The sequence below is a fragment of the Orcinus orca genome, chromosome 13 (assembly GCF_937001465.1).
Source record: "Orcinus orca chromosome 13, mOrcOrc1.1, whole genome shotgun sequence".
Taxonomy (NCBI): domain Eukaryota; kingdom Metazoa; phylum Chordata; class Mammalia; order Artiodactyla; family Delphinidae; genus Orcinus; species Orcinus orca.
The window spans coordinates 80,315,292-80,387,221 of record NC_064571.1 but is presented as its reverse complement, the minus strand read 5'-3'; the positions used below and the strand labels follow the sequence as shown (position 1 = coordinate 80,387,221).

At 41.3% G+C, this 71,930-nt stretch overlaps 2 protein-coding genes across 6 annotated transcripts in view; one reads left to right on the top strand and one right to left on the bottom strand.

The window, feature by feature from the left end:
* The window catches only part of NBAS (NBAS subunit of NRZ tethering complex), a 341,400-nt gene extending 338,556 nt beyond the window's left edge, over positions 1 to 2,844 (bottom strand). For all 4 annotated transcript variants that reach the window (XR_004485944.2, XM_004274869.2, XM_033437419.2 and 1 more), the window contains exons 1-2: positions 2,704 to 2,844; positions 1,304 to 1,358 (exon numbers count right to left, since the gene is read on the bottom strand). Coding sequence is in view for 3 of the 4 variants with exons in the window: in XM_004274869.2 (XP_004274917.1) it covers positions 1,304 to 1,358; positions 2,704 to 2,820 (172 nt within the window). In the remaining variant the exon portion in view is untranslated. The remainder of the gene's footprint in view (positions 1 to 1,303; positions 1,359 to 2,703) is intronic.
* Positions 2,845 to 26,423: 23,579 nt separating this feature from the next.
* On the top strand, positions 26,424 to 59,853 carry DDX1 (DEAD-box helicase 1). Of its 2 annotated transcripts, none has more exons than XM_033437418.2 (26): positions 26,424 to 26,551; positions 29,580 to 29,631; positions 29,937 to 30,000; positions 30,995 to 31,024; positions 32,002 to 32,098; positions 34,163 to 34,210; positions 35,873 to 35,956; positions 36,194 to 36,277; positions 36,646 to 36,722; positions 37,291 to 37,363; positions 38,950 to 39,026; positions 39,139 to 39,253; positions 39,977 to 40,115; positions 45,148 to 45,208; positions 48,268 to 48,366; positions 49,168 to 49,257; positions 49,986 to 50,174; positions 50,844 to 50,895; positions 52,585 to 52,731; positions 55,065 to 55,156; positions 56,870 to 56,942; positions 57,096 to 57,168; positions 57,252 to 57,294; positions 58,406 to 58,501; positions 58,755 to 58,875; positions 59,484 to 59,603. In XM_033437418.2, the coding sequence occupies exons 1-26, from the start codon at positions 26,536 to 26,538 to the stop codon at positions 59,504 to 59,506; spliced, it is 2,115 nt and encodes a 704-aa protein (XP_033293309.1). In that variant the 5' UTR covers positions 26,424 to 26,535; the 3' UTR covers positions 59,507 to 59,603. The 2 variants fall into 2 exon arrangements, with proteins under 2 accessions (XP_033293309.1, XP_004274915.1); XM_004274867.3 differs by having other exon boundaries at positions 26,425 to 26,551; positions 59,525 to 59,853.
* The last annotated feature ends 12,077 nt before the right edge of the window (positions 59,854 to 71,930 follow it).

Genomic DNA, 71,930 nt, shown 5'->3' with positions numbered 1-71,930 from the left:
GTACAACAAGTAAAAGTGGTTTGAGATGCTAAATTTCTCCTAACAGGCTTTAATAAAACCATGGAGAAGTCATAGTAATCACCCATTAAAACCTAAGTATTTGTATAAAAGTTAAGATACCATTTTACACTTTATAGCGAAGACTTAAAAAATAATAATATTGCCTAAAATGGGGAAGTCCATGGGAAACAAAATCTCTAACACACTATGGACAAGCAATGTTTTATATGATTCCATTTAAAATGTAATCATGTGTGAACCTGTGTACATGGTTATGTATGTATCAATAGCAAAAGGTCTGAAGGATAAGAGATTATCTCCAGGTGGTAAAGTGAGGAATTATTTATTCTAATTTGTGGCTGTCTATATTCTCTAAATTTGTACATTTTATTACTTGTGTACATTTCCTAAATTTTCAAAATTTCACATTTGTGATAATGAAAATTGAACATGCTAGTACTTCTTGTAACAGAAGATAAAACTATTTTATCTTTATCAGAAGATAAAATTAGAGTTAATTTCAAGTACTCAACTCCTTTGAAACTGAACCTTCTCTTTATAAGTAGTTGAAATTCCCCAGTATAATAAGGATGGGCTTTGGATCCAGAAAGAAATGTAGTCAATCCAAATGCATGACCTTGGGCAAGTTTCCTCATCTAAAAACATAAATTCCTAACACATCTACCTTGTTGGTCTCATTAAGGATTGCATCAATAAATACACATAAAGCCCTCGTAACACCAGCTTAATCAGCTAGTGCTCAATACTTTCTCAGATCTCGTGAGCTCATACATAAAGTCTGTCGGGAGTTAAACGAATGTCCTAGTTAATCAAATTTGTAATCTGAGTGACTCTAAACAGATGTATCTGAAACATCATGTAAAACACTTAAAACGGTCTGTCACTCCCTTTTCACCGTCGATGTCCGTAGATTCTCTGAGTGGGTTTGATTTTCTTCATTTCTTCCAGAACACATCCATAATGGTTAAACTCAGGCCATACTTTAAGCCGCATTAAAAATGTATGTGTGTAAACATATGCATACATATGTGTATATACACACATATGTATATTTATAGACATATCATATATATCATATATGTATATATGCATTTTTTATAAAATAAAGCTTACATAACATTTATGCTATGCATTTTTAATCAGGCTCTACATTAAAACTCAGAAGAACACATTTCAAATCCCTAAACTTCCTAAAACAGCAGTTATGAATAGAAAAGAATGAGAAAAAAATTATCGGCTAACTGTATCATTATATGTAGAAAAATAAATGTGCTATACTTACCCCTAATTGCTTTTGTGATGATAAAGGATGCACCATGTTTCCGGTTGCCTCTAGGCTGCAAATGGAAAAACAAAAACAAACACATTTGAGAATTTTCTAGTAATACTTATACAATAAGTTATGTTTTTTTGCTAATACTCAGAGTACTGGGTACAAGTTACCAGTATTTAAAAACTACTTATAGGGACTTCCCTGGTGGTCCAGTGGGTAAGACTCCGCGCTCCCAATGCAGGGGACCCAGGTTCGATCCCTGGTCGACCGCATGCATGCCGCACCTAACAGTCTGCATGCCACAACTAATACCTGGCACAGCCTAAATAAATAAATTAAAAAAAAAAAAACTACTTACAGATAGAAACAAAGCAAAGAGAAGCAGGAGAATGAGTACTTTCTCCAGTAAAGAAACTCAGAAAAGACGTTGTAAATAAGAATTCATATGGGCTGGGCTCCATGATCTTTACAGAAAGTCCTTTCCGATCTTCCTGCGTGTTCTCAGCCAAAAGCAGTGACTGGCACACGTTAGGGACTCATAAAATAGCTGTTGAATAAATGTGGATTCCTGGTTCTTACTCTTCATTCTGTGCCTGGGAGGTCCTCTCTACGAAACTAATAACTCCAAGGTCCAGATTACCAACCCCTACGACCCCTTTTTAACAGAGAACCCAAAGCCGGGTCCGTAGCTCATAAATCTTCACTCCCCAAGGCATTTTGCTCACACCGCTATTACAGCGCATATTACAGTAGGCGATGAAAAACGTTTACTCCACTGTCTTCCCTCTAGACTGCAAATACCACGAAAGGTATTCACCTCTGTAAGCCCAGCGCCTGGCACAGTGTCTGGAACACGGACGCACACACACATACACTCATTAAATGCTTATATACTGAAATACACAAGAACTGGCGCAATTCAGGCCCAAGTAGGAGCAAAGGTTTGATGCCGCGCTCCACGACAGCCCAGCAGATGCTGAGATGGACTGTAGTGTCCTGGAAAATCCTCCCACTTCAGATGAGGATCAGCCTTGCCCAGCCCTAGCCGGCCCGCGGGAAGGGACCACCAAGAGTCTAGATATGAGAAGGATCCTCGAATCCAACGCTGTGCCTCCCCTCCAAGTAGGAGCAGTGAAACAAAACCAGCGTGGGGAGGTACATGCCTCAGGGACCGAGGTTCCGCCCCCCGACATCCTAATTTGGAGCCCAGGAGGAATCCCAGGAAATCCCACTTGGGGGACCCAGACCCTCGCTAGCCCACGGTACCGTTGCCAGGGCGACCGCATAAGCGGCGGAGTCCTGCTCCCCCGCCCACCCAGCTCCACTCTCCTACGTGGTTACTGCAACGTGGCTCTGCCGGGGCAGCGCCCGCACCAAGCTGGCCTCAGCCCTGGAGGAGCCTGGTTCACCTGTACTTCTGTCTCTGGGGGCCACTCGGTATTGACCAACAGGTCATAGAGAATCGTCTCCTCCTCGCCCTCCGCAGTGCCTGGATTCACAGCCGCCGCTGACTCGGAGGCCGCCATGTTTGACCGGACCACAACAGCTAAGGGCGGGCCCAGAGCAGCTGAGGGCGGGCCCCTACGGCATCCCGCAAGGGACAAGCTTCCCTGGCCGCTCCGCTTTTGGTTCATGGGGAAAGGGGTGGAGTTAACAGGGCGTGGAAAGGAAATGCTGGGTTAACCCTTGTGTGAATAGGTGGGACAATGCCTATTAATTGTCTGGGCTACTACTTAGGTCCTGGTCCCGGGTCACTCCCTGTTTATTAATTGCGTGAGGTCAGCCAAGTCTGAACCTCTCCTATCCAGTCAGCTTCTATAAAACAAAAGTGATATATCATATCCCTACGATCTAGCATTTATGTATTCGTTGCCTACATATAGAAAGAGGGCAAACAGCGGTTTTTAAATAAACACCAAAAAGTTATCCAGTGCAACAGGCTGAACTAATGAAAGGTATCAGGGGAATTCCCTGGGTGGTCCAGTGGTTAGGGGTCGGCGCTTTCACTGCTGTGGGCCTGCGGTTCAATCCCTGGTTGGGGAACTAAGATCTCCGCAAGCTGCACGGCAGAGCCAAAAAAAGTTTAAAATTTTAAATTAAAAAAAAAAAAAAAAGGTATCAGAAGAATGATGCTATAGGAGTTCAGAAAAGGCAACGAAGGCCGGAGGGTCTAGAGGGGCTTCCTGGAGGAAGTGGAGCATATCCTGGGTCTTTAACAACAGATAGAATTCGAATCAAGTGGAGAGGGTTTGGTGAGAGCCTTTCAAGTAGGGGGAAATGGGGTAAGCAAAGACAGAGGCAGAAATATCTAGTTGAAAGTGCAGGCAGCTGACTAGAACCCAAGTCCAGAAAGAGTGTGGGGCAATAAAGTGGAAATAATAGGTTGAGGACCTACCTGGAGGTCCAGTCTCATTTGTTCATTCATTGATTCATTCCTTCATTCAACAGGTGCCTCTCTGTGGAAAGCCCTGCCCTGTAAGCAGAGCCTATTGCAATCTGAATGAATACACAGTGTCCAGGGAATTAGCACTGTGTCACATTCAAAAGAAACACAAATACTGAAGATATCTTGCAGGAGTTGTACTGTGTAATATCCATCAAGATGCATCAGGCAGAGATGCAATGAAAACCCTCCTCTGGGAAGCCTGAGCCTCCTGTGTCTCCCCAAGTTAAATGACCTCAAAGCAAGCCTGCATCCCCTGCCTGCTCCCGCTTCCTCTCTCACCTCATCTCCCGCTCCACGGCCACCTTCAGCCACGCTGGCCCTGCTGCTTCTGAACACACCAGACGCACATCCTCTTCAAGCACTTGGCAAGGGCTGTTCCCTCTCCCTGGAAGAGGGAACAGCCCTCTTCTACCAGATATTTGCCTCTCTCCCTCATCTCCAAGTTTTCGCTCAAATGTCGTCTTCTCTCTGAAGCCTACCCTGACCGCTCATTTTAAATTTGTAACCACCTTCCCTGAACTCCAGCCCTCCAGATCTCCCTTACCCACTCTACATTCTTTTCATAACACTTGTCATTACCCAAAATGCTATATAATTTATATTTTATTACATTCGTTTATTGTCTGTCCCCTTTCACTTTCACTCTGCTCTGCTAGAACAGAGTGCTCTACTGTATACATATAGATGCTAAAATGGAAAAAAGTCAGCTTCCCACCTGCGTAAGGGAAAATCCGGATCTTCCCTACAATGTATTTCTTCCCTGGGAGTCTCCTTCACTTCGTACACAAAGCTCTTCACTTCTGACACTTCTGGTCACCAAGTGTGTGGAGGTTTTCCCCACACCAACAAGTTCTTGGACAACTGCTGGTGTCCAAGAATTCAGCTCAGTTCTGGCACTATCTAACTGGAGATCGTATCAATCCTACAAGTTAAGGGCTCAGTCCCAAAAGACTAACCCTGTCTCACAGACACACACACTTCAGATGCCAGTCAGAAAACTCAGGTTATCACCCGTGCTTCTGACCAACTGGCTATAGACTGGAGATTCCAAAGGGCCCCCTCCTTGGGTTCAATTAACTTGCTAGATAGAGCAGCTCACAAAACTCCAGGAAACACATTTCTTGCTGAAGGATATGATAAAAGATACAGATGAACAGCCAGATGACAAGATACAGAGGGTGAGGTCTGGGAGGGTCCTGAGCACAGGAGCTCCTGTCCCCGTGGAGGTGGGGTGCATCACCCTCCCAGTGTGGACAAATTCACCGGTCTGGAGCTCTCAGAAGCCCCTACCGGTGGGATTTGTATGGAAGATTGATTCCTCATGAATGTGTGATCAATTATCAATTCCATTACCAGTCCTCTCCCCTCTCTGAAAGATGGGTGGGGGAACTAAAAATTCAAAGCTTCTAATCATTGCTTGGTCTTTCTGGTGACCAGCCACCATCCAGGAGCCCAGTCAGAGTCAGCTCATTAGAACAAGAGATGCTCCTAGTATCCTTAACACTTAAGAAATTACAAGGGGGGCTTCCCTGGTGGCGCAGTGGTTGAGAGTCCGCCTGCCGATGCAGGGGACACAGGTTCGTGCCCCGGTCCGAGAAGATCCCACATGCCATGGAGTGGCTGGGCCCGTAAGCCACGGCCGCTGAGCCTGCGCGTCCGGAGCCTGTGCTCCGCAACGGGAGAGGCCACAACAGTGAGAGGCCCGCGTACCGCAAAAAAAAAAAAAAAGAAAAGAAAGAAATTACAAGGGTTTTAGGAGCTCTGTGCCAGGAACCAGGGGCAGAGACCACTATACATATTTTTCCTTTTATCTCACAGATGCTATATACATCCCTGCCAAATCCCCAGAGTTGATAACAGTGCCTGGCACAGAGCAGAGGCCAAATATATATTATTTGTTGAATAAATGAAAAACTCACATTGTCTCCCCCAACTACTTCTCTTCTCAGCAGCTGTGTCTTTTTATCAAATCTTCAAATGCAAACACCAGACATCTCCTCTCCCCACCCCACTCGGGCTGGCAAGTTGCAGAGCCTCAGGGAGCACTTCTTACATCACGTGCTGCAGAAGGTGAAGGGGTAGGAACACCATTCACTCAGAGGGAATACAGTGTCGGGGGTGGACCCTGGAACATACGGGGCCTCCACACTGCCCCCTCCCGTTTCTGTGCGCCTCGTCTTGTTGGCTCTTCTCCTCCCTATCTCATCCTTTCTCGGTTAGAAATTGAGATTGTGTTCTACTTTGTCCATTTTCTTCTCTACCTCCACCTGATCCACACAACCATAGCCGGGAGGTAACAGGCCAAGGTGACAAAGGATGCTCCCTTCTTAGATTGTATTCGAGGGAAACCACCACAAGTGCATTACCAAGATTTTTTTTTTCTTTCACCATCATCACACTGTGTTCTTTGCTTTATCCATCCTCACCCTTACCCCATTTATCATAGTTTGCACACCAGAACAGGAAACATGAAGCCATGCCTGGCTGACCTCTGAGGAGGGACTTGTATTCCGAGGAAACAAAAGCACAGGCAGAAACAAGACTATTTGGAAAGTGACTGGACATTTAACTTGGAGCAATTCCTGGAAGGAAGATTCTGCTACCGCAGGGGCTTGGAGCAGATAGACAAATTATAAAGTCTTCGTCACCACCATTTAAAATCCAGAATATTCCTGGGAGGAGAAGAATGTGAGGTGACCAGTAATACGGAAGAAGGTGGTAAGAATATGTATGTCCTGGGCTTCCCTGGTGGCGCAGTGGTTGAGAGTCCACCTGCCGATGCAGGGAGCGTGGGTTTGTGCCCCGGTCCGGGAGGATCCCACATGCTGCGGAGCGGCTGGGCCCGTGAGCCATGGCCACTGAGCCTGCGTGTCCGGAGCCTGTGCTGCACGACGGGAGAGGCCACAGCAGTGAGAGGCCCGCATACCGCAAAAAAAAAAAAAAAAAGAATATGTATGTCCCGAGAAGTGCTCCAGTTGGAGACCATCAGGCACCGGGGTTGGAAAGAAAAGGCAGAGGGGTGATCAAAGCGTAAATCAAAGTTCACCTGAGTCAAAGGAGTAGTGATTTAAGACAGGTTGGGTGACTGAAGCCAAATAGCTAATGGGTCTTATTTACAGTCACTAATTAGTTGTCCAAACTGAGACACTTTTGAACTTCTCGCTATTTTTTTTTTTTTGGCCGTGCTGCGCGACATGCAGGATCTGTTCCCTGATCAGGGATCAAACCCATGCCCCCTGCAATGGAAGTGGACCGCCAGGGAATTCCCTGAGACACTTTTGAAAATGAAAAGGGATGATTTTAATAATTATGCCAGGAAAACAGGCATGAAATAGGACTGTCCTGGACAAACCAAGATGATGGTCACACTGACCGTAAACAGGAGAGTGGCTGATTTAATGAAGAGACCTTGGGCAGTTCATAAGGACAGCAAGACTCTTCATCATCACCCTCTTCTTCCTCCCTCGTACCCATAGTGACAGCTGTCGCTGTGTCTGCCCAGGCCTTTTGCTTTTGTAGAACTGCTCCAACTGCCTCTTCCTTCACTCAGTCGGGAAATTCTCGTGGGGCAGCCAGTCCCCAAACTCTGTCTCCTTGATCCATGTCTGCCCACTCAAAGGGCCCCATTCCCCTGACTTCAAGCATTGGGCAGAGAATTCTTCCCTGCAATTTATTTATTTATTTTAAAGATTTAAGTGGAGGAAAAAAGCACCTTTCCTTTTTGGATCACAAAAGTTTGAAGAACACAGATTGGGAGCTGTCAACAGCCATTGTACTCACAATGGAGGGAAAGACTGCATGGTAAGAGAATGAAACCAATACGTAGAGGAAAACCAGAGGGCGAGAGACTTCATTTGCTATTAACGTGCCTGAGACAAGTGGCATCTGCATGCTTGCATCCTCCCAGGTAAGCAAGCCAGCACAGTCACCTTAAGCTAATTCGAGTGGAGTTGCAATGCCTTGAAACCACTTCTCTCTTGACACTTCTACCAGTGGATTTTGCAGATTTACCTGATTTAGAATCTGTAATGTATGGCTGTCTGCAATGTTGCTTCCGAGTTGAGTTATTAGTTAATAATACATTGACAGTATTATTAATTAATACACTGAGAGTATTCATGGCTTACAGAGCCCTTTCATCCTCACAGCCACTGCTGATGTGAATAAACAGAAGCTCTGGGGTGAGATTCAGATCCCCATTTCACAGGTAAGGGAATGAAAACTCAGAGAACTTCAAGGTCACAAGAGACCCAAAATTCAAACACAGTTCTCCAGGTCTTGGTCATGCACTCCTTCCTTCACACCACAGCACATCACAGGGAGCATTTAGATGGTGGAAAGTGGAAATGAACTGTCTTGGATGACCAGAAGTTCCAACATGTGGGATGGGAGTACTACCAACCTGTTCTGTCAGCGGTGGGGGGGATTAAATATGTCACAGATAAGAGTTCGGTTGCCATGTATTACCGTGGTCATCTAACCAACTTCTTAATTTAGCTGAAGGTCCCAGTCTGGTTTAAAGATATTTTAAATCACGAATAAGTCATTCTAAAAGGAAAAATTATGTTTTCCAAATAACCAAAACAAATGGTAACTCTGTGAGCTACTTAAGGAAATAAGACTGAAATAAAAATTGAGACAATTCCAAAATAGGCATAATAATAATAATAATAATGGCTACAATAATGGCTCCAAGCACTGTGCCAGGTACTTTGTTATACCTTTTCACTACAAGGAAAGGGTTAATATCTGTACAAATGAGGAAACTCAGGCTCTGAGTCATTGTCACCCAAACAAGGCTACACACAGGTAATAGAGGATCCAGAATCAAAACGCTGTTTTGTCTAACGTTCAAATTACTAATAGAGGGGCTTCCCTGGTGGCGCAGCGGTTGAGAGTCTGCCTGCCAATGCAGGGAACACGGGTTCGAGCCCTGGTCTGGGAGGATCCCACATGCCGCGGAGCAACTAAGCCCCGTGAGCCATAATTACTGAGCTTGTGCGTCTGGAGCCTGTGCTCTGCAACAAGAGAGCCCGCGATAGTGAGAGGGCCACGCACCACGATGAAGAGTGGCCCCCGCTTGCCACAACTAGAGAAAGCCCTCGCACAGAAACGAAGACCCAACACAGCCATAAATAAATAAATAATTAATTAATTAAAAAAAAATTACTAATAGAGAAGGTATTGTGATATATCCCTTTTAAAGAGCAGTAACTGATGTTTGTATAAGCCTCTGACGAGGGTAAGGAAAAAAAAAACCAGAAAACTTCCGCATTTCTTCCTATCCTCATAGCGTATTGAGTATGCCTCAACTGAACTAAAATATAATTCTCCTCCACTTTGCTGATGGCCATAGACATTTCTACCTTAGAACCAGACAAAAATTCCTTATCAACATCTCACATAAAAGAATCATTTTTATCCTCTTAATTCTTCCAGGTAGAGCTATCATTAAGTGATAGATTCAGTAGGAGCTTAGCAGGTTAACTGCCATCAGCTAAAAAGCCCATGAAGCCAGAAGCCATTAATGATTCTGCCTTTAACCCTTTACACTTCTGCCTGTTAGAGGCCTCTGAGATTCGTTCATCATATGAAGTTGCTTCCATCTAAATTTGAAATTGCATAGCAAAATTGAACTTGGACATTTAAATGCCGCCTGTTATAGATGTCATACATCTGTACTTGATTGAATGGGAAACTATGTATTGAACGGTAGCTCTTTATGAAGAGAATGAATTTTCATCGTAGTAATAAAATACTTAGCAGAGCAACCCAAGACATTCTATTTCCTCCAGAAAGCCTGAAGAATCCCAGTCAATCCTTCTATAAATATTCTAAGACTGCCATAATATCTCTTGGCAGGCAAATAGACGTTGTAAAGTTCAAGCATGGTATTAGCTAAGAAGAAACCACCAGCCCCTTGCTTAAAGTTCATTTACTCTAATTCACTGCCCAATTCACACAGGCCCCTTTCCCCCACTTTCCTCACTCACAAATCATAGGGAACAACAAACTGGGGAATAGCCTTACCAGAGGCATACGCAGTGGCAAATGCAAAACTGAGCAGCAAGTGTAAGAAGTGAGCAAAACAATTAGTAAAAAAAAGGTAAATTATTCAACCATTGACTTATTACTAAGAATAGCTCTTTTGTCTGGTTTAAAAACAAAGGTAAATGATCTGTAATTGCTTGGAAGCATCAAAAAGTAAGATGAATTGATGGATAGATCGGATGAATAAATGGAAAGAGACGTCATAAAACAAGTGTGGAAAAATACGAATGATAGAATCTCAGTGGTGGGTACAAGAGTGTCCACTGGAATATTCTTTCAACTTTGCTATATGTGAAAACTTTCATAATAAAATTTTGGGAAAAAATGTAAATCTATAATTTTCGATAGCACGATCAAGGGATATGGGAGAGAGAGTCCAATAAATAGTGCGATAAAGTCCTTTCTGATTTGGGAGCGGGACGGAGATTCTAAATAACTGCCAATTTTGATAGAAAAATCTACTGTTAATAATATATTTTCTTTGAAAGAAGGAAACATAACACATAGCTTCCAAACCATAGAATAGAATTTTAAAAATAAAGAAAACTATCCCTTTGAGACAGGAAAGGACAGAGTAAATAAGCAAACATAAACGAGGATAAAGAGAAAATTCTCCCATTGGAATAAGATGGTACAATGATCATTAAGCTAACACAAAACCACACACTCATATACACACCCAAACGCACTTCACACACACACACAATACTCTCTTCCAACCTCGCCTTGTCTCATAAAGAGTAATTTCAGAAGTTTGGAATATAATTTCTTCCCTGCTCCTTTAATCAGTCATTACCTCTTCAAATATTGCCTGGACACCATTCTCTTTAGACGTATGTTGCACTTTACATTTTTGTGGGTGTCTGTGTTGTGTATTCAGTATCATTTCTTCATCTCTCTCAGTTCGCTAGTTCACTTCTCTGTTTAGTCTATATTTAATCTTTCCACCAAGGTTTTCATAACCAATTACATATCTTATTTCTAGAAGTTCTTTTTAAAATTCAAGTATGCCAGTCATTTTGTTAGTTGATCATTTCTTATGTTTCAATTCCTACTTTTAGAAATACATCAAACATAATTCATATTCTCTACCTGATTTTTTTTTTTTTTGGCAGTACACGGGCCTCCCGCTGTTGTGGCCTCTCCCGTTGCGGAGCACAGGCTCCGGACGCACAGGCTCAGAGGCCACGGCTCACGGGCCCAGCTGCTCCGCGGCATGTGGGATCTTCCCGGACCGGGGCATGAACCCGTGTCCCCTGCATCGGCAGGCGGACTCTCAACCACTGCGCCACCAGGGAAGCCCTCTACCTGATATTTCTAACACCTGAAGCCTTTAAGGATTTTCTTTTCCTGCTGACTCTTGCTCATGGTGGCTTATTTCCTTATGTAGTATGTGTGTGTGTGTGTGTGTGTGTGTGTGTGTGTGTGTGAGAGAGAGAGAGAGAGAGAGAGAGAGAGAGATTGTTCACTCATGTGCTTTGGAATACAATCTGTGAGCATTTTTTGAGGCCTGGGTTAGAGGGTGCCTTCCCCCTGAGAAGACTTGCCTTCACTTTTGCAAAGGCACCTGCAAGACTTGGGTCCAGTTTAAGAATCTATATTTCAGATATTTAAAATAATGTGCATTTAGCCCCCAGACTTACAAGAGGGTCAGACTGTGGTCACAAATTCTCAAAAGAGACCTTTATATCCACTCATATTCCAGGCTGGGCGGACAAGTTTATCTGCTGTAGGACTGTGTTTTATGAGATGTATTTTTAATTGCGTAGCTCTTCATGGGTCCTACCTTTATGCAAGGGGATCAGCGATCCAACTTCCCTCCTTTCACAGGCCCAAGGCTTTAATCCCTGCCCCCTCTCCCATCCCACCCACCTCTATGTCAGCCCTGAAATGAGAGCTCCATCTCTAATGCGTCCCTAAAGCACCCGGCGACTTCACTGCTTGCTTCTTCCAGGTATTCTCCTGCCTACTGCCAGGACTCTGGGTTTCCTTTACTTTCTGGCAAACTCATCCATTCATTTTAAAAGTTAAGTATTTGTTTTTATATTTTAGCAAGCACTCTTGGTGTTTAGCAAGCACTCTTGGTGTTTTTATATTTTAGCAAGCGCTCTTGGTGTTTGCTCGTTTGCCTGAAATAAAACACTCTGGGGCCTCCCTGGTGGCGCAGTGGTTGAGAGTCCGCCTGCCGATGCAGGGGACACGGGTTCGTGCCCCGGTCCGGGAGGATCCCACATGCCGCGGAGCGGCTGGGCCCGTGTGCCATGGCCGCTGAGCCTGTGCGTCCGGAGCCTGTGTTCCGCAGCGGGAGAGACTGCAACAGTGAGAGGCCCGCGTACTGCAAAAACAAAAACAAAAACAAAAAAACACTCTGAACCTCACAGAGGGAAACAGAAAGGGGAAGGTATTCTCCCCAGCTGTGCCAAAAACAACTACGCAGCTCACAGGCACTCAGACCACAGACAGCAGATCAACAATGGCTCTAGGGGTAGGTGACTGGCAGTATCCAAAAGGAATGGACTCATTTGCCCACATGTTTAAGATGCCTCTGGGTCTCCCTGGAAGTATCTGGCAGGGGAGCTTACAAATGACGAAGGGTCCCGTGTCACCAACCAGGAACAAAACCAGTGAAATCACAGCATTTCATGTTCCAATGATGACTACCGTTCATGTCCACAGACTGTGGACACCTAGGGAGTCTCAAATAACACCGATAATTCAAAAATTCAAAAGGCAACTCTAATAGCAAGATGCTGTAATTCTTTGTGGACAGGGACAATGGCTTTTAAATCCAGCTGTAAACCCAGCTTGAAGGAAGGCTCTGAATACATGTTTATTGACTGCATGAATTATTCATGGTTATGTTGTAGCTGTTACCAATTAACCCTTGCTTAAAAGAGAGATTGTAACTTTCAGAAATCATTTCTTTTCTCCAGCAAATAACACAGGCTCAAGGAAAATTTCTCTCAGTAAATAAACCGCTCATGAGCTATGATTTTTTCTTTTTCTCTTTTACTACGGTTGTAGCGAAATTATGGTCAAGTCCTTCAGTTTATCCTTGAGTTGCCTGCAGTGGAAACCTACGATGGAAATATTAACCTAGAGAACGAGGATTCAATGAAGCTGATGAGGAATTAACCATGAGTTTTTTTGTTTTTTTTGTGTGGTACGCGGGCCTCTCACTGTTGTGGCCTCTCCCGTTGCGGAGCACAGGCTCTGGACGCGCAGGCTCAGCGGCCATGGCTCACGGGCCCAGCCGCTCCGCAGCATGTGGGATCTTCCCGGACCGGGGCACGAACCCGTGTCCCCTGCATCGGCAGGCTGACTCTCAACCACTGCGCCACCAGGGAAGCCCCAATCATGAGTTTTGATAGGGCAAATTCCTCTCCCTCTGAATCTGTGCTGAGCCTGTGAGTGTTTCCTCTTGCATCTGAGTCCAGACTTTAAGAAGGTCTAGCAGCTTCCGTCTCCTCCTTCTTGGATTCCTGAGCCGCCATGAAGGCCAGGCCAGGCCACCCTACTAGAGAGACAGGCCCAGAGGAGAAGCCCCAGAGAAGACAGCAAGCGACAGAGGGGACACATGGAGGAGCACAGAAGCTCCACATCTCCCTCCGGCAGCAGCCCAGCCTCCTGAAAGCCGTCTGAGGCTGCAATCCTGGGACTCTGTGTTCAAAACATGAGTCATCTTCTCTTGACATTTTTTGTCTTTGGATGTTAATATCATGTTTATGCCTCAGCATAAAGAGGCTGAAACAGACAACTGTAGACAAAGAATGTCACCTGCAGTATCAGTAAACAAAGGATGTTGCGGTCATCAAGCCATCAGCCACTGCAGCTGCCTCTGTGCATCCTGAGAAGATTCAGGATGGAAAAAACAGGACACTGGTCCTAGATAGTTAAGGTGCATATCAAAGGAATGATTTCAGTGAGTCCAGACTCTTGTATCTTCCCATATACAGAAAAGCACTAAATTCATTAACTTGAGACATTTGTTTTTTCTTAATTAACAGGAATTTTTGATGTTCTGACTACCTGGGTTTTGTTGCAAAAACTCCTCTATAACCTGGATTCTCCCTTATCTCTTCAGAGCCATCCCTCAGAGCTATCTGAGAGGCTGTCTCCTGGGCTTAAGTCCTCAGCAAGTCCGCTGAATAAAACATAATACTCGACTTTCTGGTTCTGCTTTTTTTTTTTTTTTTTTTGCAGTCGACAGAGCATATGTGCTATGCCCAGATCACCACTTGATTGGAGGAAACTTTATAGCAAGCATATTATCGTTTAAACCAGGGATCCTCAAACTTTACTGCAGATAAGAAGTAATGGAAGCCAGGCCCGAGGGCTTGATCATCCTTGAACTCTGACCCGTGGGCAAGTCTCTCTTTGTCTAGGACTGGATGTTGGACGGTGAGATTAATCGAGGTACACATCTGGACACCACTGTCACGGCAGACTGCCAGGTCTGTGGGGCTTATACCCATGGCAAAGAGATGAGGTTTCTCTCTTTCTCCTGATCAAAACCATTCCCTTTATAACATCGTAATTCTTTCTCTGAAGCTGGGCTTAAGTCGGGGGTATCCCCATCTTTCCACGTTCTCCTCTTTACTGGCTACACACCCTCAGCCTGCAACAACCCGGGTTTCTTTTACAATTAGGATTAAAACATAAAGCCATTTCTTCACTCCACATCCATTCCTAATTTTCACCCAACTTCTCTTCACCTCAACCCAACCTCTCACAATAGCGGTCTATGCTCTTAGCAAGTACTCACTTCCCATTTAGCCCTTAACCTACCGCAAATTGGCTTCTAATTCCACCCTCTTCTAAACTGTCCAAACATTCACAGGGGACCAGGATATGCCACCCCAAAGAATGCCACTTTGGCATAAGGATTATTTTGAGCTGAAGGCAATTGAGGAGAAGCAGATACAAGAGAAGCTCCCTGCCCTCCCCTATTTGCCCAACAGCAGGACATACGTTTTCAAAAGGGGCCCCTTCTCCCCTCTACTAGGAAGAACAGAAGTTAATAACCAGAGATGACTCTAGACCCTTGTCAGCCCAGAGAGAGCACCAGAGAGATCTACATAACAAACTTTGCTGACTAGCCCTTACCTTCCATTAGTTCTCCTATGTATTTACCTTCCTACAATTCATACCCCTAGAATTTGAAGTCCTTTTTCTTTGTCTTGTCACTATTCTAAAAATGTATCGCTCTTTTGTTAAGATGCTATGTAAACCCAAGTTCTAACCATCCCTTTGAGTTTCCTCTGAGTTCTCTCACTTGTGTGTGGGACGCACGTGTTAGTAAATGTTGTTGCTTTTCTATTGTTAATTTGTCTTTCGTCAGTCTTATTGACAGAGTCCCAGCCAATGAACCTCAGATGGGTAGAGGGAACAGATACTTTTCCTCCCCTACACATTTAACACTAAGAATTGTGTAAACTTCTGGACGGTCTATTCTCTTAATAGAATAGAGTGTGTTTCTGTGATAACGCACTCTTTGAATTGTCTTCATACTTCTCTGACTTCGTATCTCCTTCAGTTTTCTCCCAGTTCTCTGCACTGCTCTGGCCCCTCTAGTGCTGGTGTTCTCTAGAGCCTCGTTACTACAGGAATGCTCAGACCAGTGCCTTTGGCATCACTGGGAGCTTGTTAGAGATGCAGAATCTCAAGCCCCACCCCAGACCAGCTGGATCAGAGTCTGTATTTTAACAGAATCCCCAGGTGATTTCTATGGACGGTAGAGGGGAGAAGCGCCCCTCTAGGGCTCACTCCCAGCTCCCTGCTCCACTTTCTGGGTGAGCTCATCAATTCCCAGGGTCACTACCTATTTGCTAATGACTCTCAAATCCACGTCTCTACCTCCAGGCTTCAGACTCATATAACCACGTATTTGCTGGCTCCTCCGGTAGAAGTCCTTCCTTCCAACTCAATTCATCATATCCACCAGCTGCCAACCTGCTGCCCCCTCCTTTCTTTTTTTTTTTTCTCAATTGATGCTAATGCCGTCACCCAGTTATCCATACTAGAAATTGAGAGCTGTACTAAGGCCTTTTTTCCTCTCTCATCTACTCCAGTTCCACTCTTCCCTCCTCCCCCACCCCCATCAAATCCAAAGAGCCATCAGACAGGGACATTTAATGATTGTTTTCTTACCTGTCATTTCCAGCCGGACATTCTTTGTCCTAGTTCAAGTTTCAGTTATACCTTACGTGTATGGCTGAAAGCCTGTGATGGGGCCTACACAGATCTATGCTTCACAAAATCACCAGAAAGAGTTACATAAAATAAAAATCTGGTCCCATCACTGTCTTGCTTAAAATCTGCTTTACCCACAACAGAGGTTCTCAGACTGCAGTGCCCCGATCAGCGGCAGCGGCATCGCCTGGAAACTTGTGAGCAAAGCAAATGGCAGGTTTAACCCCAGACCTACTGAAGCAGAAACTCTGGGGAGGAGGGCCTGACGTCTGCATTTTAACAAGTCCTCCAGGTGAGGGCATGCTGAGGTTGAAAGCCACACATCTACCAGATTAAACCAATCTTCTTAATCTGACATACACAATCCTCCCTGGTCCGAACACTTTTGCCTTATTTCTATCCATTTTATGACTTGAACTTGACATCTGAAAAATGGAGAAATATTTGTTATTTCCAGGTGTGGAAGCCCATCCCCCAAATTGTCCTCCAATGATCCCAGCCTCCTTGCATTCATGCCTTGTGTATTTCCCTCCACGTGGAATAGGGTTGGTCTCTAATCAGTGGGATATTGTGGTAATGAAGGCATGAGGCCCAAGGGCAAGGGGATATGGAATGGGTAGTGGAAGAAGGTAATTACAAATACCAGCTACCACCACATGACCGGTTTCAGAAATGTGGACTACAATTGTCATGAGTATCTCTTCCTTATTTTGTTATGAACGTGTGGTTCATAGCCATACATATATGGATATATTTACACACACATGACAGATAGCTTCATATCCTGCCCTTTTTAAAATCCCTTTATCGTGCAACATAAGATGTATTTATTTTATGTCATAATATTTAAGTATTGATAATCTTGCATCATGGTATTCAAGTTACAAGGTATCAACAAGAGTAAACAGCATGCAAGGATGTTGCCTCCTCCCCTGGAGAAAGGGTTAGTGAGTTTTCAGTTGTACACAGGATAGCTGTATCATGTTAGGCAGGAGTATGACCTCGTTATCATCTTTATTTTGAGATTAAGGGTGGTTTAAGGAGATGCCAAGTTGACAAGGGGTGGACTTGTGATGGTTAATTTTATGTGTTAACTTGTCTGGGTAAAGTTGGGCCTCATCCAATCAGTTGAAGGCCTTGATAGAACAAAAGGCTGACCTCCAACAAGCGAGAGGAGACTGCCAGCAGACAGCCTTTGGACTTGAACTGCAGTATCAGCAACTCCTGGTTCTCCAGTCCAACAGCCCACCCTGTAGATTCTGACCTTGTCCACCTCCATGATGGCATGAGCCAATTTCTTAAAATAAATCTCTTTCTCTACATATACACAACCTATTGGTTTTGTTTCTCTGGAGAACTGTGCCTAATACATGGCCACACCAATTTATCCCCTGTCCCACGTGCTTTTCTTACAATGAAATGTTGACATTCCCCCTTTAAATGGTGGAATCTATGGTCCCCTTTAACCTAGCCGACCTTTGTAACTGCCTCAATTAGTAGAAAGGGGAGGAAGTGACACTGCTTGACCTCTGAAGCTTGGTCATTAAAGACCACAGGGTCCTTGGGATGCTGCTTTTGGAATACAACCACCACGTTGTGAGAAAGCCCAGGCCACACGGAGAGGCCACAGCTGGCCAACAGCCCCAGCTAGGGTTTCTGTGTCATGAGCATCAGTGCGTCATGTGAGTGAAGGAACCTTCAAATGATTCTAACCTCTAGCCTTCAAGTCTTTCAGCTGAGGTGCTAGTTACTGAGGAGCAGAGATAAGCCCTTCCTGCTGTGCCCTGTGCAGGGTTCTCACTCCCAGAATCTATGAGCATAAAAAATGAAGCTTTTATGCCACTACATTTTGAGGTAATTTTTTATGCAGTCATAGTAACTGGAACATCACTGTTCAGAGACACTTGAAGCAGCCTTTACGAATTCCCAGTCTCGCTATTGTCACATCAGGGGAAACTAGATGACCAGGCAGAATACATTTCCACCATATTGAGGATTATTTTCTCCAGGCATTTTGAAGAATTCTTTTTTTTTATGTTGATATCTTTTATTAATTTATTCAGTAAATGTTTACAGAATCCCTCTTTGTACCAGGTGCTACATTAGGGGATTAGGAGATCACAGTGTTTGCTTTCCAGTTGCTTATGAGCTATATCTGAAAGGATTAAAGAAGATCTATATGAGTGACTATAACACAAAACACGGCAATTCGGGATCATAATATAACAGAGACCATACAAAGATTGAAGGAAAATGGATGGTATTGATTCCCTAAAGGAAACTGCTTTCTACCCAGACTGTGAATTTCTTTCTAAGGGTTCTGAGCATGTAGAAGGGATTGGGGAGAGCAAATGTGCCGCATATGCTCTGTGCATGTTTTCATTTTAACCTAGGCTAAATAAACTCAAATTGAAATGTTTCCTATAGGTCTTTGTGTTAAGAGAACCTGAAAATCAAAGAGGATATTCTTTTCAAATGTAGTTTTGTAAAATACAAAAAATTGGAGCAAATAATTTTTCTGATGGCCCTCTTTTTTCTGTTATGACTTCACAAAAGGATACAGAGCTGCAACAAAAGGAACTCAAAGCATATGCCTCAGAGCAATTAAATAGCCTGTTAGATAATCTCTCTCAAATATGAGCTATTTTCAATACACTCTGGATGCTGTCCTATCTATCTATAATCTATCAATCATTTAGCTATATGCCTGATGCACCTGGAGTATGAACAGCAAAGCTGTCATTAACTGTGAAGATTTGGAGAATGGACTTTGCCCGGAATGTCTCTCACCCATCAAAATGGACTTTGCCCACTGGAGTAACATATATATAAAACCTATATTTGTCTTGGAAAAAAGATTTTTGGATTTTCCCTGGCAATTGCATAATTGTTATTTGAACTTCATAATTCTATTATGAAGGCAACTGAAAAAAATATGTCAGGCTTATGATAATGACTGATTGTTTCAGCTATTAAGAACAAACAAACAGAAATACAAAACCAGAACTCCAGACCAAAATCTTCCGTTTGGCCCTGTGGAACATTGAATTCCACAGGAAGATGGATTTATCTTCTCCCTGGGTCTGTCAATATGAATAAATCATTTTGAAGAATTCTTCTTTTTTTTTTTTTTTTTTGCTGTACGCGGGCCACTCACTGCCGTGGCCTCTCCCATTGCGGAGCACAGGCTCCAGATGCGCAGGCTCAGCGGCCATGGCTCACAGGTCCAGCCGCTCCGTGGCATACGGGATCCTCCCGGACCGGGGCCCATGCCCCCTGCATCGACAGGCGGACTCTCAACCACTGCGCCACCAGGGAAGCCCTTGAAGAATTCTTGACCACCCTTTTTATCAACCCCCTCCTTCTTTAAATATAGCAAGTGGTCTTGTTTCAGTCTGCTTCAGATAAAATTCACAGACCTTGGGGATTTCCCTGGTGGTCCAGTGGTTAGAACTCATCATTCTCACTGCCGAGGACCCAGGCTTGATCCCTGGCCTGGGAACTAAAATCTGACAAGCCGCGTGGTGTGGCCAAAAAAAGTAAAGAAAAGGGCTTCCCTGGTGGCGCAGTGGTTGAGAGTCTGCCTGCCGATGCAGGGGACGCAGGTTCGTGCCCCGGTCCGGGAAGATCCCACATGCCGCGGAGCGGCTGGGCCCGTGAGCCATGGCCGCTGAGTCTGCGCGTCCAGAGCCTGTGCCCCGCAACGGGAGAGGCCACAACAGTGAGAGGCCCGCGTACCACACACACACAAAAAAAAAGTAAAGAAAAAAATCACAGACCTTGTTAACAAGTGATCAGTTTCACAGATAGGAAGGAAGTGCAGTAAAACAAGGACCCGGGGAGAGGGGCTGAGAAAATAAGCCTGCACCCTGGGTGCAGGTGCAAAATGTGTCTCTTTTGCAGGTAATGGAACTCAGGGGTCCTGGCAGATTCTGGGCAGCTGGATTCAGGACATCTGTCTGGCGCAGTCTGTTCTTGAACACCCACAACCTTCAGGCCGTGTTCTCCTGCTCAGACTCTAAGTGTGGAGCCATTTCCCCACGAGCCATTGGCGTCACTGGCAGGAGCTGATCAGCACAGGAGCTGGCGGGCAGGGGGGTCGGAGTGATGTTCATGCCTGCGGGCTACTCAGCACCCAGCGATAAATCATGTCCCTGCCTGGCTTGCTTATAACGAGACCGACGCCGTTAGTAAGATCTCTTTTTCTGTGTTACAGCCCCTCTGAAACTCATCCGCGTTGTCCTTTGTTTTCTGCTTCCCATCTATCTGGAGTGATGGACTTTATGGCCACTTCTTCAGGGGATAGAGAATTATAGATCTCTGGATTTGTGTCCATTTGCTGGGCTCTCTCTGGTCCCTGTACCATAAGGTGAACACTGGGGCAGCGAGAATGATGCTGCATTCTAATAGATCTGGACCCGTTTCTGACAGCTTATTTTGACAAAAGCATAAAATTCAATGATTGTTGCTCAGCTCAGAAGCTGTAGGAGATTCAGAGGGAAAAAAGAGGATGTTTAAACATGAGCCTTCGCTGTCTCCAGACTGCTTTCTGAGTCAGGTAAACTGTGAAAAACAGGGTAGGGTAAGCCAACAACAAACTTAAGGACAACAGTGGCTGGTCCGGAAGGAACATGATTTACCCCAGAGGATGAACAGGCTTCTTCCTGATGTTGAGGGATTGCCACCTGCTACTTGAACAAATAAGGGGTCTGTTAGGGAAGCAGGGGGGTGTGGAAGGCAGCCTCTAAGCTGGTCCCTAAATGCCTGTGTGTGTGTCTCATGCCTGTGAACAGGCCTCTGTGACCAATGAGATATGGCAGAAGTGGCAGTGTGACTTTGATGGCTAGGCTGTAAGAGATATCACCCGCTCTGCTCTGTTTACTAGGATCGCTGGTTTCGGTGGCAAAGGGGGGTGGTGTAGGGGGCGTCAGCAACCATCTCATGAGAACATTCAGACTGCCCTGGAAGAGGTCCAAGTGGAGGACAGAGGCCTCCTGCTAATTGCCACACGGTCATAAGAGCCAGTGACCTTTACAAGCTGATCTTTCCCCACCCCCACCCCGCCCCTGCCCCTAGACTTCAGATGATTGCAAACCTGGCCAGCAGCTGGACTACAACAGCAAGAATGGCTCTGAGTGGACACGCCCAGCCAAGCTGCTCCTGAATTCCTGCTCCACAGAAGTGTGAGCGATAATAAATGTTCACTGTTTTCAGTCACTAGATTTTGGGGTCACTGTTCTATAGCAATAGATAGCTAATGGGGGGTATATAAATTAGGATTAGGTTTGGTCATTTGGGAGAGAAAACCCAAAACAAAGAAGATAGATGTTTATTTCTCGCTCATGTAAGAAATCTAGAGTCACAGCTCTGGCTGATATGGTGTTGCTTGGTGCCAGGGACTCAAGCTACTTCCCTCGTATTGTTCTGCCATCCTCAGTACGTGGCTTTCTTCTCATGGTCCAATATGGCTGCTCAAACCCCAGCCATTGCATCCCTGTTCCAGCAAGAGGAAGGAGCAAGAGCAAGAAGGATGCACCAGCCCCATTAAGGGCACTTCTCTTTATATGCCACTGGCCAGAACACAGGCATACGGCCCCGCCACCAGGGGGATTAGGAAGTGGAGTCTTTATTCTGGGAAGCCATACATCTGGCTTAAAGTCAGAAATTTAAGGAAAAAGAGAAATAAACATCGGGGCAAACTAGCAGTATCTGTTAGCCAGGGATTGGCATAGAGCAGGATTTGCTGCAAGTTGCTAGCTTAGCTGAATCGGAATAATAATTAGGAATTTGCCAAGAAGAGAGGCGTGGTATACAACAGATGGCAGCACACTCTTTGCCATTCCTTGCATCAAGAGGTAGAGCCTGTTTCTGCTCCTCATGAGTCTGGGCTGTGCTGATCATGTGACTTGTACTGACCAATAAAATCTGCCAGAAGTGACACTGGGCTACTTCCACAGCTGACTTGAGATACGCAGCCTTGGCTTTCTATTTTGGGGCCCTATCCTCTTGAAACCCAGCTACCACATAGGAAGTCTGTCTTCCCTGGGATTAATCTTGCTGTGAGAAGGTCCAAGTTGGCCGTGTGGAGAAAGCCCAAATTCCAGGCTCACAGAATCATGACCAATAAATTGGTCGTTGTATTCATTTGGGGGTATTACTCAGCAATAGATAAGTGAAACTAACAGGGGAAGGCTATTCTGGGGAGAGGAAACAGCATTGGAAATACACAGTGGTGAGAGGCAACCTGCCGTATGCAAGGAATTCTAATATTCTTTTTTTTTTGGCCGTGCTGCACAGCACCCCAACCAGGGATCGAACATGTGCCCCCTGAAGTGGAAGCACGGAATCCTAACCACTTATCTGCCAGGGAATCCCCAAGGAATTCTATATAGTTTGACATGCTGGAGGGTAAAATGACCCCAAGGGTACATGCTGGCAGGAAGCAGGAGGTTAGACTTGGAGGGTCTGGTGTGTGCCGTCCTGAGGAAGATGGAACCAGGAGTCTTACCCACCAAGAGCTGTATCAAAGTGGAGAGGGTGTCCTGATGGAAGGTTGGCCACATCTGCTCACAGCAGGATTCAAGATCCAGAGCAGGTGAGGCCAAGTTCTCTGTTCTCCTAAGACATAGATCTGAGGGCAAACTTCCTGGGGAGCCTTTGAGGAGGGATAAGTTGCAGTTACCTGTGTGGCATGATGAGTGGGTTTGTATTATGTATTGTGAGGAAGGATTTGTGGGGAGCTACGTAATGAAGATATTGCATTTTCTAATTGACTTCTTTTACATTAAAACAACTCTCTCTTGCAGCTTCCCTCTTGGTGGTGGCTGGATCCTTAGGAGCTAGGAACAAGGGCCCAGAAGGAGCCGGGATAGGGACTGGGGAGTGTGGCTGGGTGCCAATGAAAGGACAAAGTAAACAACCTGATTTGAATTATATTCCCTGGGCTGGGTTCAGGCTCACTTCCTCCATTACATATAGCACATTTCATCTTCATTTTTGGTTGTGAGGAAATGACCATAGGGCTGTTTTTGTTTTTTAATTCAAGTGATTTTTTTTTTTTTTTTTGGCCATACCACTTGGCATGTGGGATCTTAGTTCCCTGCCCAGGGATCGAATCTGTGCCCCCTGCAGTGGAAGCATGGCGTCCTAACCACTGGACCGCCATTCCTCAAGGGTTGTTTTTGAAGGTGTCTTCATGACTCAAGCCAAGGTCGCCTCCATCTTGGAGCCACGATAGGTTTCTTATTGCTCTATTCTAGAACATTTGAAAAAATTTTCGGAGTGATTCATTACACAAAATCTATATTGATGAATGTCTCATCTCCTTTCTTTTCTGTACCTGTTGGGTATGTGTCGGGTGGTGAGCCAGAGAGAATTAACAGTGGTTCAACTACGTAATGCATTCTCCAGCCACAAGAGCTCTTGAGGCAGACAGAGCTGGGCTGGTAGCTCACCACCACCATCAAGGATCCAATCTCCTCCTATTTCCTGCTTCAGTAGCCTTAGCATGAAGCTTTCATCTTCAAGGCTCATCACTGCCTTTCCAGGTACCATGTCCATATTCCAGAGCACAAAGTGTATCTTCCAGTCAGATCTTTCCTCTTTTTTTTTTTCTTTAAGGAAATCCTCTGTATACTCTCAAGGGCCTGGGTATCTCAAGGACCTATTTCGTAGGCCTGACTTTTAGCTGCAAATCCATCTGGTCTGCAGTGGCCTAGTAAGTACAGCTTACTTGAAAATTCAACACACAACACACATCTCTCTGGGTGTATGGATAATACAGCAAAATTCCACCATATGTGATTGGCTATGGGTCCAAAAGGTCCAATTACCCAACCCAATAAGATGCTGGGTTATTTTGAGGTTATAGAAGTAAATGTCCAGGGAAAAGTGCCAGCTGGGAGTTTTACGTCCCTTTCAACCTTTACCGGGATCAACTGCAGTTTGGCGCCACCTAGTGGTGGTTGTCTTCCTACCTAATGATTTATGTAGCTGGGTTTCTCGAGCCAGGCAAGGATTACAGGACTGTCTCCCTGGATAGTATGTGCCCATTTAATCAGCCTGCTTTGGGCAGAGTGGACCAGCAGGATACTGGACTGGGGACACCCATCATTTATCTCTTGGTTGGATGAAGGGGTTGCTTGCCACTTCTTTGCTTGGCCTTGTCCTACCTGCCAAAGAGGGGAGCCAATCACATTATATCCCAATTCACATTATTGAAGGTATTATTATATCTCTCTCGTATTATATTTACTAAATAAGCTAAACTTGATAGGGAATGAGCAGAAAACATTATCTGTTACCTTGAAACCCTCTCTAGAGACTATTTCTTCCTCTGACCTAGACGGAGTCTCCAGCCTCTTCCAGAGTTTTTCTGGTCACTCCCAGGTAACGAAATGTTGCCTGGCTATTTTCATCACAATTATAGTCTCATTTCTGTAATTAAACTATTGGGTCCAGTGTCATGATCATAACTCACAACTTTAACCAAAATGACAGCAGCTTCCTCCCTCCCCAGTTTAGCAATGTGGTGAAGGATGCAGTCCATCTCTTTTCTGCTCTCCCCTCTACCATTAGCTGTTGTTTCTGACCCTTGGGGAGGAGGAGACCCACCCTTATTTGGCTGGTGCCTTTGTGATCTGAATCTGGCGCTCTCTGGCTCAATAATGCCCAAGGTCGATTTTTTTTAGCTCAGGGGTACTTTTTGTTGGTTTCTTGGAGATTCTTCTGCTGGTATCCTCCAAATGCAACTTCCATGAAGCAGGTGATGTCTGTCCTCTGGTTAAAAGGTATGAATAAAACAGGGTCCTTTGGGGGTCTGTCTGCTGCATCATTTAGCTTCTCCAGGCAGCTTTCTTGGGCACATTCCCCCCCACCTTTTTTTTTTTGGCTGCGTGGCATGTGGGATCCCGACTAGGGATCGAACCTGCTCCCCCTGCATTGGAAGTGTGGAGTCTTAACCGCTGGACCACCAGGGAAGTCCTGGGCATGTTCCCTTTGAAGAGAGCTTCAAGTCCACTCTCCACAGGTCCAGTCAGCCCTGGGTTTCCCCACAGTTGTTGGAAGAGTGGTCTGCTCCTACAGCTGGCTTCTCTTCCCTCTGGCTCTTTTCCTGCCCTGCTGCCTTGAGGCCTTCTAGTCACAGTTTCTCATAGCATGCCTTTTGCTTCCCAAACTCCTGAGATCAAGAGTCCTCTGAGTAGTCCCCTGGAAAATGCTTTGTCCCTTGAGAGAGGAAAAGTATGGCGTACGTGGCATCTATTCAGAACTGCTACATTGCCTAACTCTCAGGGGGTATCACATATACATTTATACAAAATATAATGAGAATATAGACTATAATGTGAATGGTGCCCCCTGGAGGTGCGAAGCTGCAGGCAGGCCTGAGTGATTGTCCTTGTTGGAACTTTAGGTGAATCCTATTACATGTAATAGTATAATAATAGAGCTAACACGTATATTGTTACCATGTGCTGTGCACTGTTGTAGGTGCTTTACCTATTTTATTCAAGCCTCATACCAATCCTTCAAGATAGGTACTATTATTCATGGTTATTTCACAAATGAGTAAACTGAAGCCCAGACTTGTTCAAGGTTACACAGCTAGCAAATGGCAGGGCTAGAATTCAAACGCAGGGAGTATGGCTCCAAAAGTTGTAGTTCTAAGTCCATCTAAAACATCTTGCCTGAGGGTTTGACTTTTCTCATGTCATTCTGGGGCAGGCCACACATTAGGTACAGCATGGACCCTGAAGTTAGGCGGATGTGGCTCAGAGACCACGCTGCCATTCAGTAGCTATATATGGCTTTAGATAAGTTACTTAATTTTCCTGAAACTTAGTATCTTCGTCTAAAGATGCTAATACAAGCTGACAGAGTTGTTGGCAGGATTAAACATTCGTTTACTTTTCCTATCTTTCTGCAAAGAGAAGAGTCAAACTGTAAGGACGTCAAATAAATGTGAAATTATCAATACTCCATCAAACACCGGGGAAGGGAGGTTGCGAGACCGAAATCAGTCAAAAGTATTTAGTAAATGACTGTTGGGTGCCAGGCGCTCACTAGCGCTGGTTTTCTGGGCGATGAATTCGGTACGTTCTCTCCAGGCCATTCACACACCACAAAGCCCTGCTTATCTTTGAGAGGCTGCGGGGTCTGAGTGAGGCAGCAGAGATGGCACAGTTTTGCTGTCAGGTCATCCTGGGCCATTGTGTGACCCTCATCACGTAACGTCTGCTTCCTTGCATGTGCAAAAGTGCTCCTGATGACACGTAGCATGCTCTACATAAAAGGTAACTCTGAGTCCGTCTAATGATGACGGGTCCTGGCTACTTAGGAAAAGCAAGGGGCAGCTGAACTGGGTCCGCGCCGAGGAGTCCGCGGCGGGTCTTTTCTTTGGTCGGAACAGTTCTTTTGGAGCTGGGTCCTTGCCGGGACTTGGAAAGCAGCACACTCGGGCCGGGGGAGGGGGCCGGAAGCGCCGGCCGCTACCGCGCCGCGTGTCCTTTCGGAGGGAGGGAGCGCGAGCTGAGACGCGGAGGACTGGGCGAAGATGGCGGCTTTCTCCGGTGCGTCTGCGGAGCTGGGGCTGGAGCGGGCGGCCCGATGCACGCCTCGGCCCTGGGCCGGCTGGAGGGGAGCCTTTGGGGCGGGGGCGCACAGGTGCCGCGCGGGACAGGAGGGAGCTGTCCAAAGCTGTCCCCTCGGTCCCCGCACTGCGGGCTGATCAGTGGCGGTGCGAGAGGCCCGATCGGTGCGCCTCGGTGTTGCAGGGAGAGCCTTTCCCTCCAGGTGCTGGCCGGGCCGGGCCTCCCCGTGCTCGCTCTCTTCTTTCTCTCCTTCCAGCCACCCTTCACTCGGCTGTCCTGCCGGGACACCCGGGGCTGCGAGAACGATGCGGTGGCGTTGCTGCGGCCGCTCTCGGAGCCCCGGCCTCTTGCTCTTTGACGTGGCAGTGGTGCTCAGGAACCCTTTTCTGTCCGCGCCCGATAGGGGCTTGGCCTGGTCGAGAAGCATCAGGGCGCGGGGAGGGGTCAGTTGGAAATGACCATCCTGTATCTAGTTTTCTTCAGGCCCTTCCAAAACTAAAAGTTCCAGGCACAAACCTGATATTTATTTGTGGTTAAGCTCTATTATATCAACAGTAACGTTGAATATCTAAGCTAAAGGGAAAGCATTTTCGTCCGCGTACACACCAGCTCATCACAGATTTTGAAAATCGTTGTTTATTTGCTGATGATGCCCTCCGTTATTCCAAACAGGAATTTTAGGTGGCTTACCTAACCCGACAGTTGTTTTTCTCTTTTCCTTTATCATCCTTCCTTTATACATCCACAGTTTTACAAGTTGCAGTAAGCCTTATAGACTAAAAGTTGTACATATGTTATACAGCAATAAATGTATCAACTTAGGCCTACTATCTTTTAATATTGTTAATCTATTAAGATGACTTCAGATATAACAGAGTATTGTACTTTCCTCATTTTTCTCCTATTAGAACATTAGGAATTCCAAGTTTTTAGTCGTGAGAGAGGATTTCCGATTGTTTTAGTTGCATTTCATAATAGGCAAGGGGAAATCTGCTCAGACTGGGAGCTGTTTTTGTTTCCCCAGCTCTCTCCTCAAACAAGATTTCAGAGCCAAGGTGTGTAGAGCAGTTCCAGGTTGTCATTTTATAGGTTCACTTCTTTGGGAGTCATGCACAGATTTCAGGAATATTAGAGTAAAGGACTAGAAGAGTCTGTGATGTGAAATAAAGACAAAAGTGGAATTAAAGAGCATGAATATTCCTATTTTTCTTCTGAGCGTTAAAAATGTTCTGTTTAAAGAAAACATGGTTTCAAAGCAAACCTGCAGAAAACATGACCAGAATGGAACAAGAACTTGCCTGGAATTTGCTGAAAGCTGTCTGTGGTTGCTGCTTGCAATATAATAGTTTCACAAGCAGCTTCAGCTTGCAGTACTCTGTATGAAGCATATTGAAGACCATCACTCCCTTTTTTTAAGCAATTTGCGTTGTAGGAGAGAGAATACACCAGACTTTAATGGGGGCAATTTTTAAAAAGGTCAGCTTGGATATACAACTTATGATCTTGAGTAGTTTTGCAATCTGTGGATTTTTCTGAAGAGATTTAGGGGTAGGAGAGCCTGCCTTTCTGAAAAAGATTTTTACCCTTTCCCATGTCATCAGTGTTTATATTAACTAGTTTACTATACAAAATGTTAGTGTTGTATCTATTGTTACTTGCTAGTATGTGTCTTCTCACATACAAAGAAAAAGATTTTTACCCTTTCCCATGTCATCAATGTTTATATTGACTAGTTTACTATACAAAATGTTAGTGTTGTATCTATTGTTAATTGCTAGTATGTGTCTTCTCACCTGATACAAAGAAAAAGCTACTGTTGCAGTGGATTGTAGCTTTTTGTGTTTTTTTTTTGCGGTACGCGGGCCTCTCACGGTTGTGGCTTCTCCGTTGCGGAGCACAGGCTCCGGACGCGCAGGCTCCGGACGCGCAGGCTCAGCGGCCATGGCTCCCGGGCCCAGCCGCTCTGTGGGATGTGGGATCTGCCCGTATCGCCCGTATCGGGGCATGAACCCGCGTCCCCTGCGTCGGCAGCCGGACTCTCAACCACTGCGCCACCGGGGAAGCCCAGATTGTAGTTTTATTTTATGCCTTTTCACAAATGATTACAAGAAATACAAAATTTCCAAATAGGTTATCTCTGGGGCTTGGGTATATTTGAGTGTTGTTCATTTTTTAATAGAAATATATACTTTTGTAAAGATAACAATAATAAAAGCTACATTTTAAAAATGCAGGCTTAAAAGAAAGATCACTTATTTTGAAAGGAGATTTAAGTAATACAACTCACTATTCCATGTATACCCTCTACAGTTCATTTGAGAAGTGATAAAATTTCAAAATCCAATCAGAAATAACCCGATCTATTCATTTAGGATTCACTTTGATGTAAATTACTTAAACATGTGAACAATTAAGAACAGAGTAGTTCTTCAGCTGACATTTCCAGTTAACCCAAGTTCTCACCAGCAGCCCCTCCCTTTTCAGTTTGCCAGAGTTTTGATTATGACTGCCTGTAAATGTGGGCTCTCTCTACTTGCCTATTCATTTTTCTCAGATCGCTGAGGGTATTCACATGGTCCTCAAAGAGTCAAGGCACATGATTTCCACATTATCTCTAGGTGAAACAACCATGGTACTGGTCTAGAACTTTCCAACTCTGGCAGATTTTTCACCATAGGGAGGAAACACTCACTGGTGGATGCTATGTACTGAGTGATAACTGTGTGCCGGATGCATTCATATGATTATCTGTAATCGTCCCATATTCCTACAACATAAGCAATATTAGCTCCATTTTGTGTGACGAAATAGCTTTATAGCTTGCCCAAGGTCACATTGCTAGTGAGAGCTTGAACTTGAACTCAAGTCTTTCTCCAAAATTTATACTCAACAGATACTATGTAACTGAGCTATGCTTCAAACCTGTTTCCCCACTGAACAGTAATGTTAAGAGCAATATGATTTAAGTTTAGTCTGTGGAGTTTTTAAAATGAATTTTTGTTTGCAGAGATGGGTGTTATGCCTGAAATTGCTCAAGCTGTGGAGGAGATGGATTGGCTGTAAGTACCTCCATCTTGAAAAGCTTAAATGTACCTGTGACAACAATGTTTTTCAATTTAAATAGTGGTTAGTGTTTTTAGCAAATATTTTTGGGCCCAGTTGGGTAAGTGAAATTCAGTTTTTTCCTGGGATTCTTTAAATCATAGAGTTTCCTTTCTAAACGTTGATATATTTTTAGCTGAAAAAGATTGGTAGTGTTTACCAAATAAAATTCTCTTTTAGGTTTATAGTTTAACATGATTTAATTAGCTTAGGTGATTTTTTTTTTAATTAACTAAAATTCTTCAAAATATGATTCTTTTAGTCTCCCAACTGATATCCAGGCTGAGTCCATCCCACTGATCCTAGGAGGAGGTGATGTCCTTATGGTATGTTTAAATGTGGTGAGGTCGTTGGAAGCTGGGGAAACACAATTCTGGGGCTGTTATGACCCACTTTAAGAACTCCATAGGCTTAAAAATGGTATTTTCACCAAATTAATTTTATTTATTCACAAACATTTAAGCTACCTATGCTGCATTCAAAGTAATTAGGTAGAAGTTGTGGGGAACACAAAGGTGAATAAAATGCAGTCTTTCCCCTTCAGAAGCTTCAACCCAGTAGCACAGTAAGACATGTACATGGATAAATGTCATACAAGGGAAAATGTGGCACCTGCCTGAGAGGTGCAAAGTATGAAAAGATTCAGGTGGGGTCCAGTTACCCTTCTGCTTGAGGAATCATAAAGGACTCTGCTTGGAAGAAGTAGATTTTGGACAAGGGAAGATAAAGGAGAAATGCTCTCTAGGTAGAGAGCACATCAACAAAAACCGTGAATAGGAGAATGCAGGATATGATCCCAGAGTAATTCACTTCAATGGTAGCATAAAATACATGTGTCTGGGGTGGAGAGTGTAACTTGAGATAAGATGAGAAGTATACAGTGGGTCACATTATTTGTGCCCTTTCTTCAGTGTCATGCTAAAGAAGTTGGGTGTTTGTTGGCAGTGTGGATCATTGGAAATGTTTAACTAGGGGTGTGTTGCACAGTTAGAATTGTGTTTTTATGAAGACTGCTTTGATAGCAGCTTGTAGTGTAGCTCTAAGACATGAGATAGTTAGGATACTTTTATAATAATCTTGGTTAGAATAATAAGGGTTTAGATTTGAATGGTAGCAATGGGAAAAGAAAAGGGAGAACAGATTCTTGAGGGAATGGAAGAGGAATGGCAAGATTGGCAATAAAGTTGAATGAGGAAATCTTAATAATCTGGAGACACTGTGGAAATAAAGGTAGCTTGTGAATCGTTAAAGATTTCTACATGGTATCACATTAATTTGATTTCCTTAACTGACAACTTAAACTTTTTCTTTTTCATTTAGGCTGCAGAAACAGGAAGTGGAAAAACTGGTGTAAGTAATAAACTTAAATTGACTTACTTTTTAAGAGTTGATTTTATTTTTCATGAATTTATTTTATTTATTTATTTTTGGCCACTTTGGGTTTTCGTTGCTGCACGTGGGCTTTCTCTAGTTGCAGTGAGCGGGGACTACTCTTTGTTGTGGTGCACGGGCTGCTCATTGCAGTGGCTTCTCTTGTTGCGGAGCACGGGTTCTAGGTACGCGGGCTTCAGTTGTTGTGGCACGCGGGCTTAGTAGTTGTGGCTTGCGGGCTGTAGAGCGCAGGCTCAGTAGTTGTGGCTCATGGGCTTAGTTGCTCTACAGCATGTGGGATCTTCCTGGACCAAGGCTCGAACCTGTGTCCCCTGCATTGGCAGGCGGATTCTTAAGCACTGTACCACCAGGGAAGCCAGTAAGAGTTGATTTTTAAAGCAACTTTGAACAGTGGTTTTTACTTTGAAATATTTAATCAAGTATCCTCCTTCCAAAATGTAAAAAGTGGTTGCTTGCCACAGAGAACAATATTTTTGTTGCCAGCTCATTCTGAAATAAGATTTATAAGAGTATGGCTTTAAGAATATAGTTTAAAACTGGTCTTGGAGAAAGAGTTACAGTATCTTTAGTATTTATACTCACTTCTGAATTTTAATGCAGTGGCTCTAGTAATAAAGAAGTTGCAAACAGAGGTTGATCTCTTGTTGGCCTAGACTAGAGAAACGGTTTGTCAGAATAATATTTACCCTTTTTAGTTTAGTTCATTCTGTGGGTCCCGATTGTTTGTTGTTTTGGGCTATCAGCTGGTTCTTATTTCCTTCATTCAGTCAACTCTTGTTATCTTACTGGTATTTTGGGTTTGGGCAAATTGGAGCAGTGCTCAGGAATATGTGTCATTATTTAAGGTGCGTGCATGATTTTTGTAATTTATATTGATTATTGAACTGTCACTGATATCTGAATGCTAATATAGAGAACTCTTGTTTATTTGCTAGGCTTTCAGTATTCCGGTTATCCAGATAGTTTATGAAACTCTGAAAGACCAACAAGAAGGCAAAAAAGGAAAAGCGACAATTAAAACTGGTGCTTCAGGTAATTTTTGCATATTATTAATTTCCTTTTGTATAAATTAGTAATTCTCTTTCCTTGCATTTACAGATGTGAAGTTTTTTTTTAAATAAATTTATTTTATTTATTTATTTTTGGCTCCGTTGGGTCTTCGTTGCTGTGTGCGCGCTTCCTCTAGGTGTGGCGAGCTACTCTTTTGTTGCAGTGCATGGGCTTCTCACTGCGGTGGCTTCTCTTGTTGCGGAGCATGAGCTCTAGGTGCGCAGGCTCAGTAGTTGTGGCTCAAGGGGTTAGTTGCTCCATTGCATGTGGGATCTTCCCGGACCAGGGCTTGAACCTGTGTCCCCTGCATTGGCAGGCGGATTCTTAACCACTGCACCACCAGGGAAGCCCCAGATGTGAAATTTGAGTGTGCATTTTTATTGTCAATATCCAGGGGATGGTATTGTCATTTGGTGCCCTGGAAACCAGGGATGCTAAATGTCATTTAGAGCATAAACACTGAAAGATTGTCCCTTCTAAGATACTAACAGTGTTGTCTTTGAGAAAACACATTTTAGAAATTATATTTAGTTATTTTAATGTTTTTCTTAGCCTGATAACTTTATGCATAATATTGAAGATAAATTGGTACAGTATTTTACAAAGGCATTAAGGAAAGATTTTACAAATAGTTGATAGAGTATAAACCCATGGTGGTAGGAAATATTGCCTTCTACAGGGAAAAGAGGCATGCATTTTCCTTTAACATAAGAAAGAAGGAGCCCAGGAGGCTGAAATGTAAAGTGTACATTTTAAAGTCAGTTTCTTATTTTCAGTCCTATCTCCATGGAGACTGGTCCTGTCTGTGCCATGAACAATCTTACATTAGTTTTCTTATCTTTAAATTTTGTTGCTTTTATTAAATGCTTTCTGAATTCCATTCTATCTTGAGTAATCTATGGTTTTGTTATATTTTAAGTCACTTTTGTTTCATGATACAAAATAGGATTGTGACAAAATTGCAGGCTTAAGTGGAGTGAGCTGGCATATCAACATTTTCTTCTCAGTAGTTGAAAGTAACAATGTTACATAGTTTGTAGAATCAACTCATTTATAAATGAATTGTGAGATAATGGATATGAATTATTTAGACTATTAGTCTGTTTAAAAATAGTCTCAGAATTTGTAGCAACTATAAACCATCATTTATCAGAGAGAGTGATGAAAGAGAAGGATCCTATCTGCTTCCACAGAAGGATAACCAGAATGGTTGCAGTTCCAAAAATCATGTCCTATTAGGAGTAAGGAAGCTAGATATTTAAACATGGAGAAACAAATAAAAAAGGGAGGTGGTATAATTGTTAAATCATTGTTGGGACCTGGAGAGAGAATAATTGTTCTAGAAAATACTGTTTAATTCCTAGTAGCTTGATTGAGCCCACAATGGATAGAGACCCTCAAGAGAACGTTACTTCTCCATCATTCCAGGTGTTTAAGCAGATGATAGATATCATTTGACCAGAAATAATCTGGTCAAATAATAAAAGATTTCTACCTTGGGTGGAAATTGGGCTTGAAAACACATAGCATTCTCTTTAGCTATTGTGATTCTTAAGATGTTTTAGAAAAGGAAAATGCCGATCCCATAAAAGTGAGGAGGAAAAGATTTTGTGACTTATGAATTATTTAAAATAAAGGACTTGCTTTTCTTTTAATAATGATAAAGTGATAATTAGATTCTGTTATGTTGGTGGGTTATTTTCGTTATGATTGAAGTCACCAGAACTTCATTTTATTAATGCTTTCATAGTTATGACAAAGATCAGTGCCATCTAATAAAAAGGCACTGAAGCACGTGAGCAGAAGAGGTTGCCCTGGATGGGCCAGTGACGATTATTTTTGGCTTGTTTCAGTTTTCAGTTTCAGCTTTGCCTTTAATAAATACAGCGGCAATTTTAATCGTACATTCCAAATAGTGTGTGAAACCATATTGGAACTAGAGGAGTTAAAGTACCATATAAAATATTAAATATTTGCTTTATTTTTTGTAGACTGTTTTAAATTATGTTTGTTTGGGGTTAACTTTTCTTGTTTTAATTTGCTTAGTGCTGAACAAATGGCAAATGAACCCATATGACAGAGGATCTGCTTTTGGTAAGTGGATAGATTTTAGCAGCACATTTGTGATTCAAAAACTTGTTTTTAATGCAATGTTGAGGAAAGATAAAGAATCCTTGTAAACTGGTAAGGGGTTCTTGTGTTGACGGCAGATAAAGTGTCACCTGTTTTAGTAAGAAAGAGATAAGCAGGCAGTGGAAAATGGGCAAAGGATGTGAATAGGCAGTTCACAGGAGAACCAAATCCAAATGGCAGTAAACACACAAAGGTGAAGTTTACAGGTAGCAGGGAAATGGAAATTAAAGTTACAGCGAATGTTGTTTTATACCCATCTGATTGGCAAGAATCCAAAAGGGTGATAACCGACTTACAAATTACTGCCTCTCTGGAAAGGAGTTTGGCGTTACCTGTTAGTATTGAAAAACATATATTCCTGGAAGGTCAAGCTCATTGGGATGAAAGTGCCAGTATGTAAGAATATACTTTCAAAGCTGTTTGATGCCACATTATCTGTAATGATAAAAACTGCCAGTAAAGTAAACGATACTGCTAGCATGCAAACAAAGATTGGGGTGTATCCAAGGACTTGTGGAACTGTTATGAAGAATAAGTCGCAACTGCAGAGTTGACTTGGAGGAATTTTCTCCAGGTGTCCATGAGTAAGAAAATCAGGATGCAGAGAAAGGTAAATGGGCCTTGAGGAATCATGACAGAAACAAACAACCCCACGCTGCTGCTCTCTACCATGTGATATCTAATTTATATAAAAGTTTATATATGTATATATGCATAAAGCATTTTAAATACAAAAATTTTTATGATTTACCCTTGTCAGAGAACTGTTTTAAAAGTTCAGAGGTTTATATAATGTACCCATATGAATAAGAATTTATACTTTGAATAAATAATTGAATTTCTTATAAGTGAAGGGAAATGTGTGCCGAGATGCTTTTTTAAAACATTTCTTCTACATTCAGGTGGCGAATATGATTTGCAAGCCTGAATCAGGACGGAAGTTATAGTTTCCAGTACAGACAAAAGCCAAATGCTTTACTTAACGCCAAAAAGCACCAATAAGCACTATGACTGACTATGATGTATAACATAGAACTTCATCTTTTAGAGCCCTAATATTAGCAAATAACAGCTACAGGGTTATTTGTTCAGGCTTTTCCTGCTTTCCCTTTATGGTTTCTGGATCCACGGATTAGGGAACAAGCCAGAGTTTCTGTTTTTCTTTTAGTGTAGCATTCACTCAAGCTCTAATTTCGGCATAAAATCAGAGCAACAAGTATTGATGAGTGGGTGCTGCGTCATCCTTAGTATCCATTTCTTTAAAGGACTCTAGAGAATAGTTGTCTAAAGGTGTGTTGGTGATGCAGCTGCGGTAGTACAAGTCAGGTTAGGTGCTGTGTTGATGCCTTTTTAGAATTGTTGTGGTAAAATCCTGTCCTAGCCAACAGATAACAGTAGAGAAACTAGTCCTCAGCGTAAGCCACAGCCCTCCAGGGGCTGAATGAGGGCAGCTACTCATGGGGAAGACATTGCTATCCTTCAGGAATCAGCAAGTCTCAGTCCCTGGAACATTGCACCAAGTAATGAATTATCTTATCAGTGAGACTGAACGATCCTTACTTCAGAATGCGTGATTTATGTAATCTGTATTGACATGGTTTTCTGTGTTTTTCTCAAATCCAGCAATTGGGTCAGATGGTCTTTGTTGTCAGAGCAGAGAAGTAAAGGAATGGCATGGATGTAGAGCTACTAAAGGATTAACGAAAGGTATTTAAAGAACATTTGTACTTGTCTGAACTTTTGGGGTGATGTATTAATACGTGAACTTTCTTTAAAGTAGCTTTGAATCGAGGATCTGGAAAGATTTTTAATGTTACAGGAAGATCTGCCATTCTTCATTTGGAAGATACAAATTGTTATTCAGAAACAATGGGAAAGTAGCTACATGGTAAATGAATCATAAGTGTATATTTATAAAAATCTCAAAGTATTTTGCCCTTGCAGGGAAACACTACTATGAAGTATCCTGTCATGACCAAGGATTGTGCAGAGTTGGGTGGTCTTCTATGCAGGCTTCCCTAGACCTAGGTAAGTGTTTCTAAAATAAACTGAATTTGTTGTTTTACATTTGTGAATTTTTAACATTTTATTTTAGTGGGGAGCAAAATAGTAAACTTAACCATACAAAGTTTATATTTAGAGACATGGAAATAATAATATTTACCTGTACCCTCCTCGTTCCAAGAAAGATTTGAGGTACCAAAAAATAGATATTATAACATCATAAAATCAGGAGGAATAAGGTTAAGGGTATGAATGAAGTCAGTAAAGTTAGTATGCATTAATATGTACCACACAATACTGTGTAGACGCTTCAAAATATCTTCAACTTATGAACTTTTATGGTACTTTTAACTTTATTCTTACCACATTTATAAAATACTTTTAAAATCTAGGTACTGACAAGTTTGGATTTGGCTTTGGTGGAACAGGAAAGAAATCTCACAATAAACAATTTGATAATTATGGAGAGGTAAGTTGTGTTAATGACTTAATCATAGTGTTAGTAAGTTTTCTTGCATACTTGATCACTCATGACATGACTGAGGGTATAGAAATGATTGTGAAATTCAAGTGAATTTTCTGAATATTTTCCGCGGAAAGTTCAGATTGGGACTTCAGTGAAGAAATGTTACAAAATGAGAAAAATATTTTTCTTTTATGCCATTTATTAGCCCCTCCAAAGCATATTACTTTGTTTTCTGTGTTCACCCCATTTTGATTTTGGCTTTGACTTTAATACTTGTGTTGCTCTCATTTCTTATTTTGAGTCATGTTAGATCTAAATACACTTGTTCTGGTAGCCGACACCTCTGGTAATGTGGAGGAGCCTTAATACCATGTTGATGCTAAAAAGTCTGTCTGATGCTTCTACTATTATATATGATGTGCTATACTAGGCATTTTTTAAATCTACGTTAGAATTTTAAGGAAGTATTATGCAACACTAACACATACTGTGGATGCAGCTGTATTTGACCTTTTAACCTTATTTTCAATTTTGCTTTTTATTAACAGCACTTGACTTTCTGGTTTTCTAGGAATTCACTATGCATGATACCATTGGATGTTACCTAGATATGGATAAAGGGCATGTCAAATTCTCCAAAAATGGTAAGCTTTCTAGGGACCCTTTTGTTAGAGAGTATATATGATATTCATTATTTGTGATTTTTTAAAAATTTCCTTACCATCTTCAATCTTCTCTCTCTTCCTCCCTGCCTTTCTTTTGAACAAATACTTATTGAGCATTTGCTGTGTGCCAGGCATGCTGGTAGGTGCTGGAGATACAGCAGAAAATGGACTAGATAAATTTATGTACACTTTTGTGGGGCTTAGCTACTGATAGGGAGAGACAGACAATATATGTGTTAGGTGGGAACAGTGCACTGAGGGAGCGTATAAATCCGGGTAAGGGGCTGGAGAGCATTCTGGGGGGTCAGAGAAGGCTTCTCTGAGAAGGTGACATTTGAGTAGAAATATCTTGGAAGAGTATTTCAGGCAGAGAGACCAGTAATTGCAAAGGTCCTGAGATGAAAGCGTGCTTGGGGTATTTAAACAGTGAGGAGGCCAGTGGGTCTGGAAAACACTGAGCATGGGGGAGGGTCGTAGAATCTTGGGTCAGTGAGGTGGTGAGGCCAGGCCATATAGGACCTTATAGGCTATGATACAAACTTTTTATTTTGACTGAGATTGGAAGCCATTAGGTTTTGAGTAGATAATTGGCATCGTCTGTCTTTAACAGTTTAACAGTACAATCACTGTGGTGGCTGCTTTGTTGAAAACACTGGGTGGTGACAATAGGTAGGGAACCAGGTGGATGCTAAGAGTTCTGTTTGGGGCAAGTTAAGTTTGAGATACTTACTAGACATCTGAGTGATGAAATCAAGTAAGTAGTTAAATGTACAGTTAAGTGTTCAGGGGAGGGATCAGAATTGGAGATATTGATACATCTTTGAGAGTTATTGGCTTATATATGATCCAGTCATAGGTCTGGATGAGATCACCTAGGGAATGAGAGTAGGTAATGAAGAGGAGAGATCTGAGGCCCAGGGTATTCTTGTGGTTAGAAGTTGGCAAGTTGAGGAGACTCCAGCAGAAGTGAATGAGGAGGAAAGCCAAAAGAGGTTGAGGTCGTGCAGTTCAGGTAAAGAAAGCTTTTGAAGGAGGAGGGAAGGATCAGATTGTGTCCAGTGCTGATGACGGGTCTAGCCTAGAAGGATGAGCAATGAGAACTACTGTGTTTGGCAAGTGGAGATCATTAATGAGCTTGACAAAGAGCTGTTGTGGTGGAACGAGGGGTGTGCAGGGGGAGACTGATTGGGAATCAGTTCAACAGAGAATGGAGTGAAATGAGGTGGACACAGTCAACATGGAAATCAGGCAGTTTTACTACAAAAAGGAGAAGAAAAAATAAAGGACAGATGGAGGAAGTTCTGAGCTCAGGGAGGTTTGTCTAACTCAAGTGTCTACTGGAAGCAATCCCGTAGGAAGGGAATAATTAAAATTGTAGAGGGGGAGAGGGGACAATTTTGGGAGTAAAGTAAAAAAGTGGAGAGGTTGGTATTAGCACAGTTAATCTGCAGTAACAGGAGGGGGCATGTGAATGTGCGTTGGCTGCTAGATTTGGTGGTGTGAGCACGTGGACGTTCTTTTCTGGTAGTTTTAATTCAATTTCTCTCTCTCTTTTTTTTTTAAAGGAAAAGACCTTGGCCTGGCATTTGAAATACCACCACATATGAAGAACCAAGGCCTCTTTCCTGCCTGTGTTTTGAAGGTAATTAGAGACATTTTGCTGTGATTATAAGCTACTTTGATCTTCGTTATTTCATATTGGTTAGTTTGCTCTTAGGTTAAGCATTTTCATTTTCTCCTTTATTCAATGCTAGAATGCTGAACTAAAATTCAACTTCGGGGAAGAAGAATTTAAGTTTCCACCAAAAGATGGTTTTGTTGCCCTTTCCAAGGCACCGGATAGTTTCACTGTCAAATCACAGCACACAGGTATAGCACCTGAGAGGGTAAAGATTTCAAGAATGGGGTATTGAAAACTCCAGTAAGTAAGGCTTCTTGTAGTGAGGTACAGGTACTCCCCTTGCCTGTTTAGTCATGCATCTTTATTGAACATGTCAGTAAAATTCAGTTTCAAAACCTAATTCATAAACTCCAAGTATTTGGTTTCAGTTCACGCATTTTGGGGAAGCTGGTCGTGGTGATGGTGGTATGTTGCATTTATAATGTGTGTGCTTATTAAGCGCCATGGCACTGTGTTAAGTGTTTCACCTGCATTATTTAGTTTGCATAACAACCCTGTAAGGTAGTCTTATAGACAAAGAACTTGAGGAGTAGGGACTTGAGGTCACTTGCCCAAGGTCACAGGACAAATAAGTGGTAGAACTGAATTCAAATCCAAGCAGTCTGACTCCAAAGCTCACACTCTCACCCCATTGTGCTGCCTAATCTGCTTCCAGTTATTTAAAGAAAGTACATTTCACAGCTCATTTAATTTATCACAAAGCATATAATCAATTAAAATTACTGCAAGTAGATGTAAAGGATCTGTAGTTCATTTTAAGAATCTTTATTGTGTTTAGTTTGACTATCACCTATACCACTGGGCAATTGTTATTTAAATTTTTGATACTGGAGTATTTGTGCTCGTGTTTTACCAATAAAGGTGTATGAGGTGTGATCTGAATGTATTCTAATCTTTTTTATTTTCTTAAGGTAACGCTCAGGTGGCACAAGCGAAGTTTCTCCCCAATGCTCCAAAAGCTCTCATTGTCGAACCTTCCCGAGAGTTGGCTGAACAAACTTTGAATAACGTCAAGCAGTTTAAGAAATATGTCGATAATCCTAAATTAAGGTAAAGCCTCCCTTTGTGCTCAAATGCCTATTGTCCTTAGGTCTGAGGTGTTTCAGAAGAAGAGTAAAGTAGGGAAAAAAATGAGACAGAAATTCAGAGTGTGTACATATGCATGTGTATGAGTGTGTAAATATATTTACTGTGACATATAGTAGCAATTAGTTTCTATATAAAACTCCTGTTTAAGTGAGAAGAGTTCTATTAAAAAAAGTAAATTGAGGGACTTCCCTGGTGGTGCAGTGGTTAAGAATCCGCCTGCCAATGCAGGGGACACGGGTTCGAGCCCTGGTCTGGGAAGATCCCACGTGCCACAGAGCAGGTAAGCCCGTGCGCCACAACTCCTGAGGCTGCGCTCTAGAGCCTGCGAGCCACAGCTCCTGAGCCCGTGTGCCACAGCTACTGAAGCCCGCGCGCCTAGAGCCCGTGCTCTGCAACAAGACAGGCCACCGCCATGAGAAGCCTGCGCACCACAATGAAGAGCAGCCCCCCACTCGCCGCAACTAGAGAAAGCCCGCGCGCAGCAACGAAGACCCAACGCAGCCAAAAATAAATAAATAAATATCCTTAAAAAAAAAAAAAGTAAATTGAGATTTTTCCTGTGTCTCTTATATAAAGTGTCATGGTTTGCAAAACTGTATCAGAGTAAAAATTAATTCTTTCAAGGGGCCATTTCATTTAATGTGAGCTTCATCACTTCATTTGCATAGAAAATGTATCTCTGTCTGTCTAGTGTGTTGGTAAACCTGGCTTGGCGAGGTTGATTCTAGCCTGTCTCCTAGTGGTGACCATCTTCCCTGTGGGCGTTCACACTGGTCCCTCTAGTTCGAGGGCTCTTTCTGCCACTGCGGGGAGACCGTAAGTCTAGTGATCTTGGAGAACTTCTGGCTCAGTAGCAATCCCTTTTAATTTAGGAAAGCCATACCATATAAGTAAACTGCTCTGTCAGTTGATTTGACACTTGATTTTTATTAATTTTTCTTACTGAAATATAATTCACACACCATAAAATTCACCATTTAAAATGTACAATTCAGTGGTTTTTAGTATATGGTCACAAGGTTGTGCAGCCATCACCACTATCTAACTTCAGAAACTCTGAATTATTGATGTCCCGTGGGCCCATCTGTTTATTTATTTATATTTTTAAAAATCTTATTTTGATGTCTGAGTTTTTTTTTTTCCGGCTGTGTTGGGTCTTCGTTGCTGTGCGCGGGCTTTTCTCTAGTTACGGCAAGCAGGGGCTACTCTTCGTTGCGGTGCACGGGCTTCTCATTGCGGCGACTTCTCTTGTGGCGGAGCATGGGCTCTAGGCATGCGGGCTTCAGTAGTTGTGGCTCACAGGCTCAGGAGTTGTGGCTCGCAGGCTCTAGAGCGCAGCCTCAGTAGTTGTGTCGCACGGGCTTAGTTGCTCCGCAGCATGTGGGATGTTACTGGACCAGGGATTGAGCCCGTGTCCCCTGCATTGGCAGGCAGATTCTTAACCACTGCGCCACCGTGGAAGTCCCCCATCTTTTTAATGTTGATCTTTCTCATAAGTTAAACTTATTCAGGGATAAATTTATACTTAGTAAAACTTTTTAGGTAAAATGGTTCCTAATTTTGTCTCGATGATTGATGCATTTCACTCTTTCAGTAACTATTTGAATACCTACCATGTGTGAAGACTTAGGCTAGGGATCAGGATATAACAACAAGAATTCATCTTTGCTTTTATAGAATTATGTGCAGGAGTGTGGAGATAGTGTGGAAGGCAGAGAAACAACCAAAGTAATGTGATAAAATGCTTTAAGGATACGACACGGAGGGTCACTACAAGAGTACATCACCAGAGCATCTTCTTAGTGTAAGAGACTCAGAACTCTTCACAAGAGAGTGTTTTTGGAAGAATGTAAAACGCTAATATAAGTTGATTTTTGTGCTCTAATTATGTGTAAAGATTAAAGTGCGTCTGGACAAAGCCTGAAAGGGAAGATAGATGACAAAATCAATTTATTTGCTAAGATGGTAAAATTGTGTTACTCATTTCGGTATTCAGCACAAATGAGCCTTTTCCTTCTTTGAAGACCCAGCTCAAGTCCTGGTCTTTCTGTGAAGCTGACGTGTTGGTGCCAGCTCGGTCCTTTCTCCCTCCTCGGATACCGCTGTGTTTGCTTCCCCATAATGCCTGTGCACTGTCATGTGTTAGTGTTCCTTGTTTTAAATGTGCATAGCTTTACTCGTCCCAACTCAGTTTTACACTCCATAAGACAGGGGCTGGTCTTTTATATTCCTCAACCCTACAGTGCTTTGCACACAAGCATAGATTGTTATGTGTATGTGTAGTTTTCTGCTAAATTTGTAGAAATAAATGTATCTGATTAGGAAAGTGGATAAGAGTAAAGTTTTATAGAAGAAATGATAGATTTAGGACCATAGTTACCAAACCTGGGAACTAAGGGACCTTATTTAAAAATACAGATTTATTGGTCCCTCTTCTGTATATACTGAATCAGTTTTTCCAGGGAATAGGAATTGGAACTCTTTGTTTTTTAAGGAAGAATGCCACCTCTTCCAGGTGATTCTTAAGTAGCCAGTCTGGCATCTGGCGTTACCGGATTTAGGCAACGTGGCTCTAGCAGTAGGTGGTGAAGGACTATGCCAAGGTAATGGACATTCACAGACTAGAAAGCTTTTTTTTTTCTTTAAACACTATAAATCGCTTAAGATGACAGTAGGCAACCATGAAGCTGTTTCTTTTCATCAGTCATAGAATTTATGAGACTCAGTGTCAACATCATCCACTTTCCCAGTATTTTATGGTATTTTTTAAATGACTGATTAAATAAGAGTAAAATTAATCGATGAAGATAGTTGATAGCTACTTCTGATTGAAAGTTGTCTGGCTGCCTCAGGAAGTAATTTTGTCTGCTATTTATAAAAAGGAGACAATCTTTTTGTGAATAGCTATAGTGAGATATAATGCACATATACGATTCACTCTTTAAAGTGTACAGGTTGTTTTAGTTTTTATTATGTTCACAGAATTGCGCGACCACCAAAACCAATTTTGGAACGTCTTCATCACCCTCAGAAGAAACACTACCTTTTAGCAGTCACTCCCATTTCCCTCACACCTTCCTATCCCTGGGCAGCCACTGATCTCTTTTCCATATATAGAATTGCCTGTTTTGGACATTTTATATAAATGGAATTGGACAATGTGTGCTGTTTCATGACTGGCTTCTCTCATTTACCATAATGTTTTTAAAGTTCATCAATGTTGTAGCATGTATCAGTACTTAGTTCCTTTTTATTGCCAAAAAGTATTCCATTGTATACATTTACCACATATTTATTAATCCACTCATTAGTCTATGGATGTTTGGGTTGTTTCCACTTTTTGGCTACTGTGCTATGAACATTAGTGTATAGACTTTTGTGTGGACATACATTTCCGTTTCTCCTGAATATACATCCAGGAGTGGAATTGCTGGATCATATAGTAGCTTCATGTTTAACATCTTCAGGAACCACGCAACTGTTTTCCAAAGTGACAACACTATTTTACATTTCTGCTAGTAATGTGTGAGGGTTCCAGTTTCTCCACATCCTCACTTTATTATCTGTCCTTACAGTTATAGCCCTCCTAATGGGTGTGAAGTGGTGTCTTATTGTGGTTTGGGTTTGTATTTCCCTAATAGCTAATCGTGTTGAACATCTTTTCATGTGCTTACTGGCCATTTATAAAGTCTGTTCAGATTCTTTGCCCATTTTTCAATTGGGTTATTTGTCTTTTTATTGTTGAGTTGTAAGATATATACATGTAGTATTATGATTAATTATATATAATTTGCAAATATTTTCTCTCATTCTGTGATTCTGTGGGCTTTTTCTCTTTCTTGGTAGTGTCCTTTGAAGTACAAAAGATTTTAATTTTGATGAAGTCCAGTTTATTTTTTCATCTGTTGCTTTTTTGTTTGTTCATCTTTTGGTGTTGTAAGGGACTTTGCCTAACCCAAGATCATGAAGATTTACTCTTACGTTTTCTTCTAAGAGTTTTGTAGTTTTAAGTCTTATATTTAGGTCTGTGATTCATTTTGTATTAATTTTTATGTGTGACCTAAAGAAGAGGTTTAACTTCATTCATTTGCACATGCATATCTATTTGTTCTAGCACCATTTGTTGAAAAGACTGTTCTTTCCCCCCATAGAATTGTCTTGGCATAAAGCTTTTTTTTTTAGAGTATATTTTATTACTTATTTTTGGCTGCGTCAGGTCTTAGTTGTGGTACACAGGATCTCTGTTGTGGTGCTCAGGCTCCTTGTTGCAGCGCACGGGCTTCTCTCTAGTTGTGGCACGTGGGCTCTGTAGTTGTGACATGCGGGCTCTCTAGTTGTGGCCCACGTGCTCAGTAGTTGTGGCATGCAGGCTTAGTTGCCCTGCGGCTTGTGGGATCTTAGTTTCCGAACCAGAGATCGAACCCGCGTCCCCTGCATTGGGAGGTGGATTCTTAACCACTGGACTGCCAGGGAAGTCCCAAAGTAATCTTTTTTAATCTAAACATATTTTTTAGAAGTATTTGGAGTGAGAAAAATTCAAACACAAAAGGATATTCTGTGAAAAGTAAGTCTCCTTTCACCCCATTCCCCAGTTTTTGGTTATCAACCTGGAGGCAACTTTTAAAAATTAATATTTATATATTCTTTCAGAGTATATATTTTATACACGTACAACCACATGTGTCTATAAAGATTGATTGAAACCAGAGTTTGGGGTACCTGGAATTATCCTAATATAGAAAGATGTATAGATGAGGACTGATGTTTTCTGGGCTCCAAGCTTTCGCATTCTCCTCAGTTGCTTTACTGTGCGTTAACATTTTATGTAGCTCCTGGAAATGAAGTGCCTTGTCTCTTTCCTTCTCCAGACCTTCATTGTAGATTCTTTCTCAGTTACTCAGTTGTAGTATCCACCTCCCCAAAACTGAAAAAAAACAAACAATAAAGCAGGCTTTAATCCTTTTCTACGTTATTATTCTGGTATTTATTTCAGGGAGCTTCTGATAATTGGAGGTGTTGCAGCACGGGATCAGCTCTCTGTTTTGGATAATGGGGTAAGTTGTACTTTTAATTTTTAAAAAGTAACACTATGTGTTGTCATTTTGGCAATATAGTTCTGCTGTGTTTCAAGAAAAGTCAAATGAGGCTGAAATTAAACAAGTTCAAAAGAGTGTATGTATGTTCAAAAATATCTTACAATTATGCCTTTCCTTTTCCCAAAGTGTACAGCATAGTAGTTTCTTCCAAACACCTTATGCAAAATTCCAACATATGTGAATTTTTTTTGGTTTATCTTTTGAGCACCTGCGAATTTCCTTCGCATTTTCATGCATTTAGTTATTTCCTCTGGGGATAATTGAAAAAGAAGCAGCTGGAGTTAAGAATAGAAATAGAGATAAGGTGGATTGCAGAGAAGGTAGTTTTGGCAGTGATCCTTGGGAGGGCTGAAGGATGTGGTTCTAGTAGGAGGGGAGATGAGTTCAGATTTGTGTAAGGGGAAGTCTTAAAGGCTGTGCTGTTACCGAGGACGAAGCTCGGACTGTGATCCTCATTACTGGGGAAGAAGTTTGGGAAACTCTTAACTGCCTGTCAGTTCAGGTACAGGTAGAACTTCATAAAATATTTTGTATGTATGAAGTAACTTTGTCCTTACAAACTTCTCTTTCATTTCCTTCCCTAAACATTTTATCATTTAATCTAAACTGCTTGATACTGAGTTACGGTGAGCAAATATGTTCTCCCCTCAGTTGCCTTGGTGCTGCTGTCAAATGAAATTTCAGGCTGAATGGTTTTGATTTGACGTTGTGTGGCATATTAAGAGCAAGGAATCATTACTGTACTTAATACTATTCTAAGATAGTAACATAGCTTTGTTATGTTCTTATTTGATTTGCTATATTTTAATGGTTATAAGAGAGATTTAATATGTTCATTCCCTATCTTGGTTCCTCAAACCCCAATTCATTTTCCACGTAAGTTATTAAGTTTCTTAACTTACGTTGTCCAGCTCCGGAGCTTTTAGGGAATTCGATCTGCTTTTGCCAGGCAGATCTAAAATTTGGTACTGGCTGAAGCTAATGGCAAAGTAAAGGGAGTGTTATTCCATAGCTTTCCTGGCAGGATTCAGTTCCATTCTACTTAGGGGATGTAATATATTCTCTTTCTGCTCTTCCTTGCATCTTACATTGTCTACTTCTGTTATCTCCCACCATCCTCTGGCACCCTTAGCCCTGTGTTATGTCTTATGCTACAGGCAGAAGTCAGCTTTGGAGTCAGAGAATAGAACTATGTAATTTTTTTAATCTTTTAAAGTTGCACAGTTATGCAACATGTGCAGTTAGGCCTGAAGAAGTGGTTGGAGCCATTATCCAAGTCATATAGCTATTTCTCTCAGGCTTTTCCAATTTGACTTTTTGTTTTTAAACCTGAGAGACCGAGTTTCTGTTTTCATGCTGACTACCTGCTGAAATTGAGGAGGGAGGAAACTCGCACAGTGGGTTAGAATCCTTTGGTAAAGAGACGTTACCCACAGAACCAGAGTGGTATTGTATTCATTGCTGTGTCCAGCACAGTGCTTGGCACATAGTACATTCTTAATACATTGAGTGGGTTTTATTTTCAGACAGTATTTTCTAGATTGAACTGAGACTTGCTTACAGTTATCAACATAGTTGAAACAATAGCTTCAGAAATGTCTTTCACTTTTTATGGGAGTTTAAATGCCTTCTACTGGATCAAATTAAAAGTCCATTCAGCACAGTACTTTTTCAGTTTTTCAAGGGGTGAGATATTGAAGTAATGAGACTATAGTGATGAATTTGTTAGGAGATAGTTACGGTTTTAGTCTAGAGTGGAGAACACAAGTGAAAAAGAAGTCATTTTTTATGCCTGTTGATAAAGAGTAGAAGTTTTGAATTGTCTGATTTATTGAATGATTTTATATAATACCTTATTGTGCTCACACACATACCTCCATATACACACTTTAGAAATATTTATCCTTTATTGATTACCTTCTAGAAATGGGCCAGGCCCTGCTAAGTGCATTACATACATTTTCTCATTCAATTCCCACAATAGCCCTTTGTGATGGTCCTCTTCCCCATTTTTACAGATCAGGAAGAGGGCTTATACCAAATATTAAGTAATTTGCCCCAGATCTTACAACTCATAGGTGGAACTTACTTCAAAGCCTATGTTCCTAATCACTATACCATGGACTTGATTAAAAGGTGTGTGTGTGAAAATGGAAAATGTGGTTAATCGGGTGTCCTGGCATTGGCGGCTCCTATTCTCTTTGTAGATGTCTTAAAATTTTTATAATAAAAAGCTAAATAAAACTTGTTCTTACTTGAATTAGACCTTTTCTCATGTTTGGACTTTGAGTTTGAATCCCAGTTACTAGCTGTATCATCTAAGTTCTTATGACTTTAGAATTCTAAACTTCAGTCTCCTCATTTAAAAACAGGACTAATAATAGTAGTGTTTTCCTTAGTGGTAACATGAAATGATATAATACCTGTAAAAGGTTAGCACAGCACATGTTCATTATAAGCACTTGACAAGTAGTCATTATTGCTGTTTTTCCTGGATTAGGTCATCTTCATTATTAATTATAACCAAATTTATCAAGCACCTGGCACACTGGGCATCAAATGCACTACATATCTGATCTCTTAATTATCACAACCGTCTTGCAAAGCAGAAAATGTTACCCATTTAAAAAATGAGAAAATTGAAACTAGAAGAGATTAAGTAGCTTGAGGTCACACAGCTGGGTAATGGTGGAGCTGGGATTTGGGTCCTGGTTTAATTTCAGAGTTCCTGTAAATTCATTTGACTTTTCACTTGGAAAACAAATTTTATATACTAGACTGTCTATAACAGGTTAAAATGTTACAGTCAGTTGCCAGAGTCTTCCATTAATTTCAAAGCAGGTGTAAGTTTAATAATACAGCATTATCTAGAACTCCTGTTTCGCACATTTACAGCTGACTATGACTGCTTCAATATGCATGTTTTCATTGTAAGTAGACCATTGTTGGTTGCTATTCTAAGGTGATTACAATAGTTCTTCAGTTTTCTTAAGGTGCTTTTTTTGGATATTTTTTAGGTAGATATAGTTGTTGGCACTCCAGGAAGACTGGATGATTTGGTGTCAACTGGAAAGCTGAACTTATCCCAAGTTAGATTCCTGGTCCTGGATGAAGCTGTATGTTGAAATATACTCATGCTTTTAAAAAAAAATTTGCTTATGTTTTGGGGGATAAAATATGTGAAATGGTGAAGAAAAAATACAATTTAGTCATGATCCCAATCCCTAGAGAGAAACATAGTTACCAGTTTGGTGTATTTTCATTCACTGCTTATATTTATAGTAAATACTATTTTATGTAGTTGCAATCAGGCTATTTAGAATCTGGGAAATCTTTTTTAGAAAAATATGGTACATAAGTATTTCATGTCATTATTTATGAACAATTTTTAAAGGCTGTCTAATGGTCTCTCATATGCACACTTCGTGGCTTATTTAACCACCCTTATTACTAGACATGTAGGTTTGTTTTGTACTCCAAATAGTTATCTTGTTTGTACATAACATTTTTTTTTTTTTTTACACATTACAAATTACATTAATATGTTTTGGGCTCTTGAGATATAGTTCCAAGTTATTTTCAAGATGAGGTAGTTTTTCAACATTGAAGGTCTTTGCTTTCTCATATTAGAGTCGTATTCTGAAGGAGATGTGGGAGTTATTAACTCTTGTATTCATTTTAGAATACCAGAGTATGGTTTTTGAGTTATTTATTGTCAGCTTTTTCATATTATAGTCACATGGGCTTTAAAGTTGAATTTACAACTTGCCTTTAAATATCCAGTAGAAAATAATTACTTTGAAAGTATGGAGATATGTATGAATTAGTTTCTTTATCTTATATTTTGCAATTGATTTAGAAAAGAAAGATTTAGATACTGATTACAAAACTTATGTTCTTCTTTGCTTCTTACGCAGGATGGGCTTCTTTCTCAAGGTTACTCTGATTTTATAAATAGGATTCACAATCAGATTCCTCAGATTACCTCTGATGGAAAAAGACTTCAGGTATGAAATAACCAATGCATCTTAAAATACATGTAGACAATTGTTACGTATTCATGCTTACTTTTTTTGTTTTACATTGACATTTTAGTGTCTTCTGATTACGTTAACTGCTGTATGAAACATTTTCTTCATTAACTGATTAAGTAGTACACACAAAGGAAACAGTCTTATGAGCTGCTTTTAGAAATAAAGGTGAAGAGAATTTAAGGAAATTACTTAGGTGTAACAGAAGACTATAAGTAAAAAATTCTTAATCGTTATTTTTGTTTTCTACAGAGCATTTAGGGTTTATATTCAAGACTCTGAGCACTGCTTCCTCTTTGAAGGAGAAATGTCTTGAACTGTAGAAAAACAGTTATTTCCTTAGTAATTATTTTTTAAAATATTACTCTTTCTCATTCTGTTTTCTTAGGAAGAATTCAAGAGGAGAGGCTTTTAAGAGAAGGGGACAAGTTTATGGCTTTAGATTTTTAAAAACCTTTTCATTTTACTTAGTTTTTGTAGGACCTTGAGGAATAGATGGCATGATTTCTGTGGCAAGTGAGGGGACTGAAGCTCAGAGAGATTAACCCGCCCAAAGTCACACCACTAGTTGTTGCTACAGAGTCAGGTATTGAACTTGTCTTAGATTCCAGGCTTAGCGTACTTCATGCCCCACATCTGTATTCATATGCTAGAATCATTATTATTATAAAAGCTTATCTAAATTTTGGTTTTTCTATTCTTAGGTGATTGTTTGCTCAGCCACTTTGCACTCTTTTGATGTGAAGAAACTGTCTGAGAAGATCATGCACTTTCCCACCTGGGTTGATTTGAAAGGAGAAGATTCTGTTCCAGATACTGTCCACCATGTTGTTGTCCCAGTGAATCCCAAAGCTGACAGAATCTGGGAAAGGCTTGGGAAAAACCACATTAGGGTAAGTACTTTATAACGTTCACATTTGTGTAGAGTAAAGCATTCATAAACTAGTTTAACCTTGAGCTCTTCATGATGCTTAAAGCAACCAGACATTGTACCTTTAAGAAAAGAGAAGTCTGGCACGTTGACCAGAAGAGTTTAGGTCTGTTAGGTATGGAATAAGTGATGGGCTCGTACTTTACTTTTCTCTCTGTATAAAGTTACTTCTGTAATCATCTTTCTTGACTTAGGTTTTGTAAATAAATAGGATTACCTGTGTATATCTAGGGCTAATTTCTGATATAATGATTTCCATTTTTAGTAGCATTTTAGAGTCTTCTTGATGTGCCTTATTTTTCTAAATATCAGTTTCATGAGTCCATCATCTCACTTTTCCACCATTGTTAGATTTACCTTTATATAATAAGGGTATGCTTATTCTAAATACACAATGTTTTGAAAACCACCTTCGAATTTTTATTATTATATTTAAAATTGATTAGCCTTAGACCTATAATTAATAAAGGGTTTTTCTGAATCTGAAGAATGGTTTTGCCTATAGATTATAAAGGTGTATGTCTGAAATGCAATCTAAAGTTAGATACAGTTCTCCCTTTATAAAAAGATACCTGTTCTGAATCATTACTTAACCCTTCCCCACTTCTGTTTTATCCTTTCCTTTTGACAGACTGATGAAGTACATGCAAAAGATAATACAAGACCTGGTGCAAACAGTCCAGGTGAGTTAGAAGAGTCAATAAAATGCGTGGAAAGATTTTGAAAACGAATTGATCTGTTTTACTGAATGTGTGCCCTGTCTCCTCTCATGAAGGAACAGGAAATCTGAAAATAAAAGGAACAAAAATAATTTAAAAATGGGGGGAAAGCTGATATCAGTCAGCTTAGAGGAATATTAATCACTGAATTTAAGGTATTAGTCTCCTGGCATCCAAATCACAAATACTTTGGATTATACAATTCTCATTTTTCCAGGAAGCCAGCAAATTTCTCTGGCTACAGGTTGTATTTTAGCCCTGGATTCCAAGAGAAATGTCATGTAGATTCTTCATATCTGGCAATTGGGTAACAAAGGGACATGTCTTTAGCTACAACCCTGTGAAAGATACAGAAGTGATCCTGAGATGGTTCTTTTTGTGTGTAAGTGTACAATTCAGTAGCATTGAGCACATGCCTACTGTGCAGTCGTCACCGCTATCCATCTCCGGAACTATTTTATCTTCCCATACTGAAACTCCATATCATTAAATATTTATCAATTTTGAAAAAGCCTAAAATTAATTGATTCAATGAAGATACTTCTATGCAGAATTGAGACAGTTTGTATCAGGTACATAATATTTCAAAGATACATGAAGATGCAGCATGATACAAGGATAGTGTTTAGAGAACCTAGAAGAGATCTGAAACCCATTAGGCCACATGTCTGATATCACATGTCTCAAGTGGATCATTGGCAAGGGTTAGACTGCATTTTGTTCATAGTTGGATTCACTGGTAGATTTTTAACAAGTATCTAAAAGGTGAATTATCTGAAATTTTGATTAAAGACGGTTCCTTTGAACTCAGATTTATGTGTAGGTCCAAATTTATGAGGTGTATGCTCAGCCAGCCTTATTGTTGGAGAGGAGCAGACACTGATAGTCAAAATAATAATGTATCAATCATCCCGCTGTTTGGGAATGCATTTTATAAAATAAAAATTTTTTACTGCCTCATATATTTTTCCTTGTAAAAGTTTTGCTTCGTTTTTACTACAATTAGAGACGACTAGAGAGACCTTAGAAATATGTTGGATTACAAAATTAAAATTTTGCATTATATGATTGTAGAGTAACTATAGCCCAGCTTCACACTGAAAAATAGACATTTGGAGGATGGCAACTAAGAAGTTACTAACTAGATTTGACGTAAAATATTTATTTCATAGAATGAAGTTTGACCTTTCTGGTGTTCAGATTGATTTAGAAAGTACATTTATTATTTTTTAAAGAGGTTAAAGTAATTGAGTAAACATTTATTGAGCATTTAGGGAAGTTAATGCAAGGCAGAATATGATTAGTTCTCAATGAGAGGTAGGAACAAAGTTTTGCTGTGGGTATGTATTTCTGTTTATTTGTGTGTGTGTGTGTTTGTACATGTGCATTTTCCCTTTTAAGAGGTATGGTTATAGGTGTTTTGGTATCCCATAAACTGGCATAAAAAACATTAAGAGAAACAAAAATAAATGAGCAAGTGAATTATCTCACCATTTCACCCTATCTTTTTATTTCTTGGTTTTGTCTATAATACTTGTATTAAAGTAGAGTTTTTTAGGTGAGTGAAGCAGTAAGTCTGTAATTATGTGTGTTCATGACAATTTCAGATTAAAATTCTGTGGTTTTTTTTTCGTTGTTATTGTGTTACTCAAGAGATGTGGTCTGAAGCTATTAAAATCCTGAAGGGGGAGTATGCTGTCCGAGCAATCAAGGAACACAAGATGGATCAAGCAATCATTTTCTGTAGAACCAAAATCGACTGTGATAACTTGGAGCAGTATTTTATGCAACAAGGAGGAGGTAATGTTTCCTCACTTGAAATAAATTGTGTTTATTTTCTCACTTAATAGATTGTTAGTCTCATGTTGATGCAGTGTAGCGTGGATGCCCAGATTTTAAAGCAAGGATGTAGGAAAGACAATGAGATCATTTTCCACATAGGTACAGTTTCACTACAGTGAAGATGAATCACAGCATTCCAAGGCCCTTATATCATTTGGAAGAAGGGTAACGTTTTTGATTAATGTTAAAATTTCAAGTGTAATCGTTAAATAATAGAATGTATATCTTCTAAATCAATAACTGAGAAAAAAAACCTTAATCTAAAAAACAGGTAAGAAAGGAAGGGGGGAAAAATGAGAAAAAGCAGAGCAGTTGGAAATTATAGAGTAATAACGGCTGGTGGAAAAATCTGAGCGTATGGATAAACACTATAGTATTTATCAGTGGACTGAAGTCTTCTGATGAAGAGCATAGATTGTTAGACTGGATAAAGTATAGCTGTATGTTGTTTACAAGAAACATACCTAAAACCTGAGGACGTGGATAGATTGAAAGGGAGGGGAACGAAAAAATATATGTATGTGTCAGTTAAAAGATTAATTAAAAGAAAGTTGGTCTAACTGTATTGATGGAGATGTCATAGACTTTAAGGCAAAAATATTACTAGAAATAAAAAGGGTCACTATGTAATAAAATATTCAGTCTACAATGAAGATATAATGATTATAATTTTATGCTCCTCATAATTAATGTTAAAGATATAAACTAACCTGAGAGAATGTTCAGTGTAATCAGTCATTAGAGAAATGCAAAATAAAACCACAATGTAATACAATTGTACACTCAGGGTGACTAGATCAAAAATACTTAAAACACCAAATTTTGGTGAGGATATGGAGAAACCGGAGCTCATACATTGTTTAAGTACAGTCACTTAGGCAAAAGGTCTTACAGTTTTTTATAAAATTAAACATTGCTGTCTTATGGCCTAGCAATTCAGCTCCTAAGTATTGGCTCAAGATAAGTGAGAATATATATTGAAGAAAGATGTGTGCAAGATGGTCATAGCACTTCATTTATAATGGCCCCAAACTGTACACTAAGAGGCCATTAATAGGAGAATGGCTAAACAAAATGCAAAATATCTGTACAGTGGAATACCTACTACTCAGCACTGAACAGGCATGGACTGCTGATGGGCCCAAAAATGGTGGGTGAATCTCAGAAGCATTATGCTGAATGAAAGAATTCTTACACAAGAGTACAGGCTGTATGATTCGATTTGTGTGAAGTTCTAGAAGAGCCAGAACTAATCTACGATGAGAGAAAAACCACAACAGTGGTTGTCCCCAGGAAGGTGGGAGTGTGGCTAACTGGGAAAAAGGGCGTGAAGGTACTTGGTGGATGGTATTCGTGTTCTGTATCTTAATAGGGCTTTGGGCTACATGGGTGTATGCATTTGTCCAAGCTCAGAAAGTGTACCCTTAAGATTTGTACATTTCCCTGTATGTAACTTTAACGTCAACAAGAGAAAAAACCTGAACAAATACTGCACTCTAGTTAATGATATGCATGTTGAACTGTGTACTGATACCTGCAGTTTACCTTGAAATGCTTCAAAAATATAAAAGTGAGTTGATAGAGGGATAGAAGGATGGATAGATATGTGGTAAAGCAAGTATAGTCAATGTTAATGGTTATTTTTACTTTATCTATTTTCCCAACACTTATTCTCAAACATACAGCAAAATTGAAAGAATTCTCACAGTGACTATTACTACTCTGGTCTGAACTGCACTGCTTTTTGTTACTGTGTCTACTTGAAGACTTTCTCTTTTAGGATTGGCTACCACTGCACTTGCCTCTAAAATACCACTTCTCCATCCTTCCAGTTTGCTGCTTCTAATCTGCTTTGGCCAAGAAACCAGATAACTCAGTTGTTTAGAATACCTCGAGGAGGGCAGGCTTGTGGTCGCGGCCTTTTAGTAAGGGCATGAACTTCCTGATGCCTGTTTTGCTTCTTCCAAGAATAATCTCTTTTGTTTACTTTTTGGTTCTTCGCTTTACATGGGTTAGGTGAGGTTCCCGGTGTACGCAGAAACTACCACTGCAGTTTGGGAAAGGTTACTTAAAATGTCCTTCAGAGCAAATCAGTTTTAGTGCCCGTGGAGTTCATTTTAAGGGTATTTCACCTATGGCAGAAATTGTGTTAACCATGGTTTATGACAAGTTGGGGTATAGATCTCCGTAGAATTATACCCCAGCTGGTAGTCTAAATGTTACTGGTTTTTTTGACATAGTCTTAGTCGTCACCTTTTCCAAGGTTAACTGTTTAATGTGCTTTTCACTAGGACCTGATAAAAAGGGGCACCAGTTCTCATGTGTTTGTCTTCATGGTGACAGAAAGCCTCATGAGAGGAAGCAAAACTTGGAAAGATTCAAGGTACTGATACTTAGTTGACTGCATTTCCTTCAAACGTAAGAGGGGAGTTGTATCTAGTTTTAATCAGTTCCAGTTAATATTGTTAAAGCAATTCTTGTCCTAGAAATTACAAAATACTTCTGCCCTATTGTTACGTCCTCATCACAGCAGGGCTTTGTCATCTTTAACAGTCAAATGGTAAATTACATGTTCTCCATCAGCACAACACTACTTGACAAGAATTTTCAACTTAAGGAAGTTTTAGTTAAATTCTTTCAGGTAGATATTTTTAAGAGATGTATCATTAGATAGTTAAATCATGTCTGTGAGCCTTTTTTTTTTTAATAAATTGTAACAATACCCATAGGGAACTTAATTTGTAGATTCAGACAGGTATCAGAATACCTGTTTCGTAGAATTAAATATATTTTGAATTATTTGGGATAGACTGTCACAGTTAAGTGATTTCAGCTCATGAACAGGTTGTATAGCTTTTGGTGTAGATGGTTTGGGCTGAGCCATATAGAACTCAAGGTCAGTGGCCTCCACCCACAAGCATTCTCATCATTTATCACAGTGTGTTTACCCAGCGTATAGTACAAATATCATTTCTCTCAGACCCATAATATGAAAAAAGATAGGAAGTACTGGGCTTAAAAATTTTGGATTATGTTTCCATGCTGAGCATAATTGGTGTGGATGTTAAAACATCACAGCGGGGGACTCCCCTGGTGGCACAGTGGTTAAGAATCTGCCTGCGAAGGCAGGGAACACGGGTTCGAGCCCTGGTCAGGGAAGATCCCACATGCCATGGAGCAACTAAGCCCGTGCGCCACAACTACTGAGCCTGTGCTCTAGAGCCTGTGAGCCACAACTACTGAAGCCCGTATGCTCTAGGGCCCGCATGCCACAACTACTGAGCCCATGTGCTGCAACCACTGAAGCCTGTGCACCTAGAACCTGTGCTCCGCAACAAGAGAAGCTCCCGCAATGAGAAGCCCGCGCACCGCAACAAAGAGTAGCCCCCGCTCGCCGCAACTAGAGGAAGCCTGCGCGCAGCAATGAAGGCCCAACGTAGCCAAAAATAATAATTAATTTTTTAATTAATTTAATTAATTAATTTAAAAAAATCACATGGCCTCATTTCAGCATTTATGCCACCCTTCTCTATCCTGGCATTTTGTTGGACCAGAAGTCAGTATGCCCCTCACCCCCTCCAAATCTCTAACCTTGCTGTGCCTTGCAGCACAAATGACATCTGATGGCTAATTGGTATATTCTTGGTGAGAACACCAGGGGCCCAGTCTCTCTAGGATTTTATCTGTTGTCACAAAAAGTGTAACCTTGAGGTAAAATATCTAGTATTCTGAATTATTTTAATACAAGGGTAAAAGTAAAGCTTATGTTTTTTACATTTTATTCTGTCTTATGTTTTGAATTACCAGTCAGGATTTCTAAAGGCGAAGCCAAATTTTAGCAATGGTTTAAGAACTTCTATGTGAAAAAAGCAGAGATGAATCCAGTCGTTCATTTATTCACCTTAAATGTCATATTTCAGCAAATTACAACTTAAAAGTGCAATACTTGTTCCAGTGAATTACGAACGACTAGACCGCTAATATGATACGAATACATTAGTTGTTAGAGGTCGCATTTAGGGGAAAGATGGTATTTGTGGGGGTTTTTTAGTATATATACTAATAAGGTCCTTTCTCTCCTCTCTGTTCTCTTTAGAAAGGAGATGTAAGATTCTTGATTTGCACAGATGTAGCCGCCAGAGGAATTGATATCCATGGTGTTCCTTATGGTAAAAAGAAAGTTTTTATGCTTGCAGTTTGAATTTTATGGAATTCAAGGGAAACCATTTAATATGTTTGAAATACTCAGAACATCAAACATCACGTATGTTTGAAAATTTTAGGAACTATTGTCAATTGGTAGTAATTGCTTTTGTTTACAGTTATAAATGTCACCTTGCCTGATGAAAAGCAAAACTACGTCCATCGAATCGGCAGAGTAGGAAGAGCTGAAAGGTACTCTGTCATTTTTTTTTTGTCCTTTTTAAGCTTCTGTGCTTCAGGAATAAAGTCTAATAAAGACTTTTAAAATCTTTCAGGATGGGGCTGGCCATTTCCCTGGTGGCAACAGAAAAAGAGAAGGTAATCTTTTCAGTGCTGTATTATACTCATTGTTTGTGTCGTCATTTTAGATGTTGGAAATGAAAGCAGTTTGATTTTTTCATTTACATTGAATTCAGTTGCGTATGGAATATAAATGAACTTTTTAATGGCATCTTTTTCTCTTCATTCATTGAATGGACGACTAGTAGGATGAAGTTTAGAAAGGAAAAATATGAAATGTAATTTTCCCTAATAGCTTTCATATAATTTTCAGTGAAAAGTATTTAAACCCTCTCTGGCATCATGCCATGGTAGACTTTTTATGGGAGAGAGGGTTAACTTATTATTTTGATATAAATTGATACAATAGTTTGATACAGATTTACAGAAAAGCTGCAAGAGTAAGGAACTCCCACACACTCATTCCCCAAACTACTTGTTCATTTTGCTTTTTGCTCTTTGCTTTATGGTACTGATGAACCTAGTGGCAGGGCGGGAATAAAGATGTAGACGTAGAGGATGGACTTGAGGACACCGGGCGGGGAGGGGCGAAGCTGGGGCGAAGTGAGAGTAGCATCGACATACACACACTACCGAATGTAAAATAGATAGCTAGTGGGAAGCAGCAGCATAGCACAGGGGGACCAGCTCGGTGCTTTGCGATGACCTAGAGGGATGGGATAGGGAGGGTGGGAGGGAGGCTCAAGAGGGAGGGGACACGGGGACATATGTATGCATATGGCTGATTCACTTTGGTATACAACAGAAACTAACACATTATTGTGAAGCAATTATACTCCAATAAAGATCTATTTAAAAAAATTAAAAAATATCTTATAGAAAACATTTGAACTTCATTTTTGATACTAATCTTGATATAGCATTCTCCAGTATTTACTTTTCTCATTATTTTTATCTGAGAATTCCTTTCTATAATTGACATCTGTTTTAGAAAAACTTTTGGATTCCTTTCAAAAAGAACTCTTTCAAAAGACCTAGTTAGTGAGCTACTAATAGTGGTAGTAACTGGATGACAGACCATACCTGCAATCTATTTTTCTTGTGCTCTGAGGACAGAAAATGTTAAAAAACTAACTGAGAACAAAGATATGTAGCATGTTTCAGTCTCCGTACATGTTAATCTTCGTAGGTTTGGTACCACGTATGTAGCAGCCGTGGAAAAGGGTGTTACAACACAAGACTCAAGGAAGATGGTGGCTGTACCATATGGTACAATGAGATGCAGGTAAGGCTCACAGAGTCTTATTAAAATTGGTAGGAATAGACTGCATTTATCTGTAAAAGTTATGTATCAGCTCTTGTCTATTTGTGAACTGTGAGAATTAATGAGTGATTATGTTATGGTAGTTCATAAATTGTAACCTGTGAGTTCATCTCCTCAGAAATCTTACTTCCATTTATACTAAGTATTACAGCCTTCCTGGTTTTATTTAATGCTGTTAAAACTCAACTCTGTCGATTTCCTCTCCCTTTCTTAGTTGCTGTCTGAGGTAGAAGAACATCTGAACTGTACCATTTCGCAGGTTGAGCCAGATATAAAGGTACCAGTGGATGAATTTGATGGGAAAGTTACTTATGGTCAAAAAAGAGCTGCTGGTGGTAAGCTTTGAATTACTTTTAATACTGTTTTAAATGTGAATGTGTCCCTTTTTTGAGCTTCAGTTTAAGAAGAGAGTATTTCATTTCCTTATGCTTAGTGTATACTTTTAGCATATTAATCATTCCCTCCTTATCAGTCTTGCAGCACTTTATGCATACTTGTCTTGCAGCATTTCTTATTGTGTGATCTGTATGTGAATGGACAGCAGCTTCGCTGTTTCTCTTGAGGTGTTAATGTCATAAGAGTAGTTGAAAATTTATGGAATTATTAGGAAACAAGAGCATAATGGTAATTTTGAACAAGCGGTAACCCAGGATACTATCTATTCCCTTTGCCTGCAATGCTCTTAGCTCATTCCGGAAATTTTTTAAAGATTCAGGCTAAACTGGTGGTTTCTAAACGAAGGAAAAGAGACTAGGGGAGGGGTTGGCAGGGCTATTGGGGCAGCTGTTAGTAAGGAAGGCCTAATCATTTATTTTAATGGATGTAACACTTTCAGAGCTCAGTTTCTTTTGTAGATAACTTGCTCAGTGGTACCTCTTTATCGCTAGGAGCAACGTTTAAGTTGATGTAATTGAGCCAAAGCATTGCTGACACGTTATTTCAGGCATGCCGCTCACATCACTGTGATTCGTGTGTGTGACACAGGTGGAAACTATAAAGGCCACGTGGATATCTTGGCACCTACGGTTCAAGAGCTGGCTGCCCTTGAAAAGGAGGCACAGACGTCTTTCCTGCATCTTGGCTATCTTCCTAACCAGCTGTTCAGAACCTTCTGATTTTAACATTCACTGAATAAGGTTTGAATAATAGAAGTCTATAGTCTTAAAACTCTAAAATAGTTGTACTGCTTCCAAGCAGCAGTATTTATAGTAACTTAAGCTGTTAACGCTAACTCTTGCATGTCAAGAAACATCAGCCTTAGGAATTCTTCATAGAATGGCAACCTAATGCAAATAATAAATTTGATGACTATATTTTCATGCAAGTTTGTGTCTTATTTTAAAATTATTTCATAGTTTTTCAAGAAAGCTCTGGGTTTATGAAGTAAAGTTTATGGGTATGTGCATTCGGCAGAGGACCTGTGTGGAATTTTCACAAGAAGTGGTCCTAAATAGAGACAGCCTTGAGATGGTCATGGTCGCCTCGGTATATGTTGAAGCTAGAGAAGAGTCGTGGCATGAAAGAAAAGTGTATGATCCTAAGGTGGAAGGACAGCTGGGTTAGTTTGGAGGCCTAGAGTTTTTTAGGGACTTAGAAAAGGTTCTATGTCTAAGGACTGATGACTGATTTGGTGATGGTGACTGTGAAGATGTATTTCTGAAGGTTTATCTTTTTAAGAACCTTTCTTTCCAGGTGATACATACTGTAAAGATAAAACTATTCTAATGTCCCTCTAGGTCATAAAATTAAATTTAAAGGCTGTTCTTTGAAATACATTTCCTCAAACCCTCTTGCCTAAAATACCAGAAGGAAAAGGGACAATTTATATAGATACAATTGAATTGTTGCTTTGTACCTTTTGACTCTTATTTATAAAGTAGTATCTTTGGGAAAATTATTCTTACCCTAGAGATTCCTTAATAGCACAGGCTATTATAATTCTTTATATGATGGTTTTTAAATCTTTTAGCACTGAAATATTTTCTTCAAGCAAAATCTTGAGTGAAATTCACTGTGTAAGCAGTGGGAAAACCATTACCTAGTATATTGAGTCATAGTTTATGTGAAATGATTATGAGGATTCCATTCTTTCACTTATATCTAGACCACTGTCTTTGCTTTTTTTTTGTTTTACTTCTACTACATAGAACAAGTAGTTTTTCTTTTATTTAGCAAGTAAGGGGGGTGGTTTACAGAATAGATTAATTCTTTTTTGTGACTTTTGTGACTTTTTTTTGCGGTACGCGGGGCCTCTCACTGTTGTGGCTCTCCCGTTGCGGAGCACAGGCTCCGGACGCGCAGGCTCAGCAGCCACTCCGCGGCATGTGGGATCTTCCCGGACCGGGGCACGAACCCATGTCCCCTGCATCAGCAGGCGGACTCTCAACCACTGCGCCACCAGGGAAGCCCTGTGACTTTTCTTAATTAGCAGCTATTAAGAATAAATTTCCATATATTTAGTGATCTTTCTATTTTTATATTACATAGTTTTTTTAATTTACATAATACATTATCTGTAAGTAAGAAGTACATAAAAGTTACTCAAAATCCCAACACCAGAGAAACACACTTTTAACATTGTATATATTATTTTCCAGATATTGATACAAAAGTAAAACAAGAGATAAAGCAAAGAGATTTCTATAAAAAAATTATTTAATAGCTATATAGTATTTTATTGTTTAGGTGTTCCATATATTATTTTAACAGTCTTCTATTGCTGGATATTTAGGGTAAATCCAATTTGTCACTAATTTCAACAATACTGAGAACAGTTTTACACATAGTTATTCATATGTTTACATAATATTTCTTTGGCATAACTTTTTTTTTTTAATTGGGGTATAGCTGCTTTACAATGTTGTGTTAGTTCCTACTGTACAGCAAAGTGAATCATCTATATGTATACATATATCCCCTCTTTTTTGCATTTCCTTCCTATTTAGGTCACCACAGAGCACTGAGTAAAGTTCCCTGTGCCATACAGCATGTTCTCATTAGTTATCTATTTTATACATATTAATTAGACCACTGTCTTTGGTGATTTCCTAGAACTACCATAACCAATCTCAAAGCTATGTGATGAGCTCCTTGCCGTGTTCATGCCCATTATTAATCACTGCTTTAGAAACAAGTTTTGAATTGACATAATGGCAAGGAAAAGTCTTGAGATTTAGAGCATTTAAGGTTAGAGCTGGGTTTCCCTGGTGGCACAGTGGTTAAGAATACGCCTGCCAATGCAGGGGACACAGGTTCGAGCCCTGGTCCGGGAAGATCCCACATGCCGTGGAGCAACTAAGCCCGTGCGCCACAACTACTGAGCCTGTGCTCTAGAGCCCGCAAGCCACAACTACTGAGCCTGCGAGCCACAACTACTGAATCCTGCGCACCTAGAGCCCGTGCTCTACAGCAAGAGAAGCCACTGCAATGAGAAGCCCTCACACCACAATGAAGAGTAACCCCCGCTCGCTGCAACTAGAGAAAAGCCTGCGTGCAGCAACAAAGACCCAATGCAGCCAAAAATAAAATAAATTAAGAAAAACTGATTAGAGCTGGAAGAGGTCTTTCTGATCTTGTTCATGTTCTCGTGTTATAGGTACAGAAACTGAGTTTCCAGGAGTACGTGTTCACACAGCCCAGTTGGTAGAACCAGGACCAGAACCTGGGTTTCCTAGTTTAAGCTTTTACTCTTGGGTCTCCATTTGGAAGATGATTCTCAGGTCCAAATGGGGAGGTTAGAGAGGAATGCTAGATAGAGCTGGGAGTCTGTGGAGGGGTATTTGGTTTTTCTCCTCAAAGTACTGTCTAAATGTCATTACTTAGGCAATGGAGTTTTTAAAAGAGGAAGTGACATGTAATCAGACCAGTGGAGGGGTTGCCTGGAGACCTGACTTTCCACTCACATCACCATGAATCCTTCCGTTTATGCTGGGTCCCTGCTTCCATTTTATTTAAAAAAAAAATTTATTAATTAAAAAAAAATTTTTTTTTTAGGCCACGCCACACAGGACATGGGATCTTAGTTCCCTGACCAGGATTGAACCTGTGCCCCCTGCAGTGGAAGCGCAGAGTCCTAACCACTGGACCGCCAGGGAAGTCCCTGGGTCCCTGCTTCCAGGTGCCCATTGTTCAGCCTCCGATTAATGCTAAGGATGTGAATGATTGTTAAATTCTGGTTATGTTGCGGTCACTGAGCCATGAGAGATGCTCATTGCCCCTCCTTCCTATTAGAAATGGAGCCTCCTGAGCTTCAGTTGGTACTGGATCACCTGGCTGGAGACGGTCCCTCCCAGATTCTGGTCAGTGGGGTGTGAGATGGGTGATGTGTCATGTCCTTCCACCTGCCCTTTCCCTCCCCCCTCAGGCTGGAACCTGGTGTATTAGTGAGTCAGTGTTCGCCGTTAGAAAAGTGTTATCCTTGGGGTGTGGCAGAGCAGTAAGACAGAGGGAACCTGGGTGGCCTTGTGGAAGAGCTGCCACCCTCTCTCAGAGGCTGCCTGGCACAGTATGTTTAGGTCCCCAGTTAACACAGACACTAGAGGCACTTGAAGGTCCAGAAAATGTTAAAATATTAACCAGCCAATGTTAGTATTTCCGACTCACAGAGTCAGCTCTACCTACTATTATAGTGTAAGAATTTATGAGTGTACTCACAGATCTCTTACTGTCAGTCTCCCCTCTGCACAGAAATGCCTAGACCGGCCCCACCTTCAACACTTGATAGCCATGCCCTCAGGTCTTATGAGTCTCGGCACATTCTCCTCATCACCCATCTCATCTTCTGTTCACCATTCATTCTCTTCAAAGCTACCTTCAAGCTCTGTTAGAATTATACTTTTCATAGTGACGAGTGGTTTTGTGTTTGGGGAATTTTTTTTGCTATCCAAATTTGAATAAACTTAAATGAGCTTCTCTAACTCTGGGTTGTGTCTCCACTGTATTGCTAATCTGGAAGATACTGGGAGCCTCTTATTAGGACAGAGCCACCCGAGAGAACATAGAAAACTAAACAGAAGGACCAAATGCTTTCATTGCCTAGGAATGTTTGCCTTAAGAGAACTGATTCTAAAGGGCTCCAACTAGTGGAATTAGTTATAGATTGCCAGAACCTTTCTGTACCTGGTTCTTAATACATATTTTTCTATTATAAACAGAAATGAGAACTTCAGGTTAGAGTAATCCCCACCCTTCCCTACTTTTTTACTTATATTCCCACTCGCAGAGAAAGTCACCACTAAATAACATTTTATCTCATTTCTTTTTTTCTGTACATTTTTTGGTGTATAGTTTAGATCTTACCTATATGTACAATTTTTATATCTTCATTTAATGTAAGTATTTTTCTTGTTATAAATACTTTAATGGCTGCATAATCCACTGAAAGTGCTGTGGTCTGTAACTCATGAGCTTTGAGGGAAACTGAAGAGGATGTGAATCTCAGATGTCAAGCCCGGATGCGATTCCGGCTCTGACCCTACTAGCAGGTGACTGAAGCGAGGTCCTTAGCTCTCGAAGCTTCTGTCTCTTTGTTTATAAAAATGGTGAAAATAATTCTCATCACTCAGGATTATGTTAAACATGCAGCCAAAGTCAGCAGATAAGAGGCGCTCATACCACATTTTACGGTATTTACACTGTTTACAGTTGTCCTATGTTACCGTCAACATCTTTGTTCTATCTTTTGGATTGTTTCCTTCACCTGGATTCCTAGAAACTGGATTCTTGAATTAAAACCAATGAAGCTTATGAAGATTTTTCAGGGTCATTTTCAGATTGCTTTCTGAAAGGGTGGTACTGGCCGACGTTCACATTAACAATATAGAAAGAACTCTACAACTTTTTTTTTTTTTTTGCGGTATGCGGGCCTCTCACTGTTGTGGCCTCTCCCGTTGTGGAGCACAGGCTCCAGATGCACAGGCTCAGCGGCCACGGCTCAGGGGCCCAGCTGCTCCGCGGCATGTGGGATCTTCCCGGACCGGGACACAAACCCGTGTCCCCTGCATCGGCAGGCGGACTCTCAACCACTGCGCCACCAGGGAAGCCCTATACAACTTATTTTACAAACTGAAATAGTACTTGTTGCATTTAAAGTTTGCTTTTGTCCTGTCTCTTCACGCGCTGTGTGAGCTGGTGCTGGTGAGTGGAGGTCCGCATGTCCAACTGGCAGCTTCTCTGCACGTGACACCTTAGCCTCCACGCCCTCCCCCCTCCTGCCCCACCACCATCATTATGCTACAAACAAGGATCCAAATTTACTGTAAATAAGGTACAAGGCTTCTTTCTTTCTTTTTTTAAGGTAGAAGTGTGTGTGTGGCAGTGATCGAGAACGGTCCAGATTTAAAAATAAAAGTTGGTTCCCAGCCAATTTTAAATGGGCAAAACTACGTAGTCAAGTTTTTCACCTTATTCTTCTGACTTAAGAGGGAACTGTATACTTTATTGCAGCTTGAATGAGATATGTAAAATATGAAAAATGTGTAGGTAAATATAAATGAGATCTGGGGTAGTTTCCTTTATATAATACTTTTATTATTTCCCTATAGATGCTGACGTCTATCAGGAATTTTTTTCCAGGTGACCTTATTTGGGAGAAAAAGGAATATTTGTTAAAAGGGAAAAAATGCAGTGGAACAGGAAGGAAAGGGAGGGATAGTGTTTTGCTACTCTAGAGTAACTGATGGAGGATTCCTTTGGTGGGAGGAGTGGCAGGGGAATTTTTACTGTTGTTTTCCGTCCTGTGGATTTAAATAATTACCTTTCATTAAAACCATTTAAAGCTCTGGTTTTTCTTACAGTGATTCGACTTGTACTGGTCAAAAGTGTTGATAGGGAATTGGAAATAGGGATAGGAATTGGAAAGAATTGGAGTCAGATAGGCCTGGAGCTGATCCTAGCAGTGCTCCTGACTTCTAGATATAAGTCACAGGCAGAGATCTCCAGGTCTAAAGTGGGGCCTGGAAGCTGCACTTTAACAACTTCCTTAGAAGATCGTGATGCAGATGGACCTCAGACTACACATCAGGAAACGCTGTTACGGACAAATGGCTCTTAGATCTTTAATTCCCACTGCAGTCTTTTACCCCAGGACTCAAGCAAGGTGACTGAAAAGGGCACCTGGGAGGGAGGTGCTTGCAGTACTAGAGTCGCCTGGCTTCCAGGGCTGGTCCACTGCCTTTAATGAGGTTCCTTCCCTTAGGTCAGTGGTTCTCAGCCCTGGCTGTGCATTGGGACCTCCTTAGGGAGCTTTAAAAGAAAATACCAGTATCTGTACTTCACCTCCAGAAATTCTGGTTTTATTAATCTGGGGTGGGGCCTGGTATCCCCGGTGGTACTTATGCATTGAGAGCTGCTGCTTTAAGCGGCCTGACCAGATGTTTCTTGATCCTGCTGCAAATCATCGTGTGCCCTCTGCACGTGGCCCAGCTGATACGTGTCTTAAAGTTAAATATAGTTTAGATTCTTGCTGGAGCCCTTGCTGGTTATACCATGCAGCAGAGGTTATTGTAGAGGAAAACTTTGATGAAAGTGGTACCATTTGTCATTTTTGAGAGACTAATAAGGTTATTTTAAAAATAAATTTTGCCGCCAGATGAGTTTCGTTCCTTTCAAAATTGTTGCTTTAGGGATTCAGACAAATCTTTTTAAGGGTGCTTCGGTTTTTCAAAACCCATTCGGCCTTTTAATTTTTTTCTTTTTGCCACTTGTTTGTATTTGAACCATTTCCTCTGCTTTCCACAGAACCACATTATAAGCCTCTGGAAATCATTGGCTCAACTCATTATTTTACCTTAAACCTTGTTCCCCAGCTTGGTAACTCATCCTGTTCACCAGAAAAGGCTTTGGTTGGCTGTTGGCTGTATGTTGCCTTAACTTAAATCCCAAAGGATAAATACTTGCTACTGCCAAGTAGGACTTTGAGGGGGCAGCCAGAGGTTGTCTCTCTGCAGGGCAGTAATTGGATGGTAAGGGCGTTCTACTTTTTGTGGTGGCTTAGGGTCTCAGGGAAGAGCGTCTAGCTTGGGAAACCCTGATCAGAATAGGAGTCACCAGGGTGAGTGTGGAGGTGGAGAGTGATGGCCAGCAGGAACGGCATCAACTGAGTCTCGTAGGAGCAGCAGTGTCTGCTAATGAGTTTCGATTTTCCTTTCCTACAATGTGATTCCCCTGAAATCCTCAAATGTTGCTCAGGGCGTTAGCACTTAGGTATGTCAGTATGACTTGGGTAGTAAAAGGAGGGCTCTGTCCGTGTTTGGACAGGGAGACGTTGGAGAGTGGGGGAATTGGTTAGGACCCTGTCCTGTGGGAAATTGTTACATAATGGCAGGAGGGGACAAGAAAACCCTCTGGAGCAATCGTCCAAACCAAAGCTCGCAAAAGGTGGCAGTCAGGCTCAGGGCAACCAGGTTTAGCAGGCGCACCCACGACTTCGTAGCCATATTTGGGAGAGAATTGGCTCAGCGGTAGTTGCACAGGCTGGAAGCTTGAGGTATTTTGTTTGGCTCTGAAAAGCTAGCAATTTGGAGACATTGAATTATATCCATATCATTAAATACCGTTCACTTAGAATATTGGTGTTAGTTCTGTTGGTTGTAATAACAAACTCTATTATATGCTTCCGTCCATAAATTTTTTATTCATTTCCCCGCTGTTGGCTCACAACCCAGCACCACGAGAAATGACGCAAAGGCAGCAGGGCCCACCTCTACCTACATCAGCTCTCTGGGGTCCGTGGCTTATCATTTCCAGCCAAGTGCACCAGGTGGCGTTAGTGTCACACTGTGAATACCCACAAAGACCTAAACCCTTATGCTGGGATATTTTTACCACTTGGGGTCACTTAAGGATTACCTGACTTCCTTTTTTTCTCTGCTAAGCAAATCACAGATTCAAAGGAATTATTTCCCATTACATCTGTCAGGGTCTGTTGTCTTTTTTTCTGGATCCTGAAGGCCAAGAGATGAGAATTAGGATTTTTTTTTTTTTACCCATGAGTTGGCCTCACACGGTTTGTGCAGCAGTGGTTTCTCCTGTTACAAAGCACTTATGGGACCACTGCACCCCGGGCCCAGCGTTCGGGAGTTCTCTGTACAAAAGAACTTCCACACGTGTCAGAATTGCATTTATGCTAATTGCCATTCTCATTACCATCTCCAGAACGCAGGCTGCTTTTCCTCAGTCATTTCCTTGATTCTGCCTGTCTCTAAAGGCCCAGATCTGAACACAGTGCAATGGGGTATCATGTTAACGCCGCTCACCTTCCTGCCATTCATCCGGTGATCCTAGGAATTACGGCATCGCCCTTTGAGAGCACGGTGGAGATTTGTGTGATGATCCCCAATTGACTTGGCCTGCCTGTGGGTGGGAAGGGGTGGGGTGAGGGCAGGATGTGTGGGCTCAGACAGGCAGCCCAAACAAAGAGCCTAGTCACTTCAGAAAGTGGCTGTGCCTCCTTATTTGAAAAGCCAAAATGATAAGCGGACACCCCGAGTGCCAGTCTCCCTGCCCACCAAGTGACTTCATGGGATTGAAGGTTAAGAGAGATCTGAGTGGGAACAATGACCACATATGTGATCTGTCCTTTGCTTTCTACTTTTCTGCAAAGAATAACATCTTGCGGGGTGGACGCAGGAGCCTTGAGTCATTATTCAAGAACAGCCTTTTCTGGTATAATTTAAAACTACAACAGGAATTCATTTATTTTCACCATTTCAATTTATAATTAATTCGTGTCAACCCCCAGTCAAGAACCTGAAATGGGCTTTTATTGCCTTAATTAAGTCCAGAATAACTTGGACACTTAAGGCCCTCTAAAATTTGGTCCTAGCCTTCCTAGCCTTATTTCTTTTATTCCCCAAGTCACGTTGAACTTGGTCTTCTCATTTACCTCCATGTATAACAAGAGCTAACATTAATTGACCCATCCCTATTTACCAGGTATTGTTCTAAGTGCTTACTCGTCTTAACTCAGTTAACTCTCATAACCCCAGAAGATAGGTTCTAATAGTGTTTCCATTTTACAGATGAGAAAACTGAGGCTCCAAGCGGTGAGTGATTTACTTAAGATCACCTGGCTAGTGAGCGCGTATCCACTACGCCCTGTCATTCTTGCCGCTGGCCGCTGTTGCCTCCTGGGAGGCCTTCCCGCCTTCCCTTTGCCTGTCAGATGCCACCCAGCCTCGGGCATTGGAGTCACTATTACCTCCTTTGTGGGGGGCAAGAGAACACCCCATTTTTGAATACCAACCATGAGCCAGATATTTTATATGCCGCCTCATGTAAGAGCCAATGTTCTTTTTTTCTGCAGATAAGGAATTCAAGGTTCCGAAAGGTTAAGACTGAGGCCAGAAGGTTAAATCAGGGCTCCAGAATCTATGATTTTTGGTTCCATGCTCTGCCTTTAGGAAGCCTTCCAGTGCATTACTCTTGGTCTTGCCCTTATACCTTAGATAGCTCTTAATTCTAAAAAAACGATTTCATTACTTTTGCCCCCTCTGTGTCTTCAGGTGGATCCAAAGTACTTCTCATGAAGGGTTTCTGGGCTCTACTCCCTTTTCTCTTCCTGCAGTGTGCATAGTTGGCATATGACAGATACTGATTAACTTATTTTTCACGCCATGGGGAAGAGTCTATCCACTTACCTGACAGTGACGACCATTCTATGGAGACTGAGGCCCAAAACCGAAAGGCATCTATTGACTTTTAACCCTGAGCAGGAATGGCCAGGACAGGATCGGAGATCAGGACCGCTTTCAATAGGAGAAGATAGCTTTTAACGTCTTCAAGAGAATTTGGCCAAAACATGAGCATGATTTTGAACATACGGGGCCCAAAGCTCCGACACCCCATGGCTGAGGTTTCAGTGTTATGGTGGACCCATACTTGCAGAGAAATATGTGAATTCATCACGGTTATTTTTGTAGCATTAAAGTTGGCAAACTTCCAAGTCAGGAACTTTCTGCCTTTGCAGTTCTCGGTTATTTGAGGCTGGATGACTCACTTTGTGTAACATCCTCTTGTTTTCCTCCTTTTCCTCCCATGGGTCCCCTCCTACCTGAGAGGATTGGCAGGGGCAGAGAGGGTTGTGAAACTCAAGCCTCTGTCGACAACTTCTTTTCAGTTTTGTTAACATTTGTTGGGACGCTGTCTTGATCTCCTCTTCTCTTTTCCCCATTAGGCAGGTCACTTCCTCTTCTGTGCCCTCCAAAAGTTTTGTTCCTTCCTTTATTGTAACATTGATATTCCTACATTTTTATTTACCTGCTTCCATGTAAGGGTCTCTTCCTAGATAGGGTAGATCCTTTACAGCAGGTCTGATTTCAGTATCCTCAGTACCTGGACCAGAGTCTGACCCCAAGAAGATCGTTTAGTAAACATTTGTTCTGTTGGAAGGAAGGAAATAGGAAGAAAGGAAGGAAAAATGGATGGACGGATGGATGGATGGATAAACGAGTTATCACGAGAAATTTCTATGAAGGAACTTTAGACATTGGCTAGCAAAATAAGGATGAGAAGTTAGGATTTGTTACCTACTTAGTTTTTATTTTTTGGACAGGAGATCTGCACATCCTAAATACAAGGCCACTGAAATAGACAGACTCCAAGCCTCACCTTTCTCTTTAAGAAGGATTAATGTTTTTCAGACTGACTGTACTGGCTTAACCCAGAACCACCTGGTTGTTCTTGGAGGAAATCCTCATGACGACTGTCCTCTCTTCTGTCAAGTCATTCTGAGACACAGCAGCAATATCCAACATGTAGGTGTACCACCATGCTTTGCATTTTTTTTTTTTTTTTTTTTTTGTCTCTACACCTCTGCAAGGCAAGAATAATTATTTTCCTCTAAGGAAACAGAGGTTCAAAGAGGGGAGGTAATAGTTAACGATAATAGTTGGAAACTTCAATACCCCACTTTTAACAATGGATAGAACAACTAGACAGAAGATGAACAAGGAAATAGAATACTTGAACAACACTATAAACTGACTAGAAATAACAAATATCTCTACAACACTTCACCCAGCAACAGAAGAACACACATTCTTCTCAAGTACACATGGAATATTCTCCAAGATAGACCACATAGTAGGCCATGAAACAAGTCTCAGTATGTTTAAAAAGATGGAAATTGTATATATTCTTCGATCACAATGGGAGAACATTAGAAGTCAATAAAAGAAATAACAAATCTGTGGAAATTAAACAACACAATACTAAACAACAGATGAGTCAAAGAAGAAATCAAAAGGGAAATTAGAAAATACTTGGAGATGAATGAAAAAGGAAACGTAGCATAGGAAATCATATGAGATGTAGGTAAAGCAGTGCTTGGAGGGAAATTTATAGCTGTGAGTGACTATATTAAAAAGGAAGAGAGGTCTCAAATAGATACACTAACCATCCACTTCAAGGCATTGAAAAAAAAAAAAAAGAGTAAACTAAACCCAAAGCAAGCAGAAGGAAGGAAATAAGAAAGATTAGAGTGGAAATTAGTGAAACAGAAAATAGAAAAACAACAGAGGAAATGAACAGGACCTGAAGTTGGTGTTTTTGTAAAGATCGACAAATTTGACAAACCTTAGCTAGAAAGAGGTGAGGTAATTTTCCCAGCATGACCCCAGTAGTAAATGGCTATCGTCCAATAGACAATAGGACTCTCTGATGCCAAAGCTGGGGTTGGGGGTCTGCCTCGCACCTAGACTGTGAGTGTCTCAAGGCCAGCAGCCTGCCTTACCATCTGTGCCTCCCCAGCGCCTTGCTCTGTGCCTGGCACATGCAGGAGCTCAGGAAATGTTTGCTGAACTAAAATGGAACGTAAGCCTCTCCCCATCCTTTGTCAGCCATCTGCGTGAGATGATAAATTATGCTTCCAGCTCAGATCGGGCTGAACTGCACTATTTCTGATGAGAAATGCTGAAAACAGCAAACTGCTTGTCCTTAAAAATAAACCTTTCAGCTTCAGGGATTTGGCCCAGAAATGAACCGTGTTACAGCTCAAGCCCCAAGATTGAGTTTATTACCTTGGAGCCAGGGGTTATGGGGTCTCTGACTGGAGTGAGAAACTCGATCACCTTGACCTGGCCCCGGGGCGCGAAGTAGGATTTGGCCACACCTCCCCGTCCTGTACCACTCCTGGAGAGGGCCGGCCCAGCTCAGAGGGGGCAGCTGATCCCAGGGAGCCCCAGATGCTGAACCTTGTCCCCAGACTGATAGATTAGGAACAAGGGTGTGGCACTGGCACCCCAGCTGAGCCAGACCGAGCTCCAGGTGGAGTCTGGTTTTCTGACATTTTATAAGGGGTGAAATGTAAAGAATGTTGACTTTAATTAGCCCAAGAGCATGTTGATACGTCCTGAAAGGCTGGTGGAGAGAAGGGGATCCCAGGTAGATTATG

Excerpts from the sequence above, each read along its gene's own strand:
- DDX1 (XM_004274867.3), top strand. Across the intron at positions 34,211-35,872 it reads TGACAGAGGATCTGCTTTTG|CAATTGGGTCAGATGGTCTT; the intron begins GTAAGTGGATAG and ends TCTCAAATCCAG. Across the intron at positions 36,278-36,645 it reads GCAGGCTTCCCTAGACCTAG|GTACTGACAAGTTTGGATTT; the intron begins GTAAGTGTTTCT and ends TTTAAAATCTAG.